This window comes from Schistosoma haematobium, chromosome 4 (assembly GCF_000699445.3).
Source record: "Schistosoma haematobium chromosome 4, whole genome shotgun sequence".
NCBI classification, from domain to species: domain Eukaryota; kingdom Metazoa; phylum Platyhelminthes; class Trematoda; order Strigeidida; family Schistosomatidae; genus Schistosoma; species Schistosoma haematobium.
This window is the reverse complement of record NC_067199.1, coordinates 25,221,240-25,293,328: the sequence shown is the minus strand read 5'-3', so window position 1 is coordinate 25,293,328 and position 72,089 is coordinate 25,221,240. Positions and strand designations below refer to the sequence as shown.

Sequence of the window (72,089 nt, the reverse complement as noted above, 5' to 3'; positions counted from 1 at the left end):
CAATGTGAATGAACATGTTCCTAATTGCCTCTTAACAGAAAGTATTCCAAACGGGTCAGCTTTAACAGATTCAAGTAGATAGTCACGTTCTTCCATTCTCAGGACTGAAACGAATTTCGTCATTTGTTGTCCCATTCGGTCATTTCTTCTCTTGGATCCGACTCACCTGTTATTCGCACTTCTCTCCTTTTCTCGGTACCCAATACTTAGTTTCCATGCTAACTCGCAACTATGTGAACCCTAGGTATCCTTCAGCAACACAATAATATAAAACTATCGGTGACGATATCAGGCGTTTAGTCGACCGAGTACCTAGACATACTGCCCCTATGGTTACATCGTAGAGAATAGTACAAACTCACGTCCAAACTATCTCGCCTACCACCTCTGAATTTGATCTTTCTACACATTCCTTGGGTTGTAAATGTTCCAAGATACTGCCGGATTTATATAGCCCAATCATCTCATTAGGTGGTTCTAAAATTACCCGTTTCTGGGTTCCAAGATTATTTGGTCACTAGCGACACTACATCCGGACCTCTGTTGACCTTGTGGCTATCCATTTTCTTCAAATAGTCTGGTAATCCTATTAACCACAGCCGGTAATAAAATATGCCATGAAGGGTAATGAACAAATAATGATAATAGTAGTAGTGCTTTCACATTATTCAGAACCAAAAACACGTAAACTTTAAGTATCTCGTGCAGTCGCTTGAGGATGAATAAACCTTATTCTGTGGTCACTTGTACTCTGGTCCTCTTACCAGCCTCGGACGTCTAGAACACTTATCTTCAAGTGTGCCTACGTTCAAAACATCTATGAGTGACCAACCAGTTGGATCCAACAACTACGTTGTTTAAGGTTAGTGGTCCTAGTGCGTAGCTTGGATGTGGTTATCTTACTTAAGATTAATCGGGTAATGCCGGCCGGTATCTGAGAAGAGAAAATATTGTTCTTTTGTTATGTTAATTGCCAGGTTAGACTACGCTCTAGTAACATTTTAATTGCATTCGAACAATTTCTTATTTTCATAATACAATGCAAGTATGTCAGATTGAAACCATACATTAACCAAATAAACGAAAAAATTGCCTCACGTGATGATGGAACCTGCCTCGTGTGCGTAGTTAAGAGGTTTTTCGGGCAAGATATATTGCGAATTATATTTCTAGACCATTATCCTGGGAAATTTGCAAAAGCGAATGTTTTGCATAGCATGATAATGTAGCTTCGTGACTCACTATTGGTCAGTATGATTAAATTAGTTTATTTCTGACATGACAGTTACTTGCCAATTTTACAGGCACAACCAAAGGCATGCGACATGGTATACATATAGGGCACTAGCCCAGTAGAGTTATTAAGAAGATTTAATCAGAGATCCAGTAAAATTTTACAATCAATTGTACATGGAGACATATCATCTGTGTATAAAGTAGATTTGTGTAATGGGATTGGTCAGTAATTTTGTAGTTTTCATACAGTGACAGAGAGAAGGTATTTGGTATGAGCTGTGATCTTGTAAAACGTGTAAATTAGGAATGTAGTGAATGATAAGGTAGAAGCTCGACGTATTCATGCTGTAAAAGTAGTGGTGAGGAAAAAGTGAAGAACAAAATACAAGCACTAAGAATAGTGGACACGAACTCTCTAAAATTGTCAAATGTTTGAAACACAACAAATAAGGATATGTTTAGTTTCTGGTTGGTATCACTAGAATGAACTACATTCAAAACGTCTACAGGCGAATTATGGGAAAAAAGAGCAACAAGGTGGAATAGTTCTAAGTATTATAGGGGAAGCTGAAGTAGGTCGCAGTAAGGCTTCAAGTGAAATAAACTAACGTAAAGTGTTTAGAGACACCAAATGCTTCACTATCTTTAATTACTTATTATTTTTTATTGATCACTCCTTTCTTTTATCTGATGCGACCCACCATTCATAAGGTGAAATCCTAAATCAGTATATATTAGGTTATCTTGGCAGTACAAGGAAGCCAAAATAAAGCTGAATTCATGATGTGATAAACATAAAAGAACAATTTCAATATCGCAATAATATAATATATTTCTGCCAAGATAGGTACATACCATTTCCACAGGCATGATCTATAAGTTACAACATAAGTTTGCTTACGGTATGCTTCCTGAGTAGTTGTTAAATAAATGAAATCCACAAAAATAAAAGACAGCACATTCATGCAGGCGTCCCAGAGGTTTAACGATCTGGTTTCTGAGTACGATTTCTCAAATATATTTCCAAGATATTTTTAATCGTAAAATGCCTGAAACAAATGAAATGTTATGCACTACGGAGGCGGGTGGGTTGAAATCATCACTTTCAGCGTAAATATTTGCCAGTCACTTAATTTACCCTCACTCCTTTTGTGATATTAGACTCTTAAAGTGGTCGCCATACTAAGTTCAATATTGTTGATTTGCCATGACGTGACAACCTAATCTATAAAATCTTACATAGAAGAAACATAATAGTCTTCGCCGACTCATCCTATCGTGACATTCAGAACTTCCCATGAACACATTTGAACTGGGAAGAGAGTGATATATTTAATACAAATAGCAAGAGGTCATATAGAATGTCCGCGCTTGAATGACGGAGCCATGATATTTTTATCAGCTGTCCCCATGTTAACCATTACTGACCTTTCTGTGAATTTTCTCAGATACCTCATGTTCAGCTTCGAGGATCGTGTAGTTAAAACCAATACCACTACATATGTATCTTGAAGTGCTCAAATTGTGAAATGTAGAAAAAGAGCTACAGAGGCTTTTAGAAAGTGGAAAATCGTGAGAGGAGAGTGAGACATACTTGAAACATTAAAAATATGCCTAGTTACGAAGTTGGGGTAGGGTATAAATATTAATTAATGTGGCTTAAACTAGGCATGGTACGTTGAGAAGGTAGCAGAACATAAATAGTTTTACATGGAGAAACTAAGGTAGTTCGGAAATAAAGTGTAAAGAGAGCTTCTGGAACTGAAGGTGTTAGAGAATTAGTTAGATGTACGTTTAAAGACTACGAGACTGATACTTGAATAAATTACTATAGAAACGTGCTGTTAGATCCAAACTAAGGTTTGGACTGAAGTATTGCTATCTAGGTGGGTTAGATAAGCGCCGTCGCCCGGTTGAAACCAAAACAAAGTGACAGTTCTAAAATTTATTATAAATTTAAATGTACATTGTTAACTAAACAAATATGTCCACCAATCTAATCAACCAATAATTGTTCAATTAATCAAATCTAAATTACAGTAAATAAGGAAGTTGATAATGAATGCGAGAAAATTAACCATCTCAACAAATAAATGTTATTCTATCCTGTCTGGATAGATCACGCACAGATTCGTTCGAAAGATAATATTTGGTTGCTTTATAACACAGAATGTTTCGAATTCTGGAAGATTGCTTCAATTCACAATCAAAAATCCACAATTCCAGTCAATACAAGCAACACAATCAAAAGGAGGAACAAACCAATATGGCTGCTGCCAAGACTAAGTATCAAGTAAAACAACATAAATTCAGTTCAGGAAGAAACATGGAAACTTAGTGAAGGTGTAAGAAAAATAAAATATATATATAATAAAATACAAGTATTACCAACTCAAATGGAATCAAAAAGACTGACAAAATGTACAACTAAATCAATCAATAGGAACAAACTGCAAGTGTATACATGGAGGGATTTTCACACACAAAACATTCAAAATGAGTCTTACACTTGCTACAAAGAGAAAAATGTTTCATCTTGCTAGATATAAGGGCTATGAACGATGAGTGTTAACGTCTTGGATACATAATTAATTAGGTACTATTCTGTTCGCATTGTTAGTGAAAAGTGTGGTAATAGATTTAGTGAACCTAGGTGGAGTAGTTGAGCATCGAATATAACCACGTAAATTATTCCACAATACTTAGTATTTAACAGCAAAGTAAAAAACCTTGCGGCTCAGTGGTACACAATGAACTCATATGTAAATGCCTGTTGTGCCACACCAATTCATTTTTCAGATGGAGATTTTTTTATAGTGAGAAAACCATATGTTCCGTTCAATAAATTAACCAAAATATAGTAGGCTTGTCTTCAGCAATAAGATACTCAGCTTCTTGGTTGACTCTACAATACATGGGATACTAAGCATAAGGATGCTTCTGAAGTCACTCAAAATGGGGTACAACTCAAAAAGTGGCCTGAAATCCTTTGAAACAGTCCCATGAATTTAGCTTTCCGGACACTAATGAAATATATGAAATAAATAAATAAGGTTTATTTTATGTACTAATTGTGTCAAGATGATGAACAAGTTAGTATTAAGTATTATGTAGATGACGAATGACCTTACAAATTATTTTTCAAAGAGATGTCTGAATAACTTTGTATAAAATGATTGGAACAGGCTTATTTCAGTACATTTAGGATATAGGAGTAAGTTGCTGACTAAGGTAACTGGCAGCAGACTCGAAAACTTCATTGGTGTATGACGCTTTGTAAAACCAGAGTTCTCAGCCATTTTCAGATGAATTTCAGTGTGTAAGTTGAGGAGGTAGATGGCAATGGCACATGTGCAAATTACCATCGCTAATAGATGGAGTATTATATTTTCGTTATTAGCAGTCCTATAGTTTACGGACGGTAATGTCTGGGACAAAGTTCATGAAGACTTGGGGCATGGAGTCTATAATCTAAAATGATGGAAACCATCAAACGTAGATCTTGGTGATCAAAACAATGGAAAGATATAAAGAGACATATCAGAGACTATATCTGACACAATACTGACAGTACATAGGAAAACCCTTGTGTGTCCTTGGTAAGTATGAAATCAAGTTACCTGAATGAGATAACGGCCACTGTGGGAAACCCACAACGTAAATAGGCATATTTTAGTAATAGTTGGTTGCTTTACAAAGTGGTGTTAGGCGATTCCAGAGGTACCAACTTCGAAAAAATACTTTTTAAAGAATTGTGACAAGGGTTGCAAACTCGTGAGACGTGAACAACTGCTTACCGTCCAGGAGAAACGGGTTTGTTGAATAAATCAATCAGGCTCTCAGAATTCTACCGAAGGTACTTGCTAGTTCGGAGAAAGCTAGATCTTGGGACCTAGCTATAAACAATTGTTTGCTGGGATATTATAGTAGGGTTGACATATCGACTGGACATACACCCCATCTAAATGGACAGGGAGGGACTTGAGGCTCCCAGCTGAGCTTCTAGCACCTACAATGCATCAAGAACCCTTATCAGTGTCAGACATTGTCGTGAGGCGTCGAGAGGACATATCGAGACATCATAATACGGCTGGAGTACAGTTGGGTGTAGCACAAAATACATTAAAAAGAGTATTGTGATCAGAATGCATGTGTAGTACCCTAACAACTAGGAGGAAAAGTATGGTTAAAATATGAAAGCCAACCGGCAAGGGCACCCACTAAACTACACAGAGTATAGACGGGCTCCTATGAAGTCCCAATAAAAACTAAGTGTGAAATAAAACAACAGAGACAACTCTTGGTTGCCTGTGGTCATTCATTATAATCTCTGAAAACCGGCACTTGGCTATATATGATATGCCATTCACGAATATTTACATCTGTGTTGCTTTGATAAAAAATTGATTTACGGTTGTATTTTTTTAAATTGTTGCAATTCTCAAACTGAGATAAGAAAAATAACTTGTATCGTGTTGTAATTTTACACCGCGTTTTGAGTTTAGAGATGATTGTTTGGTAGGGTGTCCCTATCAACTTACTATTTCCGCATTTTTGTTGAAATATTACCATATTAAGTTGGGATTGTCGTTTTATTTGTTACTTTAAAAAGTTTTTTCATCTGCAGAGATTATTGAAAATGATTGCGGACAACGCTTATTAGCAGAGGAGGCAGAGTAACATTAGGAAAGTGGTAAGATAGGAACGGAATTTAAAAAAAACTTATTTCAACAGTATGGAGCAAATGCAGAGATCTGATGCAGCGTCTCGCTGATTATATGCCTAATATTTACAATTTATTTTAGTGATTTCGGCTCTTTTCGCTCAATCTTCGAGTCGCCTTTATTTGCGTTAGCCAAATATCAAAGCAATGGGAGGAAAATGTTCAAGCTTACTTGTGAGTGCTGTTAGACTTTTAACTTCGTTATTATGTCTGGGCAATAAACAACTACAAATGACTTATCACGAGAATGGATAGTGATGCCTACTTGTCTATTATTCAATGCAAAATGATGAACATTTAAAATAAATTATTTTCATGCTACATATTCTTCCCTTGTAGATGCCGGCGAGACGGTAATTTTCGGACGATCCGCTCAGATTTACAATGACAGTTTTTTTATTTTGGTATGAAACTCATCCATCCATTTAGTTAATTAGCATTTCGGCAGTCAAGCTCGTTTCAGTTTGTGATGAAACCCTAAATTAAATTACTCACCCCTACCATCAACTATAAATCGTAATCCTAAGCCCTCACACTAGTTTATAGCACTCATTCAACCCTAGTTAGAAAGTGGATATTTTCAAGGTCATTGAACAATCGCCCAAAAATTTCCAACAGATTGTAGTCTAAAACAAACCATCTGTTCTAGTCCTACTAAATCTTCAGTTAATATTCATTTTTAAGGTGTCTACCAGAATGATACATTTTGAGAGTTGAGAAGTATGCATTCTATTTTTGCACTATTTCTTCCGAAAAACATCTGCATTCATTTGAAAGTTCTCATATATCGAAAACTGTCATTTTAGTATGAGGTTCCTCATTAAAGGATTACCGGACTATTCACGATCAGTGTGTTTGTTGCCTCATCGCCTACTGCAAGTCCAGACGACGGAATATATGTAGATCTTTGCAGTCTAATGTAGAATAAATAACATTGTTCACTACCAGGTAGTTAATGCCAAGTGCATTATGTTGGTTTTTCTGTCATCTGAACAAGTAAATACATTATAAAACTATGTTGTTTTTTCCTAAACACATAGGTAGATTCATCCGTATGTATGAGGTCACTAGGTGATAGTTTCTGTAAGGGATTTGCTGGGCTACAAGTGTGGTTTCCATATACCGAGCAATGAGAATCTCCGTCAGTAGGTCAACATGGAAAACTGTAGTAGGAAAATATACTTCAGGCTTCATAGTACATTAGACCACAAAAGAGGGTGTAACTTGACAGAATTTGTACTTCGAATTAAGTAGCCTATACGTATGATACAATACTGGAATAAGACCTGCAACATTTGTGTGTTTTGGAGGATATTGGCCTAGATAACTGTTGTCATGTTGGTTGTGCTGCTTGGACTCAACGACCTTGTCGTTAGGAGCTATTGCAATAGCGAGCATGACAAAGCAGCACATAGATAGGTAGGAAACATTTTTCGAATGAAACAAGCAGAAAATTTCCATTCTATTAGTTTTTCATCGTGGCCTCTGTGGTAAGTCCCTGCAAAAGAGTATATTCAAGACATAACAACACAAAGTTACCAATGATATACCGAAAAGAATAATACTACAAACCTAAGTGCCTGTTTATGAGTAAAGCAAAAAGTAAGAAATTACAGTTACATTATAAATGACATATGGTTCAAATGGTAAGTAACAAAATGATAACAGTTGTTATGAAATGAACGTTACCTGTAAACTTCTTCTGTGATAACAACCACAAATAAGTTCACTTGGTCTACAAGGTTCCTCTGCACATGGTGTCACCAAAGGCGAAGTGAGAAAGACTAAATCCAATAATATTAATTAATAATAATCTGGGCCGAAACTCAAACGTAATGTAGAATGGCCTAAAAAGCTGTTATAACACTATTATAACCTTCAGTCAAAGGCCGTGGTCAGTAATTCAGAAGAACAGACGGCGGAGATGGTGTTTATTTTTTAACAACCGCAGTAGTGTGTGTATACAACCAAACAATTACATCCGTTTCTTTACCATTGATGCAGAAAAACAAGATATTGGATATAAAGGTGGTTATATATAGGATGACAAGTAGGGAAAAATATGGTCTTTATTTTGTGGTCACAAAAGTCATTGAGTATGCATGTTATAATATATAAATTTGCAATTTACAACAATTAAATAATATGTGTTATTTGTGCAAACTAATGACTCCTTTGTACTGTATTGCCCGCTAATTACGAATTACAAATATGTAACGCGTAACAAAGAGTGAACGTTTTAGAAGAAGAAGAAGAACAAGCCTTAAGCAAGCTGAACCTGCAGAGCAATGAACAAACCCATTTTGTAATAAGCTTCCCTTTTTGTACTCGAACAGCGTCTTTCAATTTTTAAATATACCTCTATTGTGCCAGTACTCCGTGTTCTTACTTCAATGGCATTTGTCGGTCCTGACTGTTGTGTTGTGTTTCAGATCGCTCCTGCTTGCAAGTAAACGCTAACAGTACGTGCTACAAGTGGTGATGGAGGTATCTATTGCAAAACGCGACGAAAATTATGATGAACCACCAGTCATCCCAAGCAAGGTAGCAGCCAGCACAACACTTCGTCAGCCATCACTACCGAGCCTCATCAGACTATCCTATTTGGACAGTTAGAGTAATGACGTGTTCACGTCAATTTCCAACAACGGAACATTTTGAATACCTCTTGTCTTATTTAGATGATGAGGCAGCGAAAAGAGCCATAGCCAACGGTTTAGCTGCGTCCAATTTACCGTCCCAAAATTGGAGAAATTTAGACGAATGCTTTTCTCTAACGGTGGACAATCGGCTGACAACTATCGAGTTTCTGTCTCGGCGCCAGGCTACGAGTGAAGAACCCATCGATTACCTTGATTCCTTACAGCAAGCAGCTATCCAAGCTTTCCCAGCCTAGACTTCTCGGTTCGAGAACTAGTACGCTCACGATTTGTAGAGGGACTTCTGCCGGGTGCACTGCGACAGCACCTGTTATGCATGCCACCTAACAGTATACAGGACCTGAAAATCACAATCCTTCGTCTGACGCCCGCCAAAAAGTTATCAAGCACTGCAACTGCAACCTATTCGACGGCAATGGCTATCGAAGAGTTGAGGGTCGCGCATCAATTTGATTCTGCACAAACCATTTCCGCAGTCAGTTATCGGCCCGCTAGACAACCATTACGAGGCAATCAGCAGAATTGAAAAGCCGAATGTTTTTACTGCCAATGCTTCGGTCGTAGAGGCCGGAAATTCGAGGAGAACAGAGGTAAGCAGTGTCGTTATCATATATCTTGTTGCTATGTTAAACATTTATGCCTCTTTACTATTAGGGGTAGAGCGCAAAGTACTGAGATTGATATATATTAGATACGGGAGCTTCAGTATCCCTGATCAAGGAAGACCTCTTGCAGAAACTCAACTACAAGACGCAGCGGAAACAATGCTCCTCTGCATTAATCACAGCAAGCGGAGACCCCTTGAAAGCGTGTTCTAAGATAGGGTTAGAGTTAACGATAGACAAGAATCCTTTTCAACATGAATTCTTGGTTTGCCCCACACTGACTTGGAACATTATACTCGGGGTTGACTTCATGTTAAAACACCAGGTCTCTATACACATGGATAAGTCAAAAGCTAGTATTAGTGGGGTTGTCGTGCACCTACAACACCATGAAATGCCAACTGAACCCGTAGCCCAGGTGGGAATTTCAGAAATTGTACGTCAGGTACAGGATAATCAAATAATAAGCGAAAAGGACCGTCGAGCAACCATTGATGTACTTCAACAATTTAGTTCTGTTTTCTCGGGGAATGTATCTGGAAATCGGACGACCACTGTGCAACACTCCATTCTCACAGGTGACTACATGCCATTACGCCAACCACCTCGCAGAGTACCCGTACACTATCAGCCTCAGTTAGAATCAATGATAAGAGAAATTCTAGAGAAAAAGATCATTGTACCGCATTCATCACCCTGGGCTTCTCCCATTGTTCTAGTGAGGAAGAAAGACTCCTCTCTCCGATTATGTATAGATTCTCGTCGCCCTAATGCTATAACAAAGCGTGACTCCTTTCCACTTCCGCGGATCGATGCTACGTTAGACGCTATGAAAGGTGCGTGCTGGTTCTCGGCTTTAGACCCAGCATCCTGATACTGGCAAGTGGAAGTACGACCCCAGGACAGAAAGAAGACTGCATTCGTCGTGCCAAATGGACTTTATGAATTGCAAGTGATGCCCTTCGGGCTAACTAATGCATCAGCCACCTTCCAACGATTGATGCAGACACTTCTACAAGGCCTCGTACCGCACAAATGCTTAATTTACCTTGATGATGTTATTGTGTATGGCAGCACTCCAGAACAGCATAATGCCAATTTGAGGGTAGTCCTACAACGTATTAAGCAGCACAACTTAAAAGTGAAACCATCTAAATGTCGACTATTGCAAAAAGAAGTGCTTATTTTAGGGCATCGCATTACGGAAGATGGAGTAGCAACGGATAAGGAAAAAACGAGCGCCATTATTAATTGGCTACAACCGAGGATGTTCGCAGCTTCCTGGGGCTCGCCTCTTAATATAGACGTCTCGTATGCGATTTCTCATCCCTCGCAGCACATTGACATCGCTTGACGCATAAAGGACGAAATTTTTTTGTGAACCACAGAATGTCAACAGGCATCTAGCACTTTAAAGTCATGTCTTGCTGCTCCACCCATACTGGCTTTTCCAGACACTTTGTCTAAAGCGGGTGAGTTTATACTTGATACAGATGCTAGCTCATCAGCTATTGGAGCAGTCCTGTCTCAAATAGCACAAGATGGACAAGAGCGGGTCATAGCCTACGCTAGTCGGCGGTTAGATAAGAGAGGGACAAGGTACGCGCCGAGAGATTCTGGCTTTGGTGAAATTTTTGCAGCATTTTCGTCAACACCTCCTAGGACGACCCTTTCGTGTACGCACAGACCACCGCGCACTACAGTGGCTTCGTTCGTTCCGTGAACCAGGAGGTCAGGTGGCGTGCTGGCAGGAGAGTTTGCAGGAGTTTGATTGTACTTGCGAATACCTACCCGGTAGCCGACACACAAATGCCAATTCTCTGCCTCGTATACTCTATTCCCCTAATACTATTAGTGTTGTCCTTAGCACAGCCCCCAAGATCGACTGGCCGTCTCTTCAAGCAGCAGACCCTGATCTGTGATTCATTTATCCAAGGCAATTACATAGAAATAATAAACCATCTATGACAGAGTTGAAGGATCATTCCTTGGCGATGCGCTGTCTTTGTGCCAAGTGGAGCAGTCCGAGATTGTAGGGAGAGACGTTATTTATAACCAGTGAATCAAAACAGCCACTGTTGATAGTACCACATGTACAAGTTCAGAATATTACGGAGCAAGTGCACCGAGAACCTTGGCACTCGGTGCAAAGGGAAGACCGAACATGCGATCTGCCAGAGGTTTTGGTGGCCATCCATCCATGAAGACGTAGCAGAGTTCTGCAAAAATTTTAGCACATGCTATGCCATTAAGTCACCCCAACAAATACCCCGTGCACCCTTAGTTCCAATGACGACAGAAGGTCCACATCAGCGAGTTGGTATCGATATTATGGGGCCACTCACAACGTCAAAGAACGGCAACCGCTATATACTGGTGGTGGTAGATTAGTTTGGCAAATAGTGCGAAGCCGTTCCTATGCCACAACAAGATGCCCTCATAGTTGCTCGGCCTTTAATTGATCACTGGGTATCTCGGGACGGCGCTCCATTCTGACCAAGGTGCAGCTTTTGAAAGCCATCTCGTCGCCCAGGTATGCCGTTCATTGGGAATCCGCAAAACGCGCACTACTGTATACCACCCAGAAGGTAACAGCTTGGTGAAAAGAACAAACAGGACTATCAGAACCCTCCTACAATCGTTTATCAGTAAGTCGTAAACGGAATGTTGGGATGATGTGATACCCCGATGACTTTTAGCGTACCGCTCATCACTGTACGGATCCACGGGATTTTCACCTGCGACCTTACTCTTTGGACATGAATCGCGCCTACCTGTTGAGCCATAAATACCGTTGTTACCATGCGAGGCTCAAGATAATGTACTATACATCCGTAACTTTCACAGCTATCTAGCCGACGCATATCACCTAGCTAAGATCAACCTACAAAATGCTAACAAACACCAAAAGGATGTGTACGACCGCAAGGCGAATGGACCCGTGTATAAACCCGGAGATCGTGTTTGGCTGCACCGTCCTTTGGCCCCACCAGGGACATGCAGCAAGTTCCACCAACCTTGGCAAGGATCTTATGAAGTTGTGTTTACTCGGTCTCCCACTACATTCGTCCTACTCAACCTCCAACAGCCTCAAGACGATGTTATGACGGCACACTACAACCAATTGAAGCCAGACAGAACAACTGTGCACTCAGATACCCCGTTCGTCAATCCACTGACTGCCGTCAGCCACTATGAAGCGCCACCAGAAGGAGGGGTAGCATACCCATGTCCAGCACCAGGCACTGAGGACAGTGCCTCATGGAGAGTGGGGGTAGTGAACGTACTAGAAGAAGAGGAACAAGCCTTAAGCAAGCTGAACCTGCAGAACAATGAATAAGCCCATTTTGTAATAAGCTTCCCTTTTTGTACTCGAACAGCGTCTTACAATTTCTAAATGTATCTCTGTTGTGCCAGTACTCCGTGTTCTTACTTCAGTGGCATTTGTCGGTCCTGACTGTTGTGTTGTGTTTCAGATCGCTCCTGCTTGCAAGTAAACGCTAACAGTACGTGCTACAAATGTAATACGTTCGTTTGTGCTCATATAGTCCTACCTGCCTTAAACTGCACTGTTTCCGGAATTTCCAGTTAGCACATTAGTTCGAATACTTCTAATTATCATAGCTTTATATAAACCAAATAGAGTGAGGAAGTTACAGGACGGAATTAAGAGATTGATAAAAGGTAGTGCGTAATAAACAAACAGCGTTGTCAGAGTTGGTATGGGAAGAACAGAGAACTCCTTATTGTATGATTTGACAATCAGATACATTAAGCAATGGCAGTAACACCGTAAAAGATATTTGAGGACATGGTTTGGAATGTGAGTAATCGGACAATTAAAGACTTTAACGTATCACTTCGGCAATTGATTTGTATTTTGAACCATGCCGTTAGATGTTGAGCTGAATCGCCCCATTAAGCAGCACCGCAACACAGTATATAGAAGAAAGTATAGTGCTTACCTCATAAAATACGACATTGTTAAGTGAGTGGTAAATGTAACAGTAATGTTTCGCTACAAAGTGGTCAGTCATCAGTAGTAAGAGATCAGTCGACCTATACTACTCCTTGAAGTTTGTTGTAAAGATCCAATCTTGCTTTCAGATTATCGAGAGGAGGTACTGACATTACGTGTTCATGCAGTGAATTCCAATAATTTGCTATTCGGGACGTGAAACGGAACTCCAGACGTAAATGATTAGCTCCCGTATTTCGAACATACTTAAAATGTCTTCTCAGATGGTCGGTCCTAATAAGAAAGCAAAGACACCATAGGCCAGTATTAGGTCGGCCTGTTAAGCATGAAAGGCCTTGACTGAAATCATGTAGTTCCCTGGCTAAAAGATCATTCCCTTCCAACAACTTTCTCTAGTAACTCACCCATAATACTTTACGCAAATGAAGATGTAAAAACAAGCATAAATGCGATTCCACGCTGTATCGAATAGCGTAGTATTATTTATTACGGTTTATCTGTAAACAAATTGCTAATCATGTTGTTTACAGAAGTATATTTGATGTGACCAAGCGGATTAAATACGATAATCTGAGCAGATTTTAACTGATAACACACAAATTGACAACAAATCTGACTGGTAACCGCAGAGTTTCATATTTTAGTAACCTGTGGAATAATAGGAATTGAAGTGTGGCCCATGACTGGGAATTTGGAAAAATACTACATCAAGTGCTTAGGGAACCAAAAATTTACATTGAAAGAGTGACTAAATAATTTTCGTTGATTGATTAGACGATAAAGAAGATTGCTCGATGAGGTTCCTCTGACGACTCAGCAGCATGAGACCAAATGTGGAACAAGAAAGTTATCCTTTATTTCCCAACGTCTTGGACTGTTAATTTCTGCCTCAGATTTTGTGCATTATTGTTATCGAAAGAATCCTGTCAAACTGACTTAAGTCGAAACGTTAAAGATCCCAACCAGTTTAGCATATTTTATGAAGACAAGCATTTTGATCAACCCCTTATTATTAACTTGATAGTAGAAGGCCAAATAGCTTTTTTGAAAACTTATTTCAAAAATATTGGAGCAACAGATGAAACCGAAACGACCGGGTAGACTCGGTGTACTTATAGGTCTCCATGTCAATGTCGACGGGTAAGGGAAACCCAAAAATGTAGTTACGAAAAGCTTGGTAAAATCTTCAAGGGTACACGGGACGAAGATGCTACACAATGGTCAAATATTTTGTGATGTCTTTATAATTGTTATAGTAATATTATGCTGATTTAGTACGAAATCTCTTATAACAGTTGGGATTTACTTAAAAATAGTTCAGAATGACAAAAAAACCGATACCAGGAAATTATACTATTATTAGTCAATAAAATGACACGCTCATAAACTAATTATGAAACAAAAATAAACGCGACCATAACCGATTTGATCTATTGGGACGTAATAGTGCCTGAAGTTTACTGGATGCCTGATGAACCTAACACTTCAATTACCAGTCAGTTCCCTGTCCGTAGTAACAGTTCCACTGAACATGGACCTCTGTGTTTCAAAAGAGAATTAATATATAGTTTGTAGAATTAAAAAGCAGTATGCGAACATATCTAAACGGATTAATGGGTTTACTCAAGGATTTTGCAACGTACACATAAATCTAAGAACGATTAAAACAATTATATTACTACCTGGTAAATTCCTCAAAGTACTATAAAACCAAAAACACTCAAGGTAACGATACTGATTTACTCCTAATTTTATGAAGTTCACTGAAATAGTTTAAAAATGAAGCACTTGAAACTTTAATAAAAGGTAGCATAAATGACTGAGGGATAGTGTGCACATAGTCGTTACATGATTATACTTTATTTTCCCATCATTTTGTGATCATCTCTAGATAAACAAATGTTGAAGATTGACCGCTTACCTATGATACAGCACAAAATGCATGTTTGTATTTCCTACTAGTACATAAATATATTTGTTGGGATATTCAGGAAAATATCCCAAAAATTATCCTGTTAAGCCTAATGCTATCCTTGGACATGAAATAGTATCATCTTATTGGTCAATATTTATTTAACGTGTTATTTTCCTGTTGGCCAATATTGTACAATGTTATTTTCTATTTTGTGGTACGTTGTGGTCTGCTTGACTGGTATATAAACAAAGTATGTTTGAAATATAATGATTCATATCTCCGAGGCTGTGACTTGTGTTCTGGACTCAACTGGCTGGGTTATACAGGGAAGCAGGACCAATCAGAACCCTAGGCCGTTCTACGTGTTTGTGCGTCTTTGGTCCGATCAATAATTCGCTACCCCTTAATCAGCATTTATTTTCACAGTTATAGCAATATTACTCTAATTACTTTATTTAAAATGAATTTTCTCATAGACATGAGAATGTATCACATTGAGTAGTTAGTACAGAAGAAGTAACTGGAATGAAATCTCTAATGGCTTCGCCACAGCTACGATCAAAGACGAGGGACCATGGGAATACACATAGCGGTTAGTAGAATGTGCATACAACCTGCTATTATCACAAAAACTTAGAGGAATATATTGGTCTGAATGTTTGGATGGTCTCACACAAAAATAGATGTCTGAATATCTAGATGCTTTCTTTAAGTCCAGACATAGAGTAGACCAGTCGTTGTGTTATACTGAAATGGGTCAACCTAGGTATCTCTATAACTGGTGTTCAGGCTTTTGAATAATCTCGAGTAAACCCATAATTCTATAGGAGATTTAGCCTGCGTTAAATACTCAGTTAACGGGATACTATTTATTGGAGTCAAATATAGAGGAAATTAGCCTCTACACAGACAACCCCTCCATTAGCCACAGGTTATTCTTGGGGAATCAACTAATATAACCATAGTCCAGTTTTCGATAGATTCCACTATAAAATAAGAAAGATTGATTCAGCCCACTAAATCGTGATGTCTAAAGGTTAACACATTTTGCGAATGACTGTCACAACATTGAACCATATAACAAAAAATACCACTTTCCAATATGTAACCTATCTAACACTTCTGGTATGAGGGAAATAGTGCACTCGTAGTAATTTATAAATATAAGAGTATTGAACTGAAGCACCTCATAATTTTTACAAGTTGAAACCCGTACGAAAACATAGGAAATGGCCAACAAAATCCAATAAAAAAAACAAGGTAAGAGTGAATAATCAAGTATTTTTGTTTACAAAATTATGCACACACTATAACATTACATATATTCAGCGCATAAACTGATTTTCATGTTCTGTGAGTATTTTGGCAGATTGTTTTGCATTAAGAAATAGAGATCTTACTTCTTCGATATCTGAAGGTTCGACTTCATCTCTTCCACTCAACTGAGCAAGACGACACGCCGGGGTCAAAAGTTGGACAGCATATCTAGGAAAATAACAAAAAACTGTTTAATTTGGTGAGAAACAAAGAAATTCAGCAAGACAAACATTGTACAAAACAATCTTAAGTTTCTAAGCTGAAATATAAATATATATAACCATGAGATTATAACAACTGCCGTGGGCGTTCTACTCATTGCCTTCGTACGACGAGTGTTATTTACAGAAATGAGAGAAGGAAAAGTGGATGTTCAGAAATTCAACCGGCTTGGTGGGACCACGTAACAGAGTTGGAAAACCGTGATTTCAAACCAATTGTACACATATGGGTTCCAAGATCCTAAGGAAATGATTAATGTACAAACCCACTTTGGTCACCGACTACCATGGGACATTTCCTAACGTAGCCTCACTGCTTTGTCGATAAAACTGATACGGTGGGCCAACTAGAAATAAGTGAATGTGATTGGCCGAAAAATATATTTCATTTTCAAGCAATGAAACATAAACCACTAATAGGCTTAATTTATACTGGACAGATACATATGTATGTAAATGAGCACACATACAATCGATTGGGCTTACCCAAACAAACATTTTCCTTAGCTTGTCTCTTTTCTCGAGTTGCCAGGCTCATTTATAGATAGCGTGTATCAATGTCAACTCTCAGAGACCACAGGTCACAACAAAGACCTCTAGTCCGAACGCTCGGAGTGGCAGTCCAAGAAAATCACCTGTCTTGGGTTAAGCACCCAAGCAGTATGTCAGGGCATACAAAGATATGATTATTGATGAAGAAAACGTTTCCATACCCCACATAAACCCTATATACTATATATATCAATACGCAATTACAGATAAATGTCATACTTTGCTTCGTCTTTCTATTGATTTGTCACTTCAATTTCGCGGATACTTCTCGTTTTTTACCCATTTAGAATCTCGTCTAAGGTGAGTATATTCTATCTTATTTAAACGTTCTCACTTTGTTCTATAGTCGAATTTATGAATGGTCCCGCTAAATGTGACACGTGATACAGCTTCTCTGAAACCATATGTACCATCTAAATAACCTTTCATGAACATTTAGACTAATGAAGATCATAGAACAGATATGTTTGGCTGCCTTCGCTAGAGCGAAATACTACAGATTCGCTTTCCGTCTGTCGTTTCGAACAGTTTGTTTTATATGCGGTTATTTGGGGACTCTGTGGCATCTTCGTCAGTCTAGATGACATGATGTTGCAATAAGCACCAGATCAGAGGAAGTAGTAATCGATTCGATACCCATTTGCAGTCCATATATGTTGTTAGATTAAAAGGCTCTATCAAAGTGAGAAACTGGCATGAGGAACGTCTTTTAATAACCTTCCCATATGCCCCAACAAATTGTAGCTTCAGTGCAAGCAAGGATGAGTTTTGTCAATAATTTAACGATCTTTTCGAGAAAGTGAGTACGACAGATAATGTATTGCTAACTGGAGATTCGAATGCACAGGCCAGGGGTCTCAGAACAGAAGAGAGCCACTTGAGTAGTCCATAAAGTAACGAAAACGTGTAGGAAATTGCCCTTAAATTGATGACTGTCCTTCGTAAGTTGTACTTGAGGATCCCATATCCCAACAAAATTCTGATATATATTATAGAGAAAGTAAACCTAATTTAGCGAGATCATTGAAAACTTACCGTAAAGTTGTATCTGTAGCGACAGTTGCAAGGCAAGTGAATGCTTGTTCAGATACTTTTATCCCTTCAGTTTGTGCACGTATACGTAGGATTTGGATTACTTCTTCACAAGAATAGGGAAGGGTACGTATGATCATAACACGATCTAGTAAATCTAATGGGATTCCATGAGGAGAAATAATGTCTTCAGTGCCTCTAAATTATAATTGCAAAAGAAAATATCACCAAATAAAAACAAAAACAGTGATAAGAAATAGACCGTTTAAACACAGATGAATACAAATGATTCAGAGAAGCGATACCTTGCAGAGTTGGTTTTCAAAACCATAATACCCTAGCAAACAAACAATGTTTATAAGCTTATGACTTGTTACATATATACGATTCAGCAGTCTTGGAAATAAATTCGTTGAAAAGAACTTTTCGCTGAACTGATTGCTTTGTAACTTAATGAATATATAAGAGTTAATTAAAAAAAACACCGATGCATTGTGTTAACTTAAATAACAAACACCAAATGAATGGAAATATGTAGTTGGGAGTATGAAGCCTATCTTATTAAGAAAGTCATATCAAGCATAAATATGAGACTACTAATAATAGTTGTAGTTTGTAAATCAATATCACTTAATCGGCATCAACAAATGATTAGAAACGAATATCAATTGATCTAAGCTATCAATATTAAGAAAAAGAGAAAAGAAGTTAACAAGATGAGGACCTAATGAAAGGAATTATTTCTAATTACGTCACTGAGACAGGTATTTCCCAATATTATTCAACACCTCCAACTACTGATTGGGAGTATTTCGAGGAATCCAATTGGGAAAGCTGTATTTATTTATAGCACTCATACTACTAGTAGTGAATTAGTTCATCGATTAATGCCATACCTTGATCTTCTTGCTCTTAATTTTCCCCCAAGGTTACTCAGCTAAGGATCTAAAATTGACGCTGTAAGCAATGATGTGCAAATTTTAGTAAATTCCAATGCATACCACGATCTTGTGATGACGAATATTAATTTTTAATACCAAAAAACCGAATTATATAAAGAGATTACACGATTGATAGCCAGTTGATTACAATGGAATTATTTCACGATAAATGCTTCGGTTTTGGACTATGGATAATACTTAAGTGTATATGAATGCTATGAGACTAGACCAAATTAATACAAAGCCCAGATTACAAATGTATTTCAAGTGACGTATGTTAAATTTGATAAGACGAGCGATGACTTAAACCATAGCGGTGAGAATAATATATGAAACTGACTTGTCCAATCTCCTCTGACGTGTAATCACATCTTGAGGAGAAATAATGATATTATTCGGTCATTTGGTTATATCTATTGACTATAGATGGTTAATTTTATATGGTAAATGTGTCGCTGATTAACTGATGTTATGTACTACTAAGATTAAGTTATACAAATCTGACCGCAAATAAACTACATGAGAAGCGTTGTATTTATATAACATTTTGATTTATTCTTGGGGTCAAATAATTTTATGTCAGCAGTCTGTGTTTTCACTACGCATTATCAAACTTGGGGTTTCAGTACCAAGAGCAAATCAGTTGAGGATTCACATGCATAGGGGATGGGGTGAATTAACTAGAATCTGGATGATTTCAAGAGATAGATGAATGCCGTGTTAGTGATGTTAATAAATGCCTAGAACAAATAGCCGAGAATGTCGTTAATACAATCGATAATCTATCACTGATCACTTTTCACATTTACTGTAAAATGACAAAGCAACTTAAATGAAAACGCTGACCATATTATTTCATCAATTTTATAGAACGTATAGTTAACAAAATATTGACGTGAAACTTTTACCAACTCAAGTCGCTTGGTGCAGCATCGGATAACAAGTATGATCAAGATCGACGATTAAATATTAATAACACAGTAAGCGATGTTTGTTTTTAGGACTAAATATTTGTCAACTACCACGAAAGACTTCGCTGTTCAGGTTAGTTGCTCGAATAAACAGGTAACAAACAATGCTAATAGTGGTGAAACTAACACTATCCGCTATTAAACAGACAACAGAAAATAGGATAACACAAGAATATATTACGTCTAACAGTATCGATGATTTCACATGGCCCTAACAACTTTCTTCCTTCTCCATTAAACTATCAATTAATTAATGATGCGGATACAAAGTCGTTTTCACGCGGATGAGTAGTGAATGAAAGTTATACTCTCTACAACAACTATTCAACAAAAAACCCTGGGACGTTGGATAACATAACCTAGTGAAAACACATTCCAATTACATAATTGGCAGTGACACTTCATCGAGAATTTGTATTTCATAACCATGATTCTAAATCTGAATTAACAGCAGGAATCATTGTGCAACCGAAATTCAATACCAAAATATAACATTGAAAGCAAACTAGTATCAGTTGGGGAAGCTACAACAATACCTAATTCGATTTGAAATAGTTTAGATTATCCTGTTGCTGATATTTGACTAAAATTTGATCAGTCTTGATTGGTATATTTACACCTTATGAGGATTCCCTCGATATACTCAAACACAACACGGACAAAATGGAATGTGGCTAGCAGTGGAATCCAGGACGCGCCCTTTGTCTTATTTCGGATTCGTCAGCCGGAAGTATGTGAAGCCCCGAATCGATGTCCACCCAATGACTCGAACCCAGAACCATTTACTTAAAACGCCACTGCGTTATCCACTTAGCTACTGAGTCTAAATAGCCACTCACTCGCGCAAGATAGATCTACCTGACGATTTCAAAATAGGACGAAACGCGCGTCCTGAATTACACTGCTAGCCACATTCCATTTATCCCATATTATTACTACCCCCCTCTGTTTGAACAACCGGGTGGTATCATGAGCGCTCACATTTAGAATGTGGTTCGTATCCAAGAACCTGGAGAATAAGTTAATTTAAATCAAATTACTGTCAGTATCAAATTACTAAGATCCTCAGACATAAATGATCTCTTAGTTGATATAAATGTCACCACCATATATCTAAGGTATAGACAGTAAAAATTCACCATAGTAACCAAAAAATATTGTAAGATTCCACGCTCTAAAGACTGAAGAATTAGTATAGAAATAACAAAAATGGTTGTTCTTTGAAGCCGTATACCGGATTCATGAAATTAAAATGAGCTTGTATTTTACATAGTTTTTCAACACAACACTGAAAGATACAAAATTATTTACAATACAAATACCATTAATTTAAGAACAGAAAGTATATAAAATAGGCAGTTAACTAGTGACATCCCGAAATCAAAAACTGACCCTTTAAGATCAAAATTATAGTAAGATGCTAACTTTGAAAATTGACATTTGATGCGTGTGTATATTCCTGGTTAATTCTGAAAAAAAAAACACCATGAATCGAGGAAAACGATAGTTAGCAGCGATTGATAGTAACACTTTTATCATAGTGATGACCATGAGCCAAGGAGCGTAATGTAAATAACAAAGTCTCCGGCTAGTATTTTCCGAATAGTATTAATCACTCAAGTTTTCAATTGTTTATGGATCTCAAAGTAGTCACTATAACGAACATAAACTTCACAATTCACAAAAGCTATAGTATGTTGTTCAATATGCGGTATCATAACACTAGTCATAAATCATTAATTGTACATAAGAATAATAAATGGTTATCACTGTGTTAATTATCCTTGCATCAGTTTGACTCTTCAAAGTGTACATCATGAAACAGGTAAAACGATTAGATAAAATCTGGAAGTTAGTTAAAATTATATAATTTTCACCTTTTTAAGAGTAAAAAACAGGATAGAGAATATTTTCACTGAATGTATCGAGTTTATACAAATAAAACATACCTGATGGTACATTTCCCCCGATTGGTAGCAAAAATAACGATGGGTGCGATTGTTGATTCGAGTGCCCGATGAAGATAAGTGAAACATTCGATGTCTAGCATGTGTACTTCATCAATAAACAACACACCAGGAACAAGTTCAGCGATGCCTTGATCTATGTATTTATTAACAACCTTGTTGATTTCCTTCCTTAGTTTATCTGTTTAAAAAAATGAAATACGCTACTGGAATTTAGATAATCCCATCAACAAATAAACATTACAGAACTAAAAAGAATATTTACTAGACATAACAAGATGGTCAAGCAACTTGGAATTTAATAATTACTAAATTGTTTGAACTTATCTGAAAAGCCTTGATAGTAAATACTGCTTCAATTTAGGAGAGTAAAAGATGACAGTCCCAAACTAAATTAAATTGGTCCATATTTCCATACTTTACAACATACAAAACAGGAAGTTGATAAGATAGATGAAAAACAGCTAAAAAGCAGTTAGGAATTCAACACTTACATCATGAAAGATAACTTGTCCAAGAACTACACATAATTCTCTTATTACTCATTTAGATCAAGACATGTTAGTAAAGTTGTAATCACCAACGCGGACGGAGATAACTAGTGGCTTCATAGGCTTACTGTGATCTAAATGATCACACTTTTTTTACTACAATTGACATAATATTCTAGAGTAGACAGTAACTTGTGATGGATTCAACTTGACACTGGTTGTCATGTATTGGCAGACTCCCTACCATAGGTCTGTCTTTTTTACAAAGTGAAAATCAACTGTGCGGAATAGGTTATTTAATGTGGGCTACATCTCCATACGAAATATGTTGTCCTATGAATGCTTATTCAGTATTAACCAATTACGCTGTGTTCCAGTGAAATAGTACAACTCCAGAAACCAAGTTAATTTCTACCTAAAGTAACCAGAGATCTGTAGATGTGGGAACCACTTCCACAGCTCACTGTATGATGTAGAATGATGCTAAATATTGGTTATCGAAAACCGTGAACGAATAAGACACATGAAAATATGTTTCGATGTTAAATTACATGATATTATAATCAACTGACAGCAGGGTAGTACCACTAGTCTTCACACACTAGTGTAAGTCCAAGATTAGTATGAGTATCTGCACTTAGAGTTGAATTATTAGTACCTTAATTTGAAAACAAAACTTCTTGCAAAGTAAGGATTACATTAAGTCACGAAACGTCAGAAATGCAGTTTTCTACGCTTTTTGATATAACAGAATATTTATTATTAAGGATTAGTAACTTGGGTAGATACTCAGTACGTAGGATTTATCTGCGAAATCATTGATAATACTTTTTATAAAGCCAAAAAAGTGTGGAAACCTCAGGAAACTATCTTAAACGCCAACTTACTATAAGAATTTACGATAACGAGAGTCTGGAGAAAGTATTCAAATGTGTGGAAAACCTGTTTGCATCTCCTTTCAGTCAATAAACAGAATTTTTTAGGGAGTAATTTGAGTATGGCTATTTCAGGACCTGATGAGATTAAGCTCATTGACATAACTTCGACCAAGCTTGAGTTACTCTAGGCTAAGCCAGTTTATTACTTGTGATTGCTAATTTGAGCAACCGAAACCCAGGTTTTTCAAAGTATTAACCATACTGTTTAATGTTCGTTACCGAACCTGTATTTACTAGACCTCTGTATCCATATGCAAGCATTGGTGGTCCTCAGGAAGAACTTATCCTAAGCGGTTAAATAATCTCGTTAAACTGACACTTGATATGCATGCAGTCTTACGATTTTTGACTCAACCCTCAATGATAGGTTATCGATATTTTACAAGTCATAAAACCATGAAACTTAATGTTCGCTGTGATGAAAACAATATTAAACTTTGACTCGCTAATATAAGGAAAACAAACTAGCATAAAAAGCCAAGAGGCATTAAGTTATAAAACTACACCTGTAATTTCCGTCTTTTTCGGTTTCATTAGCTGACCCATCATTGAGACAATATCTTGCCCCCCTTGAGGTCGGGCGTTTGCTACATCCAGATCGTGAAGTGTGACATCCTGAACAACATCTTTCTTTTTATGAACTTCCCCTTTTGGAAGAGGGACATACTCGTCAGCTTCTAAATCATATTCAGCTGTATAAACATCACATCTTCCCTGACGCTTGACTGCACCGGAGTTGGCTTCGATATAAATTACATCCCCGACCTCAACATGTTCTTTCTGAAGACTCTCATAAATACATGGGTCTAACTTCAATTGTTTGACACCTTTAGCAGTACGCAAACTGATAATAACGTGACTGATTGTTTTGCCGAAACCTGTTATTTTATTAAACAAATAGATTCAGTTACCTCCAGTTGGACTTTCTGTTTCTACCGGAGTTAACTCGGTTACTTCTCCTTCATAGACTTCTTTGATCTCTTTTATGCGCAAACCTGTAGTCTTTTATCATGAAGGCATTGGTGAAAATACCTATCGCTCGCCTGAAGTTCTCCATCAAAACTTCCGTCTTCTTTATTTCGGAAGAGTAAACCTCACTTCCAACCATCGGGCAAAATGGAACTTTCCCACCAAGGTCCTGAGCAATGGCTAAAGCTATTGCAGTCTGCGAAGCGCAAAATTTAGAAAATCATAATATAAAAAGTGTTTGGAGCTTGTATTAGAATTTTGCTCTGATACAAGCATATTCAATCATACTGACCTTCCCAGTCCCTGGAGGCCCTGCCATTAAAACTGCACGTCCAGCCATTTTCTTTGATCTAATCATTTCTACTACAATACCAGCGGCCTGGTGTAAAAGTACATCGAAGAAATACACAATACTTCACGCGCGCACTCTTGACCAACAAGTCCACATGCATTTGACAGAGCAGTGCCAGTTTCATCTAACCCAAGGCCCTTGATGTGTGTATGGGCTGCTATTCTCTGAGTTTTCGATGTGCTGCGAACCTCTTCTATTTTCATTATTGTGGACAGTATTGACAAGACAGCCCTGACAACCGAGACGTATGGCGCCTGGAGCAACGGCTGATAATACTGAATGACTTAAACACCAACTTTTAAGTTAAATGGCCATGTCTTAAACGTGCTGTCTTAATGACAGTAAATAGTCTAATCTATGCTGTTAAGTGCGGAGGCTAACTCTGTGAAAGTCAGTTTTCTTCTTCAAATAATTCATTGGTGAGTTATATTCTTGCAGTAATAGATAAATCTCCAAAATTAATAGCTCTGTAAGTCTTCGACATTTGATGCTAACCACATTGGTTTTACTGTACACACCTAGCCGAAGGCGCTTGGTCACGTATCCGCAATAAATCACCAGTGGATACGCCGTGCCATTCATTCCTTTCAACTACTAGCCAGCTTAGACCAAACGATTCTCGATATATCAATAACTTTCCAAATATATCGTTGAACTCCTTCGTTTCTAACTTCTACCCTGACTCTGTTGGCATACTTCGATTACGAAGGTGTTACCGATTAAAGCGTCTTCAAACTCCGAATACCTGTGGCATCCTTAGTGTTGAGGCCGACGTGAACTGGTACACCCATTTGTAGACTGTGAGGCTGTTTTTGTTGGAACATTATATATCATCTTTTAATTTTTATTTTCATATCGTTTGATTTCGTTTTCAGACTTCCGGACACTTTCTCTCGTTCGTTTTTGTACTTTATGCTCATCATGGCGGAACAATCTCCTAATTTATTTGGGATTAGGACTTCTTCGTTTCCCTCATTTCAGCTAATTCCATTTGGGCCCGGTAATGCCGAAGCCTGTTTCCGTTGTGCAGAAGCTAACTTTGAGCACGGCGTTTCAGACACACGTGCACAGTTTGTCGCAGTAATGCGGGAACTGTCGCGCGATTTCCTCAGGCAGGTCACACCTGGTATGCTTACTAGTGATGTTTGGGGACATTACGAAACTCTAAAAAGGGCTTTTCTTAATTGACCGAAAAGGTTAGGTCAACTCTTTCACGACATCAATCGACAACATGGCTCGACGACGGGCATGTTGCTACAAATGAGGGAGATCATTTTTCAACGGACCTTTGACAAGGGCCTGTTTCAACAACATTTTTAGTTCAAGCTTCCTCAATAGGTGCAGGCAGTGCTTGTCTCATTTCAAAACAACGCTGTAGACGAACTGGATGCACCTGCCGACCGAATTCTGAAGATCGCCATAGCTTCCAACGTCGATTTTTATTAAGTCAAAGGAAAATCTCGAACGACAAGAAATGATGTCACAGAACTGTGCCATACTGTGACACGTTACCTTAGTATTCTTCATGGTCGTGGAAGCTGACAAACCCCGTAATTTTTCACGAAGACGATGTATCTCTAGGTCATGAGAAACAAATGACTTTTTTTAGTGTTGTTATCAAAATAAGCATAGATAATCTTCTCGAAACTTCAGAAACCCCAGCAGTTTTCCGATTTCCCGAGAGACGTTCCGACAAACTTCCCATTAACTTCGCATTAACAGCAACCGTGACCGGTGAACATAGCCGTTTGTTATGCATCGTTGGTGTGATAAAGAAAGTTCGCTACCTCGTCAAAATTGGTGCAGAAGTCAGCATTTTTCCCGTAATCCTAACGACAAACTCCACAAAGCAGTTTTCAACCTACCGTCCGAAAATGGGAAGCCGATCGCCACATATGGTAAGACATATGCTTATCTTAACGTGAGTTTTCGTGAGCCCGTTCACTGGATTTTCGTTGCTACAGAAGTTTTTTTAGTATGGACCTGCCACAACACCAAAATCTACTCACAAACCCGAGCAAGCGGAAGTTAGTAGATGGCTATACTGAATTGTCTATTTGTGGAACTTCATTTTCTAACTGTAGGTTATCCTCAGTCACTTTTATGCACATAATCGATCCATACTATTAACAAATACTAGATAAGTACCCTGTTACACACCAAACGCAACCGAAATCGCCACGTTTAACCAGCACTGTTACACATCACACCACGACTACATGACCACCTGTATTTTCGACAGCGTTCAGAATAGCTCCCGAAAAGCTAAGGTTGGTCGACAACGAATTCGACCACATGATAGACTTAGGAATCATTCGGCCACCAAACAGCCCATAGGCATCTTCCTTACACATGGTCTCTAAAAACGGCAGTAGTGATTAGCGTCTAACTGGTGACTATCAGTGTCTGAATACGAAAACCACTACCGATCGTCACCCGTCGCCTCACATTCACGATTTGAAAACTGCCCTAAAATGTACAACTGTCTTTTCAGAAATCGATTTGATTAAAGCGTATAACCAAATTACCATGATTGCTGAGATTTCGTTTACTTGTCATCTTGTACTTTTGACCAGTCACATTTGGGTAAATTGCATTAATCTATCCAGCAGAGTAGAAAGGTGTCATTTACCTGACAGGGACCTCGTTGTATTCTGGTAAGTAACTAGGTACGTAGTCTAAAATAGTTTTCATGACTTGTTTGTATCCGATTTCAGGGATGTAAGTTGACCGTACAGCTCATTTCCAGAAACTATTCAGGTATATTATAATCTGTACCTTTATACTTATTTCATATAAAATCAACGCCAAAATTTCTTGCCGAATCTGGGATCGTGAAGAAGATTTATAGCTCAGGTGGATGATTTTGATGAAGTTTTGTTCTCTGAGCTCAGAAAACAAAATTCCATCAATATTTTACCGAATAATTATGTTCTGGGTTATATTCGTCGGTGCGTGTCACTGACTGAAAAATTAGGTCGTGCAGCTTACATCAGCCAAACTATTTCTGGACACTATTATACTGAACAGCTTCATTTTGGCTATCGTATTGTTCCTTTGGATTTGATTTGTTGCAAAAAAGCCAAAATCCTTCATCTACACTGGCAGCGCCGATATTCTGTCTATCCAACAGTACTGTGGTTTTATCTACTGGAATTTTTCAGGTTGTCTGTATTTTATTTAAAATTATCGAGCATTTTCTTTTGAGTCTGAAATTACCAAACGGACGTGTTTCAGAAATACTGACTACTTTCCGTCTGTCTCAAATTACTAAGCAATCTTTTATGGTTGCCGAATATTTTCGTTTGTGAAAATACACAGCTTTACGGTTCTAGACATAATCCACTGAAATAGAGTATAATGACAATCACACGTCAGTAGAATTCATTCTCAGAACCGATGAATGAAACAAGATTTTAACTCCTAGATAACTTTTCGTGCCTTAAGGTAACCCTCGTGCTATTGATAGAAGAAACCAGAGAAGTAGTGAATATGTCTTTATTTCGATCTTCGCGCAGTCACAGTGGAGCGTGGGATTATCTGTTCAGACAAACAAAGTCTCTCAACATTCAAGATAATAGGGAATATAACGCTTATAAAAAATAAGGAAGTGAATGAATACTTGAACAATACTGTTTCGGCATAAGCTTGGTTGTTTGGGGTCAACTCTTAACCAACCAACCTGAGCTGTTACATTAGCTTCCCCCTAGAATCGACTTCCGTAGGAACGTCGGTTCGATTAACCTATCTATCGAAAACACCTTAGTTCTATTTCTCATCCCAAGGGAAAATTATCAACTCGCTCACTATTTGACTTACAATCAGTGACGACTAACGCTGTCAACGATAGTCCATGGATGTCTCCTCATTTACTAGCTTGTCATCTTATTTTGTAGCATGTGATCTATTCTACAACTATCGCTGACGGTTTACTGCGTGCTTTCAAGAGAAAGAGTGTGAGAATGTGGAATAAGAATATCTGAGGAAGTGCCGCGAGCGGGCTACCCAACACCATGTTGGTGAGGTACGATTTTTCCATGCTCAGACCGGCTATCAGGTGTTTACTCACCTGCCTCTTTAGTCGCCCTCAAGTAAAAAGTAAAGAAGAATCTACTTCAAAGGTAATGGTGAAAACCAATCACACCTGAAGAACTGCTCCACTGCCTGCATAAAAATAATAAGATACAAAATGGAAATACAAAAATATAATTTATAATTGTTCGGTTCCACGTAAGTGATTGGTCTCCAGAAAGGATTGGTATTCTGGAAGAAAATAGACATAGTGTAGCCATCTTATGTACGAAAAGGTATGAACACAAAAAAATTTTTTATAATGCATATATGTAAAAGTGTAAACTTGCTAGAAGTTGGACTCATTGTCAAACCCGATCAAATGTATGACCTTGGGCCTATGACGACCGCCTTTTATAACCAGGTACGTAACCAAGGGTGCATAGTTGTACTCCACAAAACGGAAAAGAATATACGGTTAAGGAGGAGAAAAAATTGTGTAGATTATGAGGATTAAGTACAATTGTGTCAAATACTCTTTTCTGGTTTGATCTAAGTATGTATGATATATTGAAGCAATATTTCGTCAATTCATCCAAGTAACGACTTTGTCTGCACCTTAGAAATGTGTAAGTCCTATTACTCGTTAGTATTATATATGATTAATCGGTAAAAGGAAAGATTGCAGTCATTCGCCCGTGGTTTGATGTGGTCTAATGGCTAGGCACACGGTCTAGCATCCAGGAGGGCAGAGGTTCGAGTGCGTGTGGGGCTAGTGTTTTCGTTCACCAAAACCCCCTTCAATACGATGTTTGTTGGCCATATGTTGCTCAGATATGAGAGAAAGATAACAGGAGGACGGATTGATATGTCAAAGTGCCATATTGGAATAGTACAAGTTCTTTGTTTTTATTAATAATAATGCTATAGAAAAAAAACTACAAGTGTGGTAGATTTCCATTTTACGTTATAATTAAACCAACGAGAAAAAAAGGTATATATATATATATATATATATATATATATATATAAGTTATTGACATAACATGTTTTTTATAACGCTAGTGTTAAGTTCCAGGATTTTGTATGGACCACTAATAATAATTGGTTTAACGTTAGCATAGCTGTGATATTCATATTAGTTCAATGTTGTGATTACTTAACAGTTCCCTTATAAGTTGTGTTTAAAATTAGGTATGTGGAATCAATGCGGCTAACATAGTAACCTTACAATAACGCACTGTACTATATCTTCACGGTTATTGATTCTTAAATGTCAGAAATTTAAAAAAAAATTTGAATATTGCCAATAATGATGGGTTATATGATCACACTAAAAAGCATGCTGTAGGAAAACTGGTTAAGTCATTATGTAAGTTTCCTAAACATGAAAAAAATGATGAGAACTTTAATAAGTATTTGACCATGGTTTAATCCAAAATGTTTTGTCTAGAAAACCACTTAATAATAGTAGTATTAAGCGTATCAAGCTACTGAACACATCTTCGACCGAAAACTTTTAGAATTAGTTCATATGGTATATATGTATAGCCAGTCTACGTGAAAAATGTATATAGATATATAAGAAGTTCAGCCAACATAGTTAATTAACCAGAAAAAGAAATTATAAAACTCGCCTGGGTTGCTTTTTGAATTCGTTGTATTTGCCAGTGTTAGTTGTATGAATTTGATTAAAATCCGCAGCCATCGTTTCGGAATACCTAGCTTGTGTCCAGTATTTAAAAAAAATTTAACATAACACTTATATATCAAAGGCAAAAGGTCTGGGGAGTTGTAGGTGAGGCGGAATGAGGAGAAAAGTTATTTTAAGTAGATGCAGGGTCTGATTAGCTACGTGGTTAGATTTTATCCTGCAGCTGAAACTGTCAACATCCTTGATTGGCTAATCGGATGTGCCCAGCGAACCATTTTAGTCATTTGTAAAGATTTATCGTTTTTGCATTTCGATTCCGTAATGGATTTGTCAGTTAAACGATCTAACGACACGTATGGTGGTTCATGATCTAGATAAGCCGGCTTTAGCCTATCAATACTTACTGTGTCGATGTTTCCGTGTTTTTCTATCACGAAATATTTAGATTTTCTTGAGACGACTTTGAAAGGACCTTCAAATGGAGGGCTAAGTGGTGCTTTTATTTTGTCACATCTTATCCAGACGTGCGTGCAATTGCTTAGGTCTTTAGGTACATATACGGCACGCGATTGTTCACGAGTATTAATCGGCTTAATTTTAGACATGTGGTCCCGTAGTTGATCTACATAATTTTCTAAATTAAGTTTTTGACTGTTAGTATTAGGGTTAATAAATTCACCTGGTAGTCTCAGAGTTGTTCCGAAAACCAGTTCCGCAGCTGAACACTGTGCGTCAGTTTTGACAGATGTTCGTATTCCCAACATAACTAATGGTAGGAATTCTGTCCACTGATTGGGGTTTGAGTGAGATATAAGGGCGGTTTTTAGCTGACGGTGAAAACGTTCTACCATCCCATTAGCCTGAGGATGATATGCAGTGCAGCGTATCCTATTGGAGCCTAGAAGTTTAGCCAAGTTATTAAATAGTTCGGATTCGAATTGCGCTCCTCTATCCGTCGTTATTGTTATGGGTGTACCAAAAATGGTTACCCAGTTCTGCATGAAAACTTTGGCTACTGTTTCCGCTGTGATGTCCGCTATCGGGATGGCTATAGGGAATCTGGTAAATCGATCTATGCATGTAAAAAGATAATTGAAACCGTTTGAACGTGGTAAAGGACCTACCAAGTCGATATGCACATGGGCAAAACGTGCATCTGGTTGCGAGAAAACACCTATGGGTGAATTTGTGTGACGATTAATCTTTGATTGTTGACATGCTGAACACTCTCTAACCCATTTGTGTACATCCTTCTGTAAATTCGGCCATATATATCTGGCATTGATTAGTTTTGTTGAAGCTTTCGCGCCAGGATGAGACAAAGAATGAAAGTTATTATATATCAACTTTCGCATATTTTTGGGAACGAAAGGTCGCGGCATTGCCTTGGTCGTGTCACAATAAATTAGAATACCATCGATAGGTGATGGGAATTGTTTTAAATTAAGACTTGAATTGTTTGTTTTAAGTAGGTTTTGCAATTCTAGGTCCTGCTCTTGTTCGTGTCTTAACGTCTCGAAGTTTACTGTAGACTGCTGTAGCACGTTCATTTCTAGTCTGGATAAAGCATCTGCCGCCTGATTGTCCTGACCTTTGACATGTCGGATATCGCTTGTGAACTGTGATATATAGTCAAGGTGTCGGACTTCTCGAGGTGAGTATTTATCGGCTCTCGCTTTTAAAGCATTCGTCAGAGGTTTGTGATCCGTAAAGACTATAAATTCCCTACCTTCTAACATGTGTCGGAAGTGTTTAATGGTCAGGTAGATTGCAAGAAGTTCTCGCCCGAAGGTAGAATACCTTGTTTCGGCTGGAGCGAGTCTTTTCGAGAAGAAAGCAATTGGTTTCCAGGCGTTTTTAACCAGTTGGTTAAGGGTACCGCCTACTGCTTTATCTGAAGCATCCACCATCAAAGCAAGTGGGGAAAGAGAATTCGGATATATCAACGTAGTTGCTTGAGCCAGTTTATCTTTAAGCTGTTTAATAGCTTCGATGGCGTCAGAAGACAGTTTGAATTCTTTTGGTTTTCCTTTAAGTGAATCTGTCAAAGGTTGCATTAATTGTGCACAACCTGGTATGAATCTGCGATAAAAGTTAATTAGGCCTAGAAAACTTCTCAGTTGTGTTAGAGAACTAGGTACGGGGTATTGTTTGATAGTATCCACTTCTTTTTTTATAGGTTTAATCCCTTCTGGGCTTATTGTGTGACCGAGAAATTCTAAAGTTTGAACACCGAAAACACACTTACTTTGATGTATGTTTATTCCATGTTCATCCAGTCTTTCAACACTGCTTGTACATGCTGTTCGTGTGATTGCAAATCGGGGCTGGCAATTAACAAGTCGTCTATATACCCCTGCGCAAATGGCATATCTCGAAGTAGGTTATCTATGAATCTTTGAAATGTCTGTGCCGCATTTCTCAGGCCGAATGGCATGCGTACAAACTCGAATAAGCCAAAGGGTGTAGTAATAGCTGTCTTGGGAATATCTTCATCAGCCACCGGGATATTGTGATATGCCCTGACTAAATCAATTTTAGTGAATATGTTCATACCCTGTAAACCGTTGGTGAAATCTTGGATATGAGGTATTGGGTACCTATCAGGTACGGTTTGACGGTTTAGGGCTCTGTAATCCCCGCACGGTCGCCAGTCACCTTCATTCTTCTTTGGGACCATATGCAAGGGGATGCCCATTGACTATCAGAGGGACGGATAATACCCAGTTGTAGCATATAATCAAACTCGGCCCTAGCGATTTTGAGCTTATCTGGTGCTAGTCTCCTGGGTTTTGCAAAAACCGGTGCACCTTCGGTTTTGATAGTGTGACTTACTTTTAGTTTGTCTTTAGAAGGCTGTGGGTTTGGTTTAGTTAAGTTTGGAAATTCCGCGAGTATATCTTGGAATTTCGCTGTTGTTACTGGGGGAGTTTGAATCAAGTTAAGAGAGCTGATGTGACTTTCTTTGCCTTTTGTGTAATACGAAGTTTCTTTTAGTGTTAATCGCCGTTTCTTGGTGTCAACTAGAAATTCGTATCTCTCTAGAAAGTCCATCCCCAGTATTGCCAGATCTAAGTCGGCTACCGTGAAAACCCAAGGGAATTGCCTCCTGAACCCCAAATCTAGGGTTAAAGTTTTCTGCCCAAATGTCGCAATTTTAGTTTTATTTGCAGCTTGAAGTGTAATTGATGATGTTTCTCGACTAATCTCAGTTTTATTTCGAGGGATGATGCTAAGAGCAGCGCCAGTATCCACCAAGAAATTCAAGCCCGAGTTTCTGTCTCTAACATAAAACAAGCGACTGTTTAGGCGCCCCTCCTCAGTCGTCGCGACCTGGGGAGGGGTTACTGGTTTCCCGCTGCCTTAGAATTATGCTTAGGCCAGGCGCATGGTTGCATGCACTTGGTTGAGTTGACACCAAACTTCCAGTGGTACCAACAAAACTGCCCAGATTGTCTGGACATTTGTGACCTGTTTTGTGACTTGGATCGTGGTCGTTGTGGTGACCTGCTCCTGTTTCTATGACCCATTTGCATTCTGGTGACAGCCTCAGTGAGACTCTTAACACTCGCAATGAGTCCTTCTATTACGGGGTCTTTTGCTGATTCTACTTTTTGTGTGTGATTTATTGTGCCTGATCCAGTTGGAGGACCTCTTTCCATTATTCTGTCGGCTATACGCGCTAAGTGAGATAATGAGGTTTCAGGATCTTGTGCATCCAAACAGTGTTGGACGTAGCATGGGAGAGCTTGTATCCATCCTTGTTTTAGGACTGTTTCACCCACTGTGTTATCACCCACTAAGACTTGGAGGTGACGTAAAAACTGTGACGGCGACCGATCACCTAGTGTTTCACCTTGAAAAAGTCTTTGGATTCTTTGACTATCTGATAATGATAAACGGTTCATTATCTCTCGTCTTAAGATGGTGTATGGTTGTGGTGATGGTGGACTTAAAATCAAGTCACGGACTTCTTTGGCGACTGAAGGAGGAAGGATAGAACACAAGTCTCTATAGCGAATCCCTTCAGATTTGATATTGTGTCTCGTAAAATAATGCTCTAGTTGAGCAAACCACAACTCAGGATCACTACGATCAAATTCTGGAAGTCGGGATTTCGTAGTCATAACAGTGTCTATCTCCACTGGTGACAAATCCTCCAGATTATGGGTTTCTATTGAGTCTGACATGAGGTATGTGACAAATATAGCAATAAAGTTAGCACAAAAAGTGGTTACTATGACACGAATAACTTAAGATAATACGGAATAAACTAGTTATATACTCAAATTAGTTTACGGATAATCAGGTCTACTTTTACGATTGAGTAAAAAAAAATGTTAATAACAGAAATGAGGTTAAATTTGTGTTCAAAAGGGCTCACCAATTTCGTGCCTTAAGGTAACCCTCGTGCTATTGATAGAAGAAACCAGAGAAGTAGTGAATATGTCTTTATTTCGATCTTCGCGCAGTCACAGTGGAGCGTGGGATTATCTGTTCAGACAAACAAAGTCTCTCAACATTCAAGATAATAGGGAATATAACGCTTATAAAAAATAAGGAAGTGAATGAATACTTGAACAATACTGTTTCGGCATAAGCTTGGTTGTTTGGGGTCAACTCTTAACCAACCAACCTGAGCTGTTACAAACTCTCTCCTGTCACAAAAAACACATTTTATACTTCACACCATGACCTAGAACCTAGTGACAAATTAGATATGGTGAGGCTGACTCTAGTTCAACTGCTCTAGGGATAACATTACTTCTCTTACTAATGTAATGTGCATCAGACTATAAAGTTGGGAGATATAGTGGGATAAAAACGCGTTAAATATGCAAGAGAATCATTAGAGCATATAAAGTAGAATGTGTGACTACGAGCGAGACCGCTGGTCGGCTCAACGAGGAAAGTATACAGTGACACCGTAATAACACCGAATAATCACGGCAAATCATTTTTGAATCTAGAAATATAGTACTTTGGAAGATTGACATGATGTTGGAAAAATGGGTGAGGTTAATACAGGTCAGTCTTAGGAAACCATTATGGAAACTCCATGGCTCAGTCATGCAGGAGCGGTCATCCTGAAAATTTATACTCTTTATATTAGATATATTATTCTATTAGCAGTGTGAATATATTCTCCAAAGGTTTCCTATACACGGACCGGGACAATACTTAAATTTCCATAGTTTCTGTCCGTTGCAATACAAGAGAGGTCTAGTTAAGTGCCTCTTTAACAGGACTCGAAGAATATGTACCTCTGATACGGTGGAAAAAGATGAAAAGTTACTGACTGACACTTTAATAGCAAATGGCTATCCACTCAAGTTTATTAATAGGTGCAAAAGTCAGTTAATGCCAAGACCTCTAATTTATTCAGTGCCAAAGAAATAGGTTTATATCAGTCTACCATATAGAGGCGAATCTAACAGTATAGTTTTAAGGCAGAGATTGAAAGCAGCCATCGAGAATACGTATTATGCTACTCAGTTGGTAGTGATTGAAAAGTCTAAGGCCATGATTCCTAATAGACCCAAACAATGCACTAATGATTACGTCACATCCCATTGTATTTACCAATCTACATGTTTGTGTGGACACACATACATAGGGAGGAGTAATCGAACAATGCAATCAAGAGTCAATGAACATGTGCCCAGATGGCTTCAAAATCAGTGTTTGTCAAATGATCCGATCAATGTAGGAGGTAGAAAACCAAGTTCATCGATAGCGAAACATATAATTGAGACGGAGCACAAAATTAACACTAATACAGCATTTAGAACGTTGTATAGAAATTGTCAAGGTCGAATTCTTAAGTTTATTGGAGCCTTGGCTATTCGTAAATTTAAACCCCCCTTATGTGTACAAAAACAATTTGTCGTAACCTTGAATTTACCTTGGTAATCCTTAAGTCATTCTATGACCTAGGATAACGCGACAACTTCTTATTCTTTCTCTCCACTTAGTTATTTTAATTGTACTTTTATTTGTTTGACCTTTATTAATTTTCATATAAAAATGCCTTGACAAGTATACGTGTGACCAGATTGTTCCAAATGGATAGCGCAAATACATCACATTTTTCAGATCAACTCCTTCGCATTATTCTATCAAAATTTATAAAACGGACTAATTGGTTTAAATTTCTTCTATTGTTTAGCGCGCTACTTTGCGTTAGAGAAGCCTTCGGCTGTATAGCACAGGCTGTACCGTTTGAAGTATTTTGTATTTTTGATATAATTTGTTCTATTTCCTAAACTAGAATCGTTTAAGTTGACCACAGAGTTTGTGTTTCGATATAATTTAGTACGAGTATCTCAAAAACGCTTGATACGCTATACAGAAGAACGTAGTCTGGCCTATTCGGATAGACTTTGGTTCGTCATTCCTGCTTTCAAACCGAATACTGGCAGTTCGGTCGTTGCGGCGTTTATCTACCAGACTTTATGTAAACATACGCCTGAACTCAAATAGACGTGGGTTTTAATTTAAGGCTCATTTAGGTCTGAAGATATGTTCTGAATTTCTTCACATGCTTTAAAGGAACATTTGACACCGAAAAACTGCCCTTGAAATGAAGATAATACAAGCATAATGCATTTAGCATAAACTAATGCTAGATGATGTGTCGATGTCCTGCCTCAATTATCTTAATAACGACGATTAAAGTTTTATCCTATTAACCTAGGATAAAGTGGGACCGACTTTCAATTGCAGTGGAGTTTAATGACACTTGGAATCGGGAAGTACTCTGCTATCGTAAGTTGCCCACTTTCGAAATAGATTAACTCATTTTATAGGTAAGTATAGACATTTTGTCTATATCTGGAAGTTCAAATGAATAATTGTGCTATTTATTAAGACTTTGTTCCTTTTAGGATTAGTGAGATATTTGTGATCGGTGTTTATGGTTGTCCAAGTTAGCCTTTGGATTTCAGTCATGCTCTTTCAAATACGATCTACAAACAAGGATAGTAAGATAACTTGAAGCCCCAAAACACCAGTTAAGTAAATTTGTAGCTATCAAATCAGCAGTTAAATTCGAACGTCAAAATGTTTCAAACAAACATTATTGCATCTTATCCCTTAAACACGATTACGATAAACTCCAAAAAGAATATATGAAAGATTTGCTAGATTTTTTCATGCTAAATGATGGAGAAAGAAGTCGAAGTACACTTTACGCAATTTTACGTTACGTCGACGAGGCTAATAAAATCTATCGAGCAAACCAAAATGTGCAAAAGATTTACAGAGGTAGTTTCTACATACTCAAAAAATAATACTAGAGTTAGTTTTAATGAACGTTTGGAATGATAAATAAAATTAAGAATTTTGGTATATATTTAATTCCCAAAATTTACATTTGTTTAGGATTGACGTATGTTGAGAGTAGATAGTCAACTAGCGACAGTCGATACATGTAGGTATCCATTCTGACAGTTGATGTTTGCAGGGAATGAAGCGCTTTGAATGGTAAATTTGAACTAGGGATTTACACTGAACCGTCCTCTTAGGGTCATATGGAAATCTTTTGCATTGATAGGACTTTCTGTGAAAGGAAGAGTAACCTATCATATGATTTCGGCATTTATTGCATTCCCTGAATAGAACTCTACAATAAGAATACTACTAAGTGTTCAAAGTAGCAACAGGCATATTACTCAATAAAATCCGTATTTTGACATTTTGCCTTTTTTAGATAAATATCACACCCTACATTAAATGACAAATGCTCCACTTTAATTGTGTTCGGCACTACCGCTTGGATTGATCTAATATTAATGTCAAATCTGTTCCCCTGACTGGGCGTTAATTTTCATTATCATCTACGATCACAAACACCTACTTATACTTTTCTTAATAACCTATGAATTGGCAACTGTAGATTCATGTAAATTAAACACATTTAATTAGCTTATACATTTTCGTTTGTTTTCATTTTACCTGCTCTGTATTTTTTATCATACCATAAGGCCCAGTACGCGGAGTGGGGTTTCTTCCTTACACCAATCTCATATCAAATTACCCTTAACTTGCAAGTGCAAAACGTGTGATCAATAATATCTGCTATAATTCCGACTTACCTCAAATCATAGGGAGCCGTCTGTACGTGTAATGTTCCATGTTATCCTTAGTCACAAAAATGTCCAATCTGCTCCTGCATCAGTACGACTCAGCAGTCAGTTTTCTGTTGCAACTTTAGTGTTATTGGTTATCCCTCATGTTATCTATAGAAGAAGCCAAACCGGTGGTTTCGGTAGGCGTTTATCCGAATCGCGAAGCAGAACAGTTGGAGCGCAAAGTTATCATTCCGAAGGCACAGAATTTGCAATGTTCAGTATACGATAATGGCGAATACAGTCCCTACACAAGTAAATATTTACTTGGGCCATAATGTTTTGACATTATCAAGATGTTTTTGAACAACTCTTAGCCATCCAAATTAATTTTTACAAATCCGCTTTTTACGTGCATAACTGCTCATACATCAGCCGATTGCCGGGTACGACATAAACTTTCTTCTTTGTCATTGCGTTGATAACAAGAAATATTTTGTGCAAATAGAAACGAAGGGTTCAGTAAATTAGCTAGAGTAGCTACTGTGAGATATATTTACAAGTTATTCCCCTCTCTAATTTCTCCAGTAACTTTGAGCTTGTCATTCCATAATACTAAGTCATTCGGGTTAGTAAAAGAATTTTATTTTCGGAACGTGACTTTTTTAAATTGATATATATCGCGACAAGATGAGGATTATCTCTGACCATTATTGTCGTGGATTATTGCAAATAGCTATCGTGCAACACGTTTTAATTTACACCAACTAACTTCATTGACTTGTCCGTTTAAAATCAAATTATAGTCACTAGTTTGAACACTTACAATTCTCCCTGGCTAAGACATCCTAACCATGAATCAGTTGTCGTATACTTTTCATTGTGTAGATAACCATGGATTCCGAAGCATTTTCCGACTGCAAACGTTTCCCGTTTGCCTCTGATTCTGAAATACTACTTGACCAGGATGATAAACATTCCTAACAAACATAATCTATTCTTTTGGGACAGATTTGGTGGGTCAGGTTTGATAAGAGGAATAAATAATGGTGTCATCCAGTAGAGCAGCTGCCAAAATACAGTGTGAATTACGACAAAGGTAAATGGTTATCAAAACCCTTAGCGACATTAAACAATCGGTCACAAACCTGAACCTGAAGGCAAAATAATTATGATTGTGAACGATCAAAAAGATAATTACAGTATACGTAAATACATAGTGCAATAGATGTGCTACATTTAGAAGAACACAAAAAACACACCCACAGATGTATGAATGAAGAGATTTTCACGCACACGTAGGTACACACAGATGCATACAAGATCAAATACCAACCAGATCAGTATCTCTCCATACATCATTAGTCAAAGAAGTATTTAAGGCCTACAGTAATAAGCCCATACACTCGTCTTACACTACGGTGCCGCAAACTGTATGCTCCTCTCGGTGATTGCTACCCACATTTACGCATGCTTTGGTCAACCTGTCGGTTGACAGGTTACCCGCGTTTACATTTACTATAGATAATAGTCGTTTTTCTATGGTCAACTACTGTCGAACAACAAACCTTAATTAGTGTACTTAGTTAACAGGAAAGTTAGACAAATATGTAATCTTACAAGTACTATTACTGCCGAATTGGCGTGTCCACATTTCAAACGTCCATGGCTTAGTTATCAACTACATGTGCTCATGTTTGCATCTCATGTACTAAACGATTCATTCAGCTAAAGTGAAACTTACAGCAAGCAGTTGTACTTAATACTTTTGAGCAGGAAATCAGAATGAGACCTCAAGTATTAAAGTAACCGAGTGTTTGGAAGATGAAGGCGAATCGAGCGCTATGTAATTATCTGAATAGACTATATCGTTGTGAATTTTATTCAAGGTCCCCTACGTAATCTTCTGTTGCTCTGCAAGGAGGTATCAGGATATTTACTTCCTGTCACGTAAAACAAAAGATTCCAAGGAGCACTGGTGAAAGTGTTAGGTATTATTCATCATTTAATTCAACTATAGGTGAATATCAGAGGTTGATTAACATAGTTCACCTTTAATCGCACATCACTTATAGCATGTGATCAATTGAGATCCTTCAAAGAATTCAAAGACCCGGTATTTAGTTGTGTGATATTAACGCCGTCAATGTTATGTAAGTAATGATTTGAAATATATCCTCAGTGAGAATGGTGCCTGTTTCATCAACACTAATGATGCCAAAAATCTTTCCCATCTCCTCACCTTGCACACTTAATTAAGTATGCGTCTTGGAACTAATTTCTGTCAATAATACTGACATTTATTCCCGCCATCCTGCTAGTCACATAGATGTTGGTTTGGATGATTTGTGTCCTTGAGAGTGCGCTACGTTCGAATTTTGCCGGCAAAATGGAAAGCAGTGTCTGACGATAAGAATCAGGATGTTTGACATAGATGCCAAACTACTAGAACAGTTTAGTGCACTTGGTACAACAGACAAGGATGAGTTAATAAATCAGCTAAAAGCAGTTGTTGGGAATGAGCTATCTAACGAGTCGTGTCGGTTTTTCTTAGAATTGGCCGACTGGTAAAGTAAAAAAATCTGATAATACTAGTGCTTAAGGAACCTACAACGTGCAATCGGTGCTTACTTTGATTTCAGTTTTGAGGGTTCCGCACCAGCTAGTTGTGCATCGAATTACCCATTCACTTCCGTGAGTGTTTGCGAATCATCTACGAACGTGGACTGCATGCGTATAGATTCTGAAGTTGTGGTAAACCAAAGACAATTCGATGCACGGGTATGGCCATCACCTTATGATGTTCCGGAACTTGGTGGGTTTATCAAAGTAACTGTCGAGAACTGCGGTTCTTGTTCCTGGCCTGAAGGAACGTTCCTACGGTCTGAAGTTAGTGCCCGTTCATAATTATTTTAACCACATTTGTAAGCAGATAGACCATGCTGTTGCTCGACTAAACAGCTTATCTGCAGATAACAGTGAAGTTCTATGGCTTCCAATCGGTGTAGATGGCAGAATCCCTCTTCTTCCAATTCCTCCGCGTCAAATTATAAACCTAACATTAAATATCACTCCTCCAAACCTCCAGCTAACTTACCAATGTCCTGTCGTCGGGGCGTTGTCCTTCTGTCTACCCAATGGCGATAGGTTTGGGGGTTAGTTATTTTACATGAAAGTTTTGTCGCCTAAATAATAGTTCGTTTCGTAAATACTTTATGCAGGTTCATCTGCTATTTTACCCTTAATAAACTCTCATGTTTATTTTAATGAGTCATGCAGTAACATTCATAGTGTCAATTAATGAGTAATATGTACAGTTTTTGGCATATCAAGTATGAGGAACCAGAGGTTTCTTTTGTGAGATTTATTAAGCTCAGTACCATTTGTAAATTCGTAGCCTCAGCGGTCATAGTGCACTTTGGCTATTGAGGGTATGAACGTGACTGGCTAAAGTTACTTGTTACATTAAATTATATGGCACACAACAGATATGTGGTAGGGGAGAGTTAGTATTTATGTACAAAATGCTGCTACTTACTAGTGTTGCAGATATCGAAAGCATTCACCTGAGCTGCAAATCTTTATCATATATTCTAAAATGTGAAATATTATGCAGTAGGAAATTGTCCCTTTCAACTGATATTTGAAACGGGGGGAAACTCACTCAAATTTTAGTCATTGTGTAACTTGTCACGTGAAGATTTACACTTACCGTTTGCATAGCCTTCTTTGGTCTAGCATGAGTAGTTTGGAACAAGGCATGAAATAACCAAAAGATAACGGTCATTGAAATCCTCTTTACTAATCTAAATTGTGTGAAAAATGGTAAACATTCTGGTCTCGGTCTTCTCAGTCAGTCAGTAACAACGTAGAACTTCGTACGTATGCACATCAGTTCGGGTTGCCACACAACAGCACAGAGATGCAGTGGTCGATTCAAACCCCGTAGTGCTAGATGTAGTAAAATTATAAGCTGTAATCAGAAACGTTAGGGTTTGAAGATGTTATTCAAGGAGTATAATCCAGTGAAATAAATTTGGGAAGAGAAAAAAAGGGACATGAAAAAGATTAAAATTTGTGAGAACACAAAGAGTGGATGCACCTGCTCCATTGCAAACGATTTTGAGCTCGGTCTTCTAAAACTAACTGATGTGACTCGAAATCCAACGTATTTGTTCGCTATCTTCATATATTCTCATCATTCCATACTTTCCTGTTCGAACCATGCAACATTTCGAGCCATATCTACGTTCATCTTCCTACCATGGTTAACATTCTTCCCATTCCTTGGTACTTTCGTACTTCACTATCGTGGTATCCCGGAAGATTATCCATTTGTTTTATTTTGTGTTGTCTATCATTCTGTACACAGTGATAAACTCAGTAGAGATTTGTACACTCGCTTTTGACGTACACTCTGAGACCCGGTGATACTGCCAGGATCTTAAGATCTAAATGAGTCAGATCTGGAATCGGACTGTTTGAAGTCAAGTAATTTATTTCCTAAGCTATCCTCTTAAGCCCTAAGCTTCAGTTTTACATAGTGTCTGGTGTTCTTCGAGTTCATCCTTTCCTCAAGCAGTGTCCAGTCTAGTGTTCCCCACTGTTACTGGTACTAGTATTATGATGACCATGGTCATCCTCATTTTTTTGTATTGACATGCTATGAGAACTTGAGTTAACATGTAGGTTTGAAGCTAGTCATGAGTGACCAAGTTTCCGTCGTTTTAGTTCTAAAAGAACCCATGACAAATTTATCTTCGGCTCTAAAATGAAAGCTAAGGTTTTAGAATGACACAAATTGAAGTAGGTTTATTTGACTCCAGATTGTAATTATCCTACTTATTTTACTCCACATATATTAAGACTTGTTTTGATCGTCTCACTCCTGTTGATTTTCTCACTATTTACTGTCTTTAAACATCGATTTATGTGGATGTTTTTTAAGAGGTCTTGTGTTAGTTCTATTTATTTTATTTAAGAACGTAATATATGTGCCTGATGTACACACGGTCAAGACCGTAGTTCAGTAATTCATTCGTCTAACACAGTCCACACAACCTGTTAAATGATACAATATAAGAGGCTCTCTCAAAAACGTTTAACACGTCTATTCATACTTTGGGAAATGTTCCGAGCTATTTAATTACACAGTAACTAAGCTGCTCACGGTTTTAATTTTCTTGTAGAAATTGTTTACTGCACTGCCGTGCCTGATTTGGAACACATGACTTGGAGGTATCAAAGAGGCATATTAGCAAGCACCATGAGCGCTGGACGGAGTAGCGTAAGTATAATGGTGTTTTAGAAACAATAATTGATCAGCACTAGCTGATACCTAAATAAACCTTTTGCTTTTTAACTACCAATTCCGTTATATTTACAGTCGTATATTTTACTTTCCAGCCTATGGTTTTGGAAGACGTTTAAAGACGAAATATCTGCTGGATCCAACTGTGATAGTATCTCCGTGTTTAACCTGCAAACTTGTCCATAATACTTATTTTCTTGACTCTAATCTCCAGGTATTCGTGCCAATATTTATTTTCGTTACCAAAATGATTCTCTTTATTCTTCAGACGTAGTAAATGTATTTAACTTAGCCCACGCTAGTCGGTATACATAATTAATAACTGATGTGCGAACCTCATATAAAAATTGTCAAAAATGGTTTATTGCTTTTTAAAAAATGTTGTTAATACGTTTATTTTTCTAAGCGTAGTAGACTATTACAGAAAGAAATCAAGATTACATATTAATGATCATTCAAAAAATCGGGGTGAACTGCTTCACGATGCATTCGCAAAGCAGCAGAAAGACTTGATTGAAATAATAAAAAAGACAGCAGCCAGGATTTAGCAATTACAGGTTAATCTAGGTTAAAAACTGGATTAGGCTTGTAGGTAAAGTGTGAGTCAAAGCATACAAAATATAGATGTGTGATGGATTCGAGCTTGCAAAAATTGAGTAATAATAAAAATGATATTCCTGTTAGAAATTTTTGTGAAACTGAACAGGCGGACAGAAATATTTATGATAATAATTGTCCGGCTTACTCGTTGGTTTTTAGCTCCGTCATGATTGATGCTAGATGTCAAGTTTTTCCGCTCTTATTCCTTTTTTCCAAGACTCTCTCGTGCTGCACGAATAAGCGGTCCAAGAGAAGACAAGCTCCCTGCATGCTTAAAAAAATCGTGGTTAAGCAGTTCCTTTGCAGAAGCTCGTCTTACAGGATCTACGACTAGACATCTGTCCAGAAAATCTTGAAGCATCGGGTGCAAGTTCTTGGTTTTTGGTCTAGGTTTTCCCATTGTTTGAATGAGGTATATTGCCTGAGTAATGCAAAAATTTTCGTTACTTTAAAATTGAAATAGACTTTACAATAATCACTAGTAGCAAACTTTCCAGTTTCTAATTTAGTCTGCGATAAGTAACAACATAAACCTTTCTATTTACATAGAACTATCTGCTTTAGTAGGAAATTATAGTTTGAATGTGAATTAAGAATTAGTGCTTCCAAAACATTCGCATGTAGAACTTGTAAATTAGTAGTGTCAGTGGTAGTTAACAAATTAAAATGTGGTTCACAAAAGAATGAGACAGTATACTAGAGTCGGCATGTTAAATAGCTTGAGGAAACAGAAAATGATATTAGTAGCGAAATCTGTTTAAGGACAATTGAAATGTAAGCAGTGAAAATTTCTTTTACTTCATACTTGTTTTTACACAAACAATGTAGGCGTTAACATGTTTGTACTAACACTGTGGCTAGATTTCTGCAATAGCCTTAGACATCCAAACTGTATTTAGGAAGATACTATAAATGTAGCCCTTTCAAATTCCTTTAGACGAAGCCGATAACAGCTAAGATCAGCGACAGGTGACTAAGTTCAATAGTATTTTGGCTTGCGTTTGAAGGTAGAGTATACCGATTAATTCTTCGATTTTAGGTTTTGTGATTAACACTAAGAAACATCAACATCTTATGTTGGATGAAGACTCATTAACCCAAGTTGTCATAATTCATGATATGATTCACATAAATAAACAAATAAGATATCCATATAAAATTTTGACCAGTAGTGAAACGTATAATATAAAATATACGAAGATTGAATACATTCGTATTTCTTCCGGTTGAATAACCTCGAGCATGCTGTACTACTTTCGCTTTTCTTACTTACTACCATTTGCTTATCTGTAGAGGCTGTTTCTACTCTTCATTATGCTCGTAATCAACCAGGATAAATATTTGTGCTCTAGTCATTTCATATGGCATTGGGGGGACATATCGATTTTTGAATACCAACTAAATTTGGCTATTTTAGTTGTTCCTCACAGCAGTTGAGTCATCTCTAGTTTAATGTTTAGCTTATTTCTTGTTGACTTTATCGTCGAGCCGAAGGTTAATAGACTTTCCTGCAGTTTGCTTTCTTCACAGACATATGATGATTATCAAAATGTGAACAGGTAATCTGTGATTAGTGAGAACCTCCTAAAGATCTCACCTAACAGTAATTAGTATGATGATTTGTGCGTCCATTTTTATTTTGATGTTAACGTTAACGGGGTTAGGTGGTCATTCAGTAAGTTTGAAACTGTTGATAAGAAATAAGTAGTTGAAAGCCATTACATTGTCCGCTTGTCTACACGGAAATCTGAAGACAACCTAATACACCCCTATCTAGCGTATTGATCTCTTGGAGACTGTAGTGGACGGTGTATTGGGCATTATACTTAATGGAGCCGAGTTAGTAGCGATCGTAGAGTAAAACAATTCAGGAACAGATACTTAGTTAAATGGATTGACACAACTCCTTTGCTAAATACAAGTTAGCGTATACGGTTTTAAGTTACACATTTAGTGCAAAGGCTAGTGATAATACTTATTTACTCAAATTTAAGCAGTACTACTAACATAGGGAGGAAGATGAAGATGTTTATCAGTGGATAGGAGTCGTTGAGTACGTGGCCAATTTAACAGCTATTGAAGCTAGGAGCTGATGCGACTAATTAAGGTCATAAGATGGATCAGTGTTTAACAACGAATGAGCCCACCAGGATTACCTTGAAGCTGCATACAGGCCTCTGTAATAGAGAGCTGCTTCCGTTCCCTAAAATTTTCGAGGAGACCTACGGTAATTGTTTATTTGTAGGGCAAAAAAGCATATTAAGGTAGTCTTAGCAGAGTTTTGAAGAATGAAGAGAATGTGATTGTTGGTGTTCGTGCATCAGCAGTCAGGTAACTATTATTTGGACCACGGGTATAAGCTTCCAAGGCCATTTAGAACAGACCGCGAATTTGAGAAATAGCCCGGTTCGTAAAAATTTGAATGGATTTCCAAAGGTTGGGCGCAGAATATTATTCGGTGTTTAGGACTTGCTCGATACAAAGACTGCACCTGACACCTTATAAAAAGTGATTGGACAGCGCACACACTCGACCATATGTGTGTCTTGTCTGTCAAGTAGTTGTTGGAGTGGTCGCTAAGACTTATTTCTTGACACTAGAATGATAGTCGTCCACTGCAACAATCTAGTTGAGAAATGCTTGTTTGAAAACTCTCTTCTTGAAGTTTTAAGATGTATGAAAGTGGGATCAATAGTTATGCTGATAACTAATACCCTGCATTCGATAGTCCGACACCAGAGTTATATTGCTGACCGGATATGGTTGTTGCAAATCATTGGTCAAGCACACGTTTTGTTTAGTCGTTTTTATGAGCTGGCAACACTCGAAGTTTGGCGAACTCCGTATCATGGGTTCAGTGATCGAAAATCACATCACAGGTTGATACGTTTAAGCTAAAATCTACTTACATTGGTTTGACTAGCTGATCATTAACAATGGCCTTCAGACGAAATGAGCTTAAACCAGGATAGAGAAAACAGGTCAATATATAACACTTTGGAGAGGTACAATGCTTGGGGGGGTGGAGGAAACTTCTATAAATTTATCTTTTTCAAATAAAGTCTTCATGAACGGACAACATTTTAGTCATCAGCAGACGACATGTCTTTCTAAGCAAATGGCAAGTTTCCTTAGGCTCTACGGTCGAACAATACTAACCCAAATAATCCAAGAAGATAAAAACTTTCATCAGTTGTACAATGTGATAAATACATGGTTTAACATACTTTTAGTGGAGGTTCATTCATATAAGGTGGTTCTCCATCCAACATTTCAATAATCATAATGCCAAGTGACCAAATGTCAATTTTCGGCCCATAATTTGCAGTTTTCGAAACAACTTCAGGAGCCATCCAATAAGGAGTTCCAACCATGGTTTGGCGTTTACTTTGCCGATTACCAAGCTGAGCACAAAATCCGAAATCGGTGACCTTGACTTGACCCTGTTTTCCGAGCAGTACATTGTCAGATTTTATATCCCTGTGAAAATGTAATTAAATTGATTTATTTTGGTCCGCGTTGTAGGTTAGAGGTAAAAAAGAAGTAATTCTTATTTAAAAAAACTGCCTCACTGTAACATATCTTCAAGCTTCATAACTTGTGCTAGTTTATATGACTTATACGAACAGGACTTGTAGGGTACTTCTGGAAAAACTGGTTAAGAATTGATTGGTTCAACTGTATCTTCATTACGACGTGACTATTAACTTAAATAGTTGCACTTTGTGATGCAAATTGGTGGTAGATTCTCAAAATTGATCGACAGGAAGTCATCAGATCCGATAGTAATGCACTTCATCAGTGATTAGAAAGGTAATTCTGGTAACCAGGGTTTTAAACCTATGCCACTGTGTCGCAGTTAAAGGAATCATTAGTGAGCTATTCAGATAAAAATGATCTTCGGTAAGTATATACGTTCCAGAACCACTTAATCATGTTAATTCTATGGAGATCACTGGATTGAATCTGGGAAGTAATATGCTGTCATTTAAATTTCAATAAAACACTTTGATCTATACATCATATGCCCTTGTAAATAGCTATACATACTTAAAAGGTGTGCACATCTACTAATTTGGTTTGTAAAAATAGATTAATAAATTCACCTACTGACGGAGTCAAAGTAAAGGTAAGTTTTGCGAATGTGATTAATGATTTGAAAGAACTGAAAACATAGTGCATAAAAATTGACTAGTTATTTTTTATAGGTTGGGGTAATTCAAATGATATTTGAACTTTTTCAGATACCATAGCAATGTTTGCTTTGTGGGGTAGATTATAATATTACGTTTTTCATAGCGATGAAAAGAAGTTAGGCACGTGATATCTGGAATTGTTATTACAGCCCTGTTAATACCTAGAACGAGATAAAAAAACAGCAAGAAAACATGAGGTTAATGTACTATACCTATGTATTATATTTTGATCGTGCAGAAATACCAAGGCTTTTACACATTCCCGAACAACAGCGGCAATTACGTCTGGGGCCATGACAGTCTCAGTGACTACATCTGTCAGTGCACCACCATCCAGGTATTCCATCACAACCCATAGCTGGTTTTCATTTCTTAATAAATAAGATGCTAAGTAATTAACGATATTTTCATGTTGTATGCGCTTCATGACAGCAATTTCGGAAACGATTAAATCGCGATTGGGCTGCTTATCTAGTTTCATCACTTTGACAGCTACGATTTGTCCTGTTCTTTTATTTCGACCAAGTCGAACGGTACCTGAGGCACTTGAAAATAGACAAAGAAGCAAGTTTACGTTTAAGTTAGATTTATGGAAATTAACAATTGCATAACTATTTATAAACACAATGAGTTGACTAATTTACTGTTGTGCGCTTTCACAACAGCAAAATGATCAGTATGTGATCAAAACGAAGGGAGTAGAGGGGGACACGAGGAAATAAACTGACGTTTCAGGCAGTCATGGTGTTTTCAGTTGTATTAATTGAAAACACTGGATAGTATGGAGAAATATAGAAAAAATTAAAGCATTTAAGCTGTTCGTTTAAGGACATTTATGTGTATTCTGGACGTGAAGGTCATTGTCCAAATAAACATGCATAAGTCGGTAAATTTATTTTAAAAAGGAATCAGTAGGTATCCATTTGGTTAGGAATTTAGGCCAGATGATATTGTTGAATGCTAGTTTTTTTCCAAAGGAAAAAGTGTCATGTTTTTTAAAACTTAAAGCTAAGTTCTTCATTTCATAACATCTTTTTATGAACAGAGTGAGAGGAAAAAACATTTCAGAAAAGTCATCAGGCTTAGCACGAATTTCAGCACACAAAATTTCTTGGTTTCAAATACCACGTGCTTATTGTGCATTAAGTTAATTAATATTGATCAGCAGAATAAATGTAAACTTATCAAGACAATAAATGGAACAAATTAAAATTTTAATAGAAAAACGCAGATTTACTGATAGGGTTAATTAGCTTTTCTATACTTAGCAGTGACGAGAAACTAATGCATTGTATAGCTTTTAGTGGTAGTCGTTCAATAAACTTGAGTTGCTTGTTCAAATAATTTGAGACGTAGAAGCGTTAGTGTTTGAAAGTTAGATTGCACGATATCCCACATCATGTTTCATAGTATTAGACTGATACTTTTAATGAGATGATCAACTACATTCTAATGCAAAATGAATGCTCATCATACAAACGACGATTAGCTCCTTGTGCAAATTTACTCATATTCATATACCACCTAAACAAGACTACAAAAAGTAGCTAACTACCAATCAGTTATTTGCTTTTTTTGCATAAATGCAACGGCAAGGCTACAATTTGTAGACGACTACTTCTGATACTAAAGTGTTTTCAAAAGAATTCCAAACTATTTTGCTAGGATCAACAGTAGAATTATGAATTAGGATTCAGAGTGAGTTAGAATTTCGGGTCTTCATCACGAGCTGACATCAATTTTGATGCCAGAATTGTAGTCATTTTGATTAATGGATTTCGTGCAAAAATCCAAGAGGCATCGTCTTAAATTTGATTGGTTTCTTGATAAATTATGGCCCCACCATTTAGATCATATCTGCATACAACGTTTAGTGATAAGTGTAAAGAACAAGTGGAGAGTATATGTGCTACAGACATTGTATTACACAAGAATTTTCTAGTCAGTCATCCCAAAGTGAATGTAAGTTGAAATACTGTCAGTACGTGATCATATATCAAAATATGAATATATAATAGTGATCCTGCTAGTTTAATTGGTGTAGAAGTTAAATAAACAGAAGTTAAGGCAGTTGTACTTCATAATGTAAGATCAACATCAGTGATGAGCGGATAGTTGGTAATAAAAATAGAATATGGTACAGTAATATTTATCGGTAATAAATTTCATATTTAGATAATACATGTCCAAAATGCTCAATAATTAATTCCACTTTCATAAGCAACAGTAATACACTTGACGAATTAAAGTATGTTTAGTAAAAAAACCAGTCAACACTTGTATGACTACATCTTTGGCAGATGGAATAAAGAAGTTTGACAATGGTGTAAATTAAAAATTTACGAAAACTTTTCAACTGATTATACTATTATGGAAAAGCTCATCACAGTTATTTAAATAATGCGGACAGATTACTTACTTACGCCTGTTACTCCCAATGGAGCATACGCCGCTGACCAGAATTCTCCAACCCACTCTGTCCTGGGCCTTCTTTTCTAGTTCCATCCAATTCTTGTTCATTTTTCTCATGTCTATCTCCATTTCCCGGCGTAATGTGTTCCTTGGTCTTCCTCTTTTCCTTTGGCCTTCAGGACTCCATGTGAGGGCCTGTCTTGTGACGCAGTTGGGTACTTTCCTCAATGTATGTCCTATCCACTTCCAGCGCTTCTTCCTCCTCTGCTGCAATCTGGTTTGTTCTCTCCTACAGTGCGTTGTTGCTAAGTGTCCGGCCAATGGATCTGAAGTATTTTGCGTAGACAATTGTTAATAAACACCTGTATTTTCTGGATGATGGCTTTCGTAGTTCTCCAGGTTTCTGCCCCATACAGTAGAACTGTCTTGACATTTGTATTGAAAATCCTGACCTTGGTGTTGGTTGACAGTTGCTTTGAGTTCCAGACGTTCTTCGATTATAGATATGCTGCTGTTGCTTTACCGATCCGCGCTTTCACATCTGCATCAGATCCACCCTGTTTATCAATGATGCTGCCCAAATATGTATAGGTTTTTACATCTTCCAAATCTTCTCCATCAATTGTGATTGGATTGGTGCATGCTGTGTTGTATCGGAGAATCTTGCTTTTCCCTTTGTGTATATTGAGACCTACTGCTGCTGAGGCTGCTGCCACACTGTTCGTCTTCTCCTGCATCTGTTGTTGCGTTTGGGATAGAAGAACAGATCATCTGCGAAGTCTAGATCATCCAACTGCATCTTAGATGTCCATTGTATCCCGCGCTTCCCTTCAGACGTTGACGTCTTCATGATATAGTCGATCACCAGGAGAAAGAGAAAGGGTGAGAGTAAGTAACCTTGCCTAACACCGGTCTTCACTTCGAACGACTTTGTCAACTGTCCTCCATGCACAATTTTGCAGTGTAATCCATCATATGAGTTCTGTATGATATTGACTATCTTCTGAGGCACGCCGTAGTGTCGAAGAAGTTTCCATAGTGTTGTTCTGTCCACGCTATCAAATGCCTTTTCGTAGTCAATGAAGTTGATGTAGAGTGATGAATTCCATTCAATTGATTGTTCCACAATGATCCGTAGAGTTGTGATTTGGTCTGTACACGATCTATCCTTACGGAATCCTGCCTGTTGGTCACGAAGTTGGGCGTCTACGCAGTCCTTCATCCTGTTTAACAATACCCTGTTGAAGACTTTTCCCGGTATTGAGAGAAGAGTGATGCCTCTGTAGTTATCACACTTGCTGAGATCGCCTTTCTCCAGTCTTTTGGTACTTGTTCCTTATCCCAAATCTTATTGAAGAGAATGTGGAGTATCCTTGCAGTTGCCGCTACGTCTGCTTTTAGTGCCTCTGCTGGGATGTTGTCCGGTCCTGCTGCTTTGCCACTCTTGATTTGTCTGATGGCCATGCTGATTTCTTCAATTGTTGGTGGGCCAACATTGATTGGGAGGTCCATGGGTGCTGCTTCGATGTTGGGTGGGTTCAGTGGAGCTGGTCGATTCAAGAGTTCTTTGAAGTGTTCTACCCACCTGTTTTGTTGCTCTTCAATGTTGGTGATTACCTCGCCTTCCTTGTTTTTCACTGGTCGTTCTGGTTCGCGGCGATTTCCAGAGAGTTTCTTTGTCGTGTCATACAATTGTCTCATGTTTCCTTCTCTTGCAGCCTTTTCCGCCGTCGTTGCTAAATCTTCCACATATTTACGTTTGTCGGTTCTGATGCTCCTCTTCACTTGTTTGTTTACTTCTGTGTATTCAGCTTGTGCCTTGGCTTTTTCTGCTCTTGTTCGACTGGTATTGATTGCTGCCTTCTTGTTCCTTCTTTCTTCAATCTTATCCAGTGTATCGACAGTGATCCATTCCTTGTGGTGGTGCTTCTTGTGACCCAGGACCTCATGACATGTTGAAGTGATTGCCTTTTTGATCCCCTTCCAGTTGCTCTCCACAGTAGTTCCTTCTCCATTGAGTAGATCATGAAAGACCTGGAACTTGTTGCTGAGGACTATCTTGAATTTGTTGAGTTTGTTAGTATCCTGGAGAAAGGCCGTATTGAACTTTTGTGATACTGTCTGCCCCGTTGTCCAGTGCTTCTTGAGTTTCAATTTCATATTGGCGACCAGTAAGTGATGATCTGATGCTATATCAGCTCCTCTCTTGGTTCTCACGTCCTCTATAGTCCTCCTGAACGTTTTGTTGATGCAAATATGGTCGATTTGGTTTTGTGTAGAGTGATCCGGTGAAGTCCATGTGGTTTTGTGTGTGCGTTTATGTGGGAATATAGTGCCGCCTATGACCAGCTTATTGAAGGCACATAGATTTGCAAATCTCTCACCATTTTCGTTTCCCTCTCCCAGTCCGTGTCGTCCCATGATGTCTTCATATCCAGTGTTGTCCGTTCCAACCTTGGCGTTGAAATCCCCCATCAGAATGGTCAGGTCCTTTGTTGGGCACTTCTCGACGATAGACTGCAGCCTATTGTAGAATTGATCTTTAGCGTCTTCATTGTAGTCGTTGGAAGGCGCATAGCATTGGATGATGTTCATTGAAATACCCTCTTTCTTTGTTTTGAACGAGGCTTTGATGATCCTTGGTCCATGAGATTCCCATCCTATAAGCGCATTTTGCGCTTGTTTGGACAGCATCAATGCAACTCCTTGTGCATGTGGTGCATTTTCTTCTTCATGGTCGGAGTATAACAGGAGCTCTCCTGTAGCTAGTCGTTGTTGTCCAACTTGTGTCCAATGTGTTTCACTGATCCCAAGTACCTCTAGGTTGTATCTTCTCATTTCTGCAGCAATTTGGAAGGCTCTCCCGGTGTCCCACATTGTACGAACATTCCATGTACCTAAATAAATGGTCTCTCTGGTTGTCAGAAGGGGCATCGGCCTCGTAACTTCCGAAGGAATTCGGCTTTCATCATGAGGCGTCATAATTCTTCTAAATGAAGACCTTCTGACTCCCAGGGCAGAGTTTAAAAGGTTTTAATAATTTTTTCTGGTTAGCGTTTTTTTAGCGAGTTAGTTTTCTACGGGATGGGGACGCTAACCCCATGGCCAACCCTCCTCATTTATCCGGGCTTGGGACCGGCAGTAGCCCCCAGAGGGACTCCAGGCGGACAGATAAGCTTACCTAATAAGTACATTCATATTGATAAGATATATTGAGAGGTATAAGTTGCGCCAATCAGGTATAATAGGTCAAACTAAAAATGAGATATGTCGACGGGTGCACTTAATGGATCAAGAGTTGGCATGATTACCCAAAGGAAATAGATATTTATGAATGTGTTTATACATATATTTTGGTTTGAGTTAGCTAACAAAAGCTGGCTACTTGCCCCTATTTTTCTCACTCAAGTAGCTGGTCAGGCATGTGTAAATACCTGTATCGTACTCAATCACCCACCTAACACAACAGAAAGTATTTAAAACTAACCTAGAAACGTCACATCAGTATATTGTTTATTTTTAAGAAATGTGTAACATAAAGAAGCTTTTATAAGTAGACTAATGTACTGTAAGTCATAAACAAAACAAATATACTGGAAGGGGTTATCCGACTGTCGTTTCCTAACGGACACTATTTTGTAGGTAAACAAACAATAAGTGTCGGCTGCGTTATAAAAACGAGGCCGGATAACCCCAGTATTTATTTTTTCGTGGAAAAATTTTTGCAGGTATATAATTTTGTGTGAATAGATAAAGAATGAAACTTTTACGAGACTGGGAAATGCATACTGAAGATCGTTACATACAAATACGATATTCAAAATAATCATGAAAAGCACAACAAAATTGCATTAAGTAAAGGTTTATAATAGCCGACAATATATAAAGGCCATAAACTCAAACGTTTTGCAAAATCCGGTATTAGTATGTTGAAAATAAATGGGTTTTTAAAACTAGTAAGCAAATAACCATGAAACTATGGTACATTATTGAATAGTATGTATTATTTCCAAGTTAACATGAATAGTTTTATTTCACCTAAACTGCGGTGATATAACGACAAGGTAATATCATTCCAATTTTGTAAAAGTAGAAACTATTTTATTTTAATATGTTGTAAACAAATTTTGAAACAGATCAATATTAACTAATTACACGGATACGTAACTCATTATAGAATTGTGAAAAGAATATTCTATAAGACATTTTTGAACAACATAAAATATTTAATTTGAGTGACTGTCGTACATATGTGTAGGTGCTTGATCACTACTCACTTTAGTTATGCGAACAGCTAGGATAAATGGTAAAGGCAACCATTTTGTTTAGATGTAATATAATTAAGTGTGTCTGTCTAATGACATGTTTTTCTTCGAAAAACTGACTATGACGTGTCTAATTTACAGTGATAAACAGAACTATGGCATATTAGATAGACTGGTGTCTTTGGAGATGAAATTGTTTTGGATGATTTCTTTGATTATGTGCTACTGCTGATTAGTACATTCAGCAATGTAATGATTTCAGCTAGAAAATTATTTATCTTTTATTTATAGTTATACTTCTAACGAAAAATCAATAAACATTGAATTCAGTCAGTGATTAGAAAAGTGGATTGTTTTTGACAAGAAACACTAATAACTATCGATTGATTTTTGTTTTATAAGCAAAATGAAATACACAAAAAACTAGAACGAAATTTACATTTAGAATCTTGATGTCAATATGAATTGGCAGTATTATTGTTGTGGATGTGAAATTCTCTAATATAACTTAGAAGAAAAGAAATCAATGTTGACTTACGATGAACTTTAGTTACATTATTTTTAGAAATCGCTTGGATAACGCATGTGACCAGCATATGTTTTCATTTCAAACCATTCTCCAGTGTTTACTCTTCATCATTCTGATTGATAATAATACTTTTTCTATTCGTTTTTACTATCAAATTTATCTCGTCATTCTAATGTGGTATGGAAATTCGGACTAACGCGCATTTTTGCCAAGGTCTATGTTGCTTATGACTGACCAGAATGTAATCACAATGCTAATATTTTTGAGTAAGAATTAAATCCACGTAAACCAAGACGAAACACTAGTACACACGACATCTAGCTAGTGAAAACGTTTTTGTTATACCAGTAGTTGACAAATGAAATCAAACATGCCGTCCCATGTAGATGGGAGATCCAAGATAAAAAAGGAACATTACCTGGGTAATAATACAGTAGAACCGGAAATCTCCAAAATAATTAAGATTGGGTCGATAAAGCCTGATGACTGGGAGAAACACTAATTTTAACCGATTAATCAAAGTAATGAAGACAGGCAACTATTATTACACTAACATACGTGAATTTCAAACGGCAAAAATCTTATAAATTTTATTATGTAAAAGTATGGATACTGGTTTTAATCAGTTAACATGCATAAAAAGTTGCTTCTACATTTGAGATATTGTTTACTGGTGGTACTATAGGGGATATACAACTAAGAGATTTAAACTAACTGTAACTAACAAAATGCTAATATTTTGTGTATACATTGCGAATTGAATTAGTGGACGTTTAGTTAAACTTATCAATAATGTTATTTATTATGACTGAATTCAATATAATCAAATATGTAACGATCGACACGCACGTTTGAGATCCACTTTCAGTATTCGATAAATAAGAATTTTGTAATATTGACATTGCGATGAACCGTAAAGATCGTGGAAATAAATTTCGCGTAATCGTAAAAACTTATCATGTGCTAAGCAATTTGAAAGCTGCCAGGAATAACTACATTTAATTTAAATAATTATTTGACAACTGTAACCGATAAACTAATTGTTAACTTGCCACAAGAATGAATAGCAACAAATAAAAAAGTAGAGATATGAAGAACGATGTACACTTAAAAATTATGTTAGCTACAACTAATTAGCGATGGAAATGCATACTAAAAATAGTTGGAGACACTGGGTGAAATAGTGCTGAATAGGTTACAGTGAAACGCTTGTATTTATTTTTTGTCTTCATTAAAGTCCTGAATTAAACACCTTGTACCTGTTTACTTTTTGATACCAGTGCTTACTTTTTAACAGAATTTTCCATAACGAAATCATCTCAGTCGAGATTGGTTTCTTTCATTTCCTTCTTGTCATATTAATTTGTTTTTCTGCTGTGGCGATATGAAGTGTACCAACTAGAACAGACATGCAATTTTACCTGGTTCAACGTTAATAATGATTTACTGATTAGAAATGTAATAAATTTGCTTAGATAGCCAAATACTGATTTCAGTTAATGAGCTATGGACAACGTCGTACGCAGTACAAGTGTGCATCTTTCGCAGTTGAAATTCGTCAAATAAGGATACCGAGGACATTAACAGGATGAAGGCCAAATAGGTAAAAGAGATATTATCAATGACAAGAAATGAAATTTGATCAATGACACTATCTTCGGTTCAGAAATATAGTTAGATGACTCAGCCTACTGACAAGAGAGATCAGGAAGATATTAACCAGAAAGTTGAGATTAGAAATTATGCGAGCCTTAGTTCCATGACAATATTTTACAGTGTGATTATCTCCTTGATTTTTTCATCCTAAATTAGCAGATATTGACCACTATGAAAACTATTAGAATAACATTAAAAATGTCAACAACTACATCAAAAGTGCTAAATAATTTCTCTCAACTCCAATTAACAATTATTTTTAGACTAATATCATCGAACGCTATAATTACTTATATGCTGTTATTATGAGATATGTGGTAGTGATAGTTAAATTAAAAAATTTTGTCATATTTACGACAGGTTGTACTTCACAAATGTAGAGGGGAACTATATGAACAGAAACGACTCACACAATACCATCGGTAGCCGCTAGAAATTTGCGACGACAAAAAGGATAGGTTAGGTTTATTTATTGTAAACCATATTTTACCGCACTTCAAACTCAACTAGTTGGAAATAAGATCTTAAGGAATATCCCCGGGGGACCAGATTTCGATGAACCCAGACTGTAGTGACTTAGCGGGGTTTGAGAAGCACAGGTCGCACAAATGGTAATGCTCAAATACTCAAAATTTAGAAGTATTGCTTTAGGTTAAATTTCATGCAGTTGCTGAGTGCTTGTTTCGAATTAGTCATTGGAACCACAAGTGGAAAAGTTAACATAATATAAAGAAATTGAACACCGTAGTTTAGCTTCTGTCGTTAATAAGATTTAAAAATAGATTTGAAGAACAAGTAGGAAGTAGACTGATGAATAAATGAGTAAATTAATGCTGGCCCGACCGTTGTTGCTACCTTAACGTGGAGGTCGGGCTTGCCTATCGTATTGAAGCAACCGAGCTATACCGGCTGGAACAACTGTTCCTCAATGTCCTACCATGTCAGACAGGTCGTTTGAAGAGCGGCAAGTCTAAAAGCAGTAAACCCAAGGTCCGAGAGCGAAGTTGTACTGCTGACTGTACAGAGGTGTGACAGCAGTAAGGTGTTCCCTTCAGACAACCAGCATGATAGCGCTGTTGCCTTCCCACAAGTAGGAGTGGGGTTAGAAAAGGTCGACCCTAAAAATACACACCTCGCCTTATCCCACGGAGATCCGTCTCCAGCGGTACGGTCCCAACAAGTACAGAACTAACACGAAGATTACTCACAAAAAGGTCGTGTGTGACCAACCTCAAGCAGTTGTCCCTTAGGCACCGCGGTCACGCTCTCAGGTCACTGAGACCACCTCTAATTCAATTTCCTTCTCAGGTACCTCCAGAAGAACACTTCCACGGTGTGGCCAACCGGAAAGTGATAACCGCCCTCATACCTCCAACAGTACTCAACACCACTGTATTCATAATCAACCTCCCACTTCAATTCCTATTATTCCTCCTACATCGACTTTCAACGCTAAACATCCTCTTTTGGCTTCCTCCTCAAGTGTCACCATAGCCAACGATTCTAGTGCGCAAAACACTCTCCCAGGTCTACTAAAATAATCCCGCTCCAAACTACACATTGGAGCCTTCAACATACGCACCCTATGTCAAATCGGTCAGCAGGCCTCCTTCGCTAAAACCTCGGAATTTCGTACCATTGATGTATGCTGTGTCTCCGAAACACGCATACAGGATTCTTATGTGGTTATTCACTTGACCTCACCTCGCTAAAACGGAGAGCTGACGAGATACACCCTCCGTGTATCTGGCGACCCGATGACTAGTTCTCGCGGACTGGCAGGTGTAGGAATAGCACTAAATACGAGGTCAGAACAAGCACTATGAGAGTGGATCCCTGTTAACAGTCGTCTATGTGCTGTTCGGCTAAACAGCTAGGTAAGAACTCGGAATGATAGGGACACACGTCGTTGCCTTTCTGTCGTTTCTGCCTACGCTCCCACCGACTGCAGCTCGGATGAAGTGAAAGATGAATTTTACAGTAAGCTATCTGAACTTCTTCAGAAAGCTAAACGATCAGACATAGTACTCGTAGCAGGTGACTTTAATGCCTAGATAGGTAGTTTAAGCCAAACAGAAAGGCATTTAGGTGGGTATTTTAGTATTCCGGAACAGCGAACAAATAATGGTGATCGTCTGCTGCAACTCTGCTCATACAATCGCTAATTTTTAGCAAGCGCCAACTTTAGGTATAAGGAGAGACATCGTCAAACATGGCGACCCCCTGCACCAAACCAACGATGAACTCAAATAGACCATATTGCCATCGATCATCACTGGAGAGGCTCGTTAGAAGACTGTTGCTCGTTCTGAAATACCTATTTGAACTCCAATCATGCTCTAATACGAGCACGCGTTTGCTTGCGCCTCTCTGGAAGCAGGAAAACCACATCAAGAAAACGCATTATAGTCGAACTCATTGACGAGGAAGACAAAAGTAGATTCCAGGAAAAACTGAGGTCACACTTAGGTAGTTCTGAAAATGAGGCTGATCACTGGTTTTCCCAATATATAAGAAGGGATCAAAGTCATGTTGTGATAACCATGGCGGGAATAATTTGACTAGCATATCATCTAAAATACTAGCCTCAATAATTATCAGACGCCTAACCGAGACTTGTGAACTGCAAACACGAGAGAATCAAGCTGGCTTTAGACCCGGTCGTGGCTGCATCGACCATATATTCACCATTCGTCAGGTTCTAGAACACAGGCACACTTATCGGCGTCCGACAATGGTGGTCTTTCTTGACTTAAAAGCAGCATTTGACTCAGTAGACCGCGAGATTCTGTGGCAGTGTCTGTCATTGAAAGGCGTATCTCGGAAGTGCATAAACCTTGTGAAAACTCTTTACTCAAACACTACTAGTCGAGTGAGAGCTTATAGCGAACTGTCATCTGCTTTTGCAACCTCAAGTGGTATCCGTCAAGGCTGTCCACTTTCTCCACTTTTGTTTAGCTTCATCATAGACCTACTGATGGAAATAACATTCTCGTCGACTGAATTCTCAGGTATTGATCTACTTCCAGGAGGTCCACTGACCAACTTAGAATACGCAGATGGCCCGACCGTTGTTGCTACCTTGACGTGGTGGTCGGGCTTGCCTATCGTATTGAAGCAACCGAGCTATACCGGCTGGAACAACTGTTCCTCAAGGTCCTACCATGTCAGACAGGTCGGTTGAAGAGCGGTAAGACTAAAAGCAACAAACCCAAGGTCCGAAGGCGAAGTCGTACTGCTGACTGTACAGAGGTGTGACAGCAGTAAGGTGTTTCCTTCAGACAACCAGCATGACAGCGATGCTGCCTTCCCACAAGTAGGAGTGGGGTTAGAAAAGGTCGACCCTAAAAGTGCACACCTCGCCTTATCCCACGGATATCCGTCTCCGGTGGTAAGGTCTCAATAAGTACGGAGCTAACACAAAAATTACCTATAACAAGGTCGTGTGTGACCGACCTCAAGCAGTTGTCCCTTGGGCACTGCGGTCACGCTCTCAGTTCACTAAGACCACCTTTAATCCAATTTCCTTTTCAGGTACCTCCAGAACAACCCTTCCACGGTGTGGGCAACCGGGAAGTGATAACCGCCCTCATACTTCTAACAGCACTCAAGACGCAGATGACATAGTCCTGTTTGGTGAAGACGCTGATAAAATGCAGAGTCTTCTGGTAGCACTAAGCAACAATGCCAGAATGTTTGGAATGCGCTTCTCTCCCTCTAAATGCAAGTTGTTGCTTCAGGACTGGTCTGCGTCAACACCTGAACTAAGGCTAGGGGGTGAAGTAGTCGAACGCGTTGACAACCTCACTTATATTGGAAGTCTGATCAGCCCTAATGGATTGGTGTCTGACGAGATTTCAGCACAGATTCGAAAAGCTCGTTTGGCTTTTGTCAACTTACGTCACCTATGGTGAAGGCAGATGATATATTTTAATACTATACGATGACGCACCCATTATCCAAATTGCATTTAATCATTCTGCAGTGCGTCCAAAATTTCATAATACATTTATCACTTCAGAAAAGCAAAGTATTTCGGCAAGTCAGGGAGAAGCCGGTTTTCATACTAACGTTTTATAGTAAACAATTTGAAATAATAGAAAAATCTACGTATCTTCTGGGTAGGTTTGAGAGTTAGGGTAGTAAATGCGATCAACCTATGCATAGTGAAACCAGAGCAGTCTATACCAATTTGGGCCATCTCTGAGGCTGTTTTGATGCTAGTCTGACTGTAGAAGATCTGAGTTACCAAACAGAGTTCTATTCTGCGCTAGTGAAACATGACCCTTCTGACCTCAAGATGTTAGGCAACTATACCTGATAGCTATCGCCTTCAAAACCTCCCATTCTTGTGAGTCTGTTTTCCGCGGGTTCTGAACAATGAGCGAAGCATGACGGATGGAAGCAGTTTGGGGGCAACTACACGCAAACTTAGACCTTGACAACTGTTGTATAGATTACGTTGACTTTTTTGAAGATAGGGACGACGACCGTTACACCCCAAAGTGATACGACACTTCCCACTCCCCAAAATTTTCAAATAACCCAGTTTCAGACCAGAATTTGCCACCATCTTTAAACGTAGCTGAGGGTAGGCAATCTGGGCCTATTTGTAGGATTTTAGAGATTGGAGTTACCTAAGATCCTCCGTCTTGTTAAGTTTGTCGGTAGCCACCGACCATCCCGAACGAACCAGGCTAATTTCAGACCTGGAAATCGAAGTGCCGACTAAACATTCACTCAAGTCCCAGAACACAGGAATACTGATCAACGCCCACCTATAGTTATATTTATTGGACCTAGGGCAGCATTTGACTCTGTTGCTCGACAGATTTAATGGCAGTCTATCATTGAAAGCATACCAAAGAAGTATAACTACCGTGTACAGGATCTGAACTCGAACACTAATGGTCGATTTAGAACTTAAACTAACAGACTTATCAACCTCAAGTGGTGTCCAATTGAGTTGTTTACTTTCCCTATTTTTTTTACTTCAACAAACATATTTGACCAGAGATAAAGCTCTAGTCGTCCGACTTTCCTTTTAGCAGACTAATTTGTTGAGTGAAATATACAAATGACACAGTTCTACTTGGTGAGGACGCTGGCAATATGCAATTTTCAGGACACCATGGGCAACAATGCAAGCGTGACTGGGATGTAATTCTCTCTTCTCAAATGCAAAATTTTGCTTTAGGTATAGATCAATGGTAGGTAGTGGGGCAGCTAAACGCGTCAGCACTTCGCTTGTCGTGGAATTTTCGTCAAACCTGGTGGACTGATGCATGTCGAAACTTCGGCAACGATTCAAAACGCTCGACCGGCTTCCGACAGTTTGTATCACTTATGGCGTGGACGGGATGTTCAACTACTAACAAATGGATGAATATACTAATTAGTAGCTCGACTTGTTTTACTTTATACCTTTGAAATGTGGCCTTTAGAAGCACAGACAATTTATACATTACTAGAATTTGATCAGAAGTGTCTGTGTATGTCGGGATGATTGAGCAGAAAAGATGAAGACTTATCGGTTAGAAAGGTAGTGAACCTTTGTGGATTGCGGTTGGAATATATATTACGTATGGTAAACCACTACCAACCTCATAATTCTTTGTTCTAGGAAATCATTCTTTTTCCTCGAATTACATAGTCCACATCTAGTTTGTTTTACTGCTACTGCTTTTATAAATCTTGGATTTGTATGAAAAATTTCATATGGCTATGATATTGTAGTGGGGCAACTTGAACTGACACACATGTAAGCCATGTCCTACGTTGTGTGACTAACTGACTGGCCAAGAAGTACATGGGAATCCGACAGATTATAGTGGAGCAACATGTCGGCTGGACTGTCACTCAAAGGCCTTATTTTAACGTTTAAAACACTTTATTTTATTATCGAATGCCCACATTTCAAGTAAAGACTGCATATAGTTCATACAGAAGCAAGTGGACTAAACTTTTGTCAAATATAACGTTACGGAGCACTGTGAAGTTGGTGACATTTAACGTCTTCGAGTGTCTACTAAGAAACGCGAAAAAAACATTATTTCAGACACATTGCAAACATTAAAAACTCAAAAGCGAAAATACGTTAGCAACAGTACTGTAAGGAATAAATAGGTACATACCCTGTACCAAGTTCGCTTTCGATAGAATACACATCACGAGGGTTTCCGGGAGTTATTACGGAATCTAGAATAAAGTTTCGAAATACATAAATCTGATAATTTTGATTTAAATAATCGTGAAAACAAATCAAATGGAAATTAATTGACAGTTAAAAGATTTTGAGGTGGTACTGACCTAATTCTGAATAGAACTCCTCATCTGTGAGTTTCCTGCGAACACGTTTGCGGAGCAAGGGGGCTGCTTGCTACAAAATGATAAGCATTGAAATTTAAAGCTACAAACCTTATTTGAATCACTGGCAGATGGCTTTGGTGGAGGTACAGGAGGAGTGAGAGCACCATTTTTCCTTTCGTTTACATGTACGGCAGGCTTGACTTTTGGATGAGATGATGCGGCACTTGTACTGTTCTTTTCTTCTTTTGGATTCAAAATAAACAATCGCATTTTCCTTTCCAACTCATCATCTACAAAAACTAGTGTAACAAAAAAACAACCAAACCCTCATCAACACTTTCCAAGCCCTCAAAACCCAAGTACTTAGTTTTTTGAGACTCTTTGAAAGCCGTCACAGCGTTAAGAATTTTGTCCGCATTATTTTTTCGGTCTTCGACTGAGAAATTCGAATTGTCTATCATTTCTTTCCAGTAATCAGGTATCCCATGGAACTGCCCTGTCTCTTGGTCGTAAGTAACATGTACATGTTTAACAACGTTAGTGGGACTTGAAATCTCACTAATGATGTCACTACGTTTTGGTTTGAAGAATCTTGCCTTCGGCATCTTAAAGAGTTGAAACTGTACATCGACCTTATAGGTCAATGGATTGATAAACCATAACAAATCGAGTAAGTATTGACTGGAAAGCAACCTCCTACATATCCAATATCCAATATCCTTGTGATGAGCTCATATAAACCGATTGATTTCCTTGTCCTTGCTTCTTGTTGTCTTTGTAAGGTTTCAGGTATATTTTAATATACAATTGGTGATAGTCTAGAAAATCAACTGCAATAACTCTAGTCATTTTGGCAAATATTCATAGATTTGTTTACATTGTAGTCTGTGTGAGTGCATTGGTTTTAGGTCAGTAGGATTTCTTGATATCAGCAGTCAGTACATTACCAGGCAGGAGGTTGGTTGTATGCAATGTGAAGAATAATAAAGAAATCAGAATGCTAAGAGAAAATGAGTCTCAAGAAATAAATAAATGAGTTAACTGGCAATGCAGACAGTATGAGACTTAGTATGAGAATAAAAGGGGAAACGGAAATGAAAATAAGCGAGGTATGGTGTAGTTACTGATATTCGTTGATAATAACCGTGGTAAATTATGGAGCATGCATCAGGTACAGGTTGTCCCAGAGGGAGACGGTAGTCCATGAGTGCTTAGCAGTTAAAAACTCTTTAAAACAAATAGTTCAGTAAGTCTTCGGCAATGATACTGACCTCATTAGTTTTTCTGGACACATCCTAGCTTGAGGGGCTCGGTCACGTGTCCGCACCAGATCATGGTTGAGTACCTTGTGTTGCGGATCCCTCTCAACAATTTGCCAGCTTAGGTCAAACACTTCTCCACAGATCTCGAACTCCTTCATTCCTGACTCCTAGTTTGACTGGGTTGGAATCTTTCTATTACAAAGGCGTTACAGACAGAAGCGTTGTCCAACCCAGAATATTTGTGGCATCTTTAGGTATTTATGGTTTTGTTAAGTCTCGCCTTAAAGTTATCCACTGGGAGAGCATTCCAAATTCAGGCAACTCTTGATGAGAAAGAGTTGGGAGATGCCCGGGTTTCTACTCTTCGATGTGAAGTTTTTTTGGTTGCCTCAAGGAACTTGATGATGATGTTTGGGTAGATTTTTTATGTTAAGGTGACTTGCAGTACTCAGTATTTTGTGTGCCATCATCTGATCATTCTTTATTAGCAATAAGGATAATCTGAGGTATCGAGGCCCATATTTGTGAGATATTCCCCTTAGCTGTCTTCTACTAAAGTGAAGAGTTACGTTTACCTGCTCAGGATTGCCGACGTATTTTTAGTCGGTGTTCAAGCTTTATATGATTACCAGTACTGGACTGCGCTCTGAAGGGACACCTGTGAGCGAATTTCCATAGAGGACGCCATTTATTTATTATTTTAAGTCTGAATGTTCATGGAGTTTCATTTTAAAAGAATGATTTCAAACTGTTATTCAATGATTATTCCTCTACTACTGTGTCGTCCTTTCGAAGTTTGAGTAAATTTTTTTCTCTTTTCATGAACCTCCATATCTTCACAATATCCAGACAGACCAGTGCCACTGAATTTATTTTATCTAGAAGATCAAAAATAAGGATCAGGAGGAGGAGTGAACCAAAAATTTTGTAGAATTACGGTCTTGTTCGGTACTACCAAATATGTTTTTTCTAGTATAATACACCAAAATTGTCGATTTGTCATGTGACTATCTAATCTAAAAGGTCTTACACAGAAAGAATATTATTGTCTTTACGGAATTCCTATCACGATAGTCAGTATTATGATATTTAGCACTTTGGGCTGGGGATAGAATGACTATGGAATGACCACACACGCAAGGCCAACCCATGCCATGCAGACCAATTGTTCCTGCGTTCCCCGTCTTTTATGTTCTCTAAATCTGTAACGTGTTGAATGTAAATCTTCTCAGTAATTATACGCTCCACTTCAAACAACATGTAGTTGGGAACAAATACCACTACATTCCTCCTCCATTAGAGTCAACGTGACGTTGGTTTGATAAGGAATCGAGCGAAATTGTCGCGCGCTGGAGACCACCGAAAGAGTCAGTTGAATCCTCTGAGTGTTGATGGACTGAAAGATCAATGAAACTGAACGCGGCAGCAACTGATAGGGAAATACATGCAGTAGTTTCAAAAATGTTTCGTTTAATTCTTAACACGCCTGAAGTGAAGATCCACATGAAGATTATTTAAGAGTTAAACAAGGTGAGATTATCTTAATGAAGAATGATTTAGTATAGAGATAATTTAACATGTCAAATTAAGATTCATAAGAGTAACCGTTGGTCAGTAGCTTAATTTATGGCCAGTAAAAACATTTTGTGTGCACGAATATTAAAACAATCAAAATTATAGCGACGTAGTTAATGGTATTATCTTTGGTTCAAGATAGATAGTCAGTTAATGTCGGCGTGTTGTCCGCATGTGTTGTTTTTCAGTTTTATTTGCACTAGTATGCTAAATGGAGGAACAGAAGAATAACCGAGAAGAGGAAGAATACCAAATAATGTTACAGTCAGCTCATTAGGTTAATTCAGTTTATTTAGTTATGGGGAGATTTTCCCGACTTTGTCATTTCTTAAGGCATTTAACAGTACTACCAATACATATGATTCGTCATCGAAAATTCATTAAATAAGTGGAAATACTGATAATGTGAATTTTGGGCAAATGGCTGACGGAAGTTCGTTCAATGTGAGTGCACCCGGAGAGACTTGCTCTAGACTCAATGTCCTGATTTGCAATAGATCAACTAGTTATATTCATACTTTCCGGTTGGTGGTGCATGCAAGTTAGTTGCAAGTATCAAGTTTGGGAGGATATAGAAGTCAATGTGTATGGACTCGGGTGATTATAAGATGTTAGGATCAACACAGTCAATGTGACACAAATATCGTCGACATGGTGTTGTACGATGCTCTCGGCTAAATATATCTTTGCGAGGTGATAAACTGTAAGCGCTTCCTATATGATTATCAAGAAAAACACAAGTTTCAACTAATGGATGTGCAACTCCCAACTCATGTCTATGATAATGGCATGCACCTCTGCCAGTGGTGGGGTAAATTCGACAATGATGTTCTCAGTTTGCGGGAGGTTTTCTCGACTGCTTATACTGATGACTTGCATGCATGATTCTGTCGCTTAAACCTCCAATCATACCGACAAGATTCTAAGATGTTTATTAAATGATCAACTTGTAGAGAAGTACACAAAAGTCATTTACAACAAGTAAGGATGATCACGAGGAAACAACACTATTCAATGATAATTATAAGTCAGTTTATTGACCGGGCTTGCTAATAGTTTCACCAATTTTATCAATGATATTGGGTGATTGTCGAGTCATAATGATGCTTTATGACGATATCCAGAAACCATTATGAATAACTGGTTATAGTGTTGATTGTAGATTCTCTAGTGGGAAATGGGTATTGTTTTTTTAGGTGATTCTGAAATGTTAGACGTAAGTAGTATTAGTGGACCCGAGCTGCCTAATTATATTACAAATTGCGATTCAGAATTATTTGTTCACTTGGTGTTCATTTTTGTAGTAGACTCCAGAGTTTTCGTTTCTAATGCTCGCTTGACTAACAACTGCGTTTAGTTTAGTTTATATACCAGTGCAGTAGGATATCTTAATAGGGTGACTTTGTTATCTTGACTATGTTCAACGTCTTTTAGGCAACTAGTGTATTAACCCAAATTTTTAACCCAAATACGCATAGAAATAACGACTATGATGGTTTTGGTGGAAAGTGTTAAAGGCAGTTCAAATGATTGTTAAGTTCAAATTGCATATATATGATATAATGCAACGCGTTATAAGTACGCCGGTTAACCCTCGTGGATGAACACAAGTGATCAATCAGCACTTTTCATCCAACTCTGTTCTGCGCAATCTTTTCCAGTTGCTATTCATCCTTTTCATGCCCCTTTTCAGTTTCTTGGCCTTCCCCTTTCCCGTTTCTCGTGAAGATTCCATGTATAAAATAGATTAACATGTATGTTGGTGAGGAATACAACAATCAAAAACTTGGTCAAACATTAAAATGTTCGGACGGTACCAGTACCTCAACACTGTTCCCCTGTGAAACTCATGGTATTAAAACCCAACATCTTAAGCACACTCTGTTTCCATCGGTACTGACAGTTCCGAGTTAAGACAGGGAAAGGTGTGTGAAACCCTTCTTCGCTATAAGTATTGTGTTTTGTGCCGTGCCAACCGCTTTCGCGAACTGGAGGAAAATTACGTGGGTGGTATAATTCGGCCTCAGAGGGTTTTACGCTATGAGATTTGACGTGTAAAACCTGCCATTCTAAAACCTATGTTGTGCTTCAAGAGGTCTTTGTACTTGTCTAAATGCCCCCGTTCTGTCGTTAACCAGTTCTTTATTTACCTTTGGTAGTATCGGGTGTAATGGGACAGGCTTGATCAATCCTACCTTCTTTGTTAAAGATTGAAGATGGTGGCTTATTCATATTCCGAGACTCAAGTCAGTGCACGAACAACTCACATACCGATTTACTGATGACTTCTGGAAACTGTTTCGGGATTATGGGGTGTATGGTGTTGCATCCTCGTGACTTTCTTGAGTGCGGGATTTTTAGTTCCCTAACTATTAATTTGGAAGGTGGTTGAATATTCCATAGGACAACAGCTGGCACTAGAGACAAGGACTTTCTAGAGCTTTCAGCTTCTTGATGTAAATGACTTGTGAAGTTAGCACTAAAGATTTTCGACATATCTGAGTCGGTGAGATTTTCAACGTTAGGTTCTTCTAGGATATGGACCCATTCTTTTAAAAGTTTATGATCTTGTGGAGATATGCTGGGTTAGCTTGTATGCGTTTTACTTGCTCGCCAAGGTTAATGGACTCAGTTTTGAAACCTTCAAGTAAAAGCATCCGGTTGGGCTCCAGTTATATTATTTGTAATAAAACGGCGATTATTTTAACTTTCTTGTGGCACATGATGTTTGTCTGACTATCCAATACTCTACTACAGAAACACGTTTTTTGGTTTTAAACAGATCGTTATTTAGAAGTAGTTAACCAGTTCTGTGAGAGCTGGCTGCTGTAGGTTTTCTACATGCATTGTGTCTTACGTTAGATGGACCATAAACTTGATATTCTGCATCGTAGGCTGTTAATTAAATTTGACTGACTCCAAGTTACATCCTGTTCGGGACTTCTGATGTTGTTTCGCTGATCTTAGTGGGCTTGGACAACATTTGACGTAGCTGGAGAGGTTATTTTCGGGCCGCACCTGGTTCGAAGAACCTTAGTTATGTCTCAACTGTTTCCGAAGTTCATAGTCTTGAGTTAGACTCAATGGCCACCAGGCAAAACGGAAGTCAAGACACGCTAGTTACTATCGGGCTTTGAGGTCCGATGCTACCTGCTGGCTAACGCTACTGTTGAATGTCTGGTCTGTGAGCGTCGTTTAGACTACCGACCACTAGCTCAAAAACTCCGTGAACAACCAGCGGGGTTGGTTCCTGAGCGTTTTTTTGGTCGCACTGTTCTCTTACAGCCTCCCCTACATTCTGGCAGTCTACCATGAATACTCGAAAGTCACAAAGTTTACGCAGTTTTGTCTAATATCCTTATCGCCGATTGTCAGCGTTATGAAAACCCCGTTGTTGTAACTTCCCTTCCTAACTCCTATTCCTTGCTACTTACTATAAACAGAGATTAACGTATATGCAACAGTTGATAATTTACTTGTTTCCTGGGATCGATTTGTGGCTCCAATAGTCGTGCGACTGTTTTTGGGTGTGTTGAAAGGACCGGGTATAACGGTAGGAATTGAAACGGTTGTTTTCAATGGGGTTGACCAAGCTACCATGGGAAATACACTCGAATACTGTGTCACTGGTTTTAACTAACAATAAACATAAGACACGGTAATCAATATTGTTTGTTTTTTCCTCTTAACGCTGATAATGATATGGGACGCCTTTCCTTCTTAACTACTAGCATCAGGAAAGCCAGAAATCTGGTTGGGAGTGTGATTTTGATCATTTAGTTGGAGACTGCGTTCTTATGTTCGAGTCAGGTTGTCCATGTTGTGCAAATTACTCTCAGGTATGTTATATAGTGTCTCTTAGAACAAGGAGTTTTGGTTAATTAATAAGTCCTGAATTAAGATCTTTTCTGGTGGACCTTTTGTTATGGTGTAAGTACTGGTGGAAACGTTAGTGATGTGAAGATACCCAATAAACTAATGTGTATAATGTGGAACAGTTTAGGGAGGAATTACACAAGATGTGAGTTTTGAAAGGGAGGAATACAGAGAATACATGAATATGTAGTGCATTAGAAGTAAACCTTAAAGGCACTTAAAACTGCGTTGTTACCTCCAGCCATACAAGAACGCAACTTTGGTGAATCCCATAACTTTTCTACGAGTTCTGCGTTCGCTAATGAATGAATGTATGTAAGATAGATACCTGATCTAGAGATTGGCGTCAATGTATTCAAATAATTGAAATTGACTAAGTACGATGGCAGCTTTATGAAGTAAAGTAGCCAAAATGATAATAGCTCGAGTGAAGTAGGGTTGGGAGTAGGTTTACAAATCCCATCTTGTCAAAAAAAGTCCTCGCAAAGTTTATTTGTTTAAAATTTGACCTAGTAATGGGAGGATCCTCATGGAAACGATTAGTTAAGCTTAACAAATAAAAAGCTGGGATTCTTTGGAAGGTATGAGGCCAGTGCCTTTCTGACAACCGAAGCAACAGCTGATATAAGTACATAGAACGTCAGGACAATGTAGGAGACTGTAGAGGTCATTCACATAGTGACAGAAACGCAAAAGCCCAAATCGGCTCTTATAGGAACAGATGAAAACATTTGGATACAATATGGACAGAAGAGATCAAATTTAGGAGCTGATATTGTACTTTGATCACGACGAAAGTAGGAGTGACACCTATGCTATGCGAAGTTCAAAGAGCACTTATAAGATGGTAAACCCATGGGTCTAGAGTCATTAAAACATATTGTACAACAAAGGACAAAACAATTACAATGAATATCATCCAGTGCTACGCACTCACTAATGATGGTAAAGAAAATGGTACGGGATATTTTTTGGGCTGAAGTCCATCTTAGTGAAGTTGTATAAAAAATTTCTGACCATTCTGAAGGGGTGTCTAAACGTTAGTGTCGGGATATACAACACCTGGTGTAACAGACAGAATTCTCTGAAAACCAACTTCAAAGCCTTACTGGATAACGTTATCGACTTGTCGTGGCATTGGGTCCTAACCGCAATCTGTAGCGTGGTGTCGAGTTGAGGTTAACTATGAACACCGCTACCAAGAAACACGTGCCAAATAAATCAGAAGGCGAAGGTTGGACGTAACCAAATAGATCCATAAAAATCCCCGAGAAGCCAAATATCAGAAGGCAATTAATGGACCATGTCGAGATTTATTTGCTGGCGATCTCGTGGCATCGAAAGGATACCGAGATCGTGCCAGGATACAACCTTGGTTACAGAACGTAACCGAATTCGCGCGAAGTTACAATCGAAGTGTCAGTATAAGAATGGAAGCACAAAATAGCTGTCATTAGCACAGTCAAACAAAAGCACATTAAAACAAACACTGGTA

The 72,089-nt window shown here is 38.1% G+C and overlaps 4 protein-coding genes across 6 annotated transcripts; 2 read left to right on the top strand and 2 right to left on the bottom strand.

Annotated features, from left to right (window-relative positions):
• Positions 1-8,122: 8,122 nt before the first annotated feature.
• TY3BG_3 (Transposon Ty3-G Gag-Pol polyprotein) lies at positions 8,123-12,215 on the top strand. Its single transcript, XM_051208213.1, has 2 exons — positions 8,123-11,872; positions 11,924-12,215. The coding sequence occupies exon 1, from the start codon at positions 9,535-9,537 to the stop codon at positions 10,096-10,098; it is 564 nt and encodes a 187-aa protein (XP_051066615.1). The 5' UTR covers positions 8,123-9,534; the 3' UTR covers positions 10,099-11,872; positions 11,924-12,215.
• Positions 12,216-16,385: 4,170 nt separating this feature from the next.
• Positions 16,386-25,147, bottom strand: RUVBL1_1 (RuvB-like protein 1). 2 transcript variants are annotated; one of them, XM_051219341.1, is made up of 8 exons: positions 24,932-25,134; positions 24,810-24,896; positions 24,581-24,713; positions 24,460-24,543; positions 24,055-24,426; positions 22,102-22,300; positions 18,244-18,438; positions 16,386-16,603 (listed from the first exon to the last, which is right to left on the bottom strand). In XM_051219341.1, exons 1-8 carry the CDS (start codon positions 25,070-25,072, stop codon positions 16,444-16,446), a joined length of 1,371 nt encoding a protein of 456 aa, XP_051066614.1. In that variant the 5' UTR covers positions 25,073-25,134; the 3' UTR covers positions 16,386-16,443. The 2 variants fall into 2 exon arrangements, with proteins under 2 accessions (XP_051066614.1, XP_051066613.1); XM_051219342.1 differs by lacking the exons at positions 16,386-16,603; positions 18,244-18,438 and adding an exon at positions 21,358-21,621 and having other exon boundaries at positions 24,932-25,147.
• A 15,790-nt stretch (positions 25,148-40,937) lies between these two features.
• On the top strand, positions 40,938-44,274 carry MS3_00007733 (uncharacterized protein). 2 transcript variants are annotated; one of them, XM_035729848.2, is made up of 6 exons: positions 40,938-41,170; positions 41,207-41,492; positions 41,536-41,758; positions 43,793-43,890; positions 44,010-44,128; positions 44,183-44,274. In XM_035729848.2, the coding sequence occupies exons 1-5, from the start codon at positions 41,025-41,027 to the stop codon at positions 44,031-44,033; spliced, it is 777 nt and encodes a 258-aa protein (XP_035585333.1). In that variant the 5' UTR covers positions 40,938-41,024; the 3' UTR covers positions 44,034-44,128; positions 44,183-44,274. The 2 variants fall into 2 exon arrangements, with proteins under 2 accessions (XP_035585333.1, XP_051066612.1); XM_051216057.1 differs by having other exon boundaries at positions 41,533-41,758.
• Positions 44,275-44,282: 8 nt separating this feature from the next.
• STE20 (signal transducing kinase of the PAK) lies at positions 44,283-64,531 on the bottom strand. The gene is made up of 7 exons (XM_051219340.1): positions 64,207-64,531; positions 63,990-64,171; positions 63,882-63,951; positions 63,707-63,770; positions 48,923-49,255; positions 47,742-47,994; positions 44,283-44,935 (listed from the first exon to the last, which is right to left on the bottom strand). The coding sequence occupies exons 1-7, from the start codon at positions 64,484-64,486 to the stop codon at positions 44,714-44,716; spliced, it is 1,404 nt and encodes a 467-aa protein (XP_051066611.1). The 5' UTR covers positions 64,487-64,531; the 3' UTR covers positions 44,283-44,713.
• Between the last annotated feature and the right edge of the window lie 7,558 nt (positions 64,532-72,089).

Excerpts from the sequence above, each read along its gene's own strand:
- TY3BG_3 (XM_051208213.1), top strand. The coding sequence starts at position 9,535 with ATGTTAAAACACCAGGTCTCTATACACATGGATAAGTCAAAAGCTAGT.
- RUVBL1_1 (XM_051219341.1), bottom strand. The coding sequence starts at position 25,072 with ATGAAAATAGAAGAGGTTCGCAGCACATCGAAAACTCAGAGAATAGCA. Across the intron at positions 24,714-24,809 it reads GGCCTCCAGGGACTGGGAAG|ACTGCAATAGCTTTAGCCAT; the intron begins GTCAGTATGATT and ends TGCGCTTCGCAG. Across the intron at positions 18,439-22,101 it reads CGGGGGAAATGTACCATCAG|AGGCACTGAAGACATTATTT; the intron begins GTATGTTTTATT and ends ATTATAATTTAG.
- MS3_00007733 (XM_051216057.1), top strand. The coding sequence starts at position 41,025 with ATGTTTGACATAGATGCCAAACTACTAGAACAGTTTAGTGCACTTGGT. Across the intron at positions 41,493-41,532 it reads GAACGTTCCTACGGTCTGAA|CAGATAGACCATGCTGTTGC; the intron begins GTTAGTGCCCGT and ends CACATTTGTAAG. Across the intron at positions 41,759-43,792 it reads CAATGGCGATAGGTTTGGGG|AAATTGTTTACTGCACTGCC; the intron begins GTTAGTTATTTT and ends ATTTTCTTGTAG.
- STE20 (XM_051219340.1), bottom strand. The coding sequence starts at position 64,486 with ATGCCGAAGGCAAGATTCTTCAAACCAAAACGTAGTGACATCATTAGT. Across the intron at positions 64,172-64,206 it reads CTTGGAAAGTGTTGATGAGG|ATGATGAGTTGGAAAGGAAA; the intron begins GTTTGGTTGTTT and ends TAGTTTTTGTAG. Across the intron at positions 49,256-63,706 it reads GAAAGCGAACTTGGTACAGG|TGCCTCAGGTACCGTTCGAC; the intron begins GTATGTACCTAT and ends TCTATTTTCAAG.